The 68,181-nt window shown below is 53.7% G+C and overlaps 3 protein-coding genes across 10 annotated transcripts in view; 2 read left to right on the top strand and 1 right to left on the bottom strand.

The window, feature by feature from the left end:
• CPN1 (carboxypeptidase N subunit 1) overlaps positions 1-7,821 on the top strand; it is an 11,743-nt gene extending 3,922 nt beyond the window's left edge. Inside the window, exons 2-9 of one of the 2 annotated variants that reach the window (XM_075758186.1) lie at positions 1-21; positions 390-545; positions 1,040-1,222; positions 2,763-2,874; positions 3,605-3,744; positions 4,167-4,266; positions 5,556-5,674; positions 7,554-7,821. The exon at positions 1-21 is cut by the window's left edge and continues 176 nt beyond it. In XM_075758186.1, the coding sequence (XP_075614301.1) occupies positions 1-21; positions 390-545; positions 1,040-1,222; positions 2,763-2,874; positions 3,605-3,744; positions 4,167-4,266; positions 5,556-5,674; positions 7,554-7,685 (963 nt within the window). In that variant the 3' untranslated portion in view covers positions 7,686-7,821. The remainder of the gene's footprint in view (positions 22-389; positions 546-1,039; positions 1,223-2,762; positions 2,875-3,604; positions 3,745-4,166; positions 4,267-5,555; positions 5,675-7,553) is intronic. The other variant, XM_075758187.1, reaches the window with a different exon arrangement.
• A 3,965-nt stretch (positions 7,822-11,786) lies between these two features.
• On the top strand, positions 11,787-47,806 carry DNMBP (dynamin binding protein). Of its 7 annotated transcripts, none has more exons than XM_075758179.1 (19): positions 11,787-11,860; positions 18,669-18,889; positions 19,009-19,174; positions 20,629-20,807; positions 23,227-23,349; positions 23,923-25,848; positions 38,650-38,837; positions 39,466-39,565; positions 40,277-40,424; positions 40,947-40,964; positions 41,626-41,825; positions 43,198-43,328; positions 43,566-43,670; positions 43,844-43,972; positions 44,442-44,774; positions 45,218-45,400; positions 45,476-45,674; positions 45,772-46,226; positions 46,544-47,806. In XM_075758179.1, exons 4-19 carry the CDS (start codon positions 20,663-20,665, stop codon positions 46,727-46,729), a joined length of 4,569 nt encoding a protein of 1,522 aa, XP_075614294.1. In that variant the 5' UTR covers positions 11,787-11,860; positions 18,669-18,889; positions 19,009-19,174; positions 20,629-20,662; the 3' UTR covers positions 46,730-47,806. The 7 variants fall into 7 exon arrangements, with proteins under 7 accessions (XP_075614294.1, XP_075614297.1, XP_075614298.1 ...); XM_075758180.1 differs by having other exon boundaries at positions 11,801-11,860; positions 18,672-18,889; XM_075758181.1 differs by lacking the exon at positions 11,787-11,860 and adding an exon at positions 14,965-16,990.
• A 402-nt stretch (positions 47,807-48,208) lies between these two features.
• On the bottom strand, positions 48,209-66,794 carry ABCC2 (ATP binding cassette subfamily C member 2). Its single transcript, XM_075758178.1, has 32 exons — positions 66,649-66,794; positions 66,067-66,240; positions 65,472-65,597; positions 64,284-64,418; positions 63,743-63,865; positions 63,345-63,400; positions 62,859-63,090; positions 62,080-62,261; positions 61,322-61,499; positions 60,707-60,961; positions 60,161-60,226; positions 59,505-59,642; positions 59,041-59,187; positions 58,655-58,739; positions 58,499-58,565; positions 58,178-58,304; positions 57,859-58,035; positions 57,588-57,755; positions 57,100-57,286; positions 56,107-56,239; positions 55,026-55,131; positions 54,545-54,764; positions 53,919-54,073; positions 52,822-52,977; positions 52,532-52,731; positions 51,786-51,912; positions 51,245-51,346; positions 51,006-51,149; positions 50,575-50,733; positions 50,140-50,306; positions 49,596-49,790; positions 48,209-49,168 (listed from the first exon to the last, which is right to left on the bottom strand). Exons 1-32 carry the CDS (start codon positions 66,688-66,690, stop codon positions 49,039-49,041), a joined length of 4,659 nt encoding a protein of 1,552 aa, XP_075614293.1. The 5' UTR covers positions 66,691-66,794; the 3' UTR covers positions 48,209-49,038.
• Between the last annotated feature and the right edge of the window lie 1,387 nt (positions 66,795-68,181).

Below are 68,181 nucleotides of genomic sequence, written 5' to 3'. Positions count from 1 at the left end.
TACGAAGTGGCTGCCAAGCAGGTACCAGGCAGCGATCGCCTCCTCCAGCCGGGTAGGGGCAGAAAGCCCTTCAAATCCCTGCAGGATGCTCTTCACCACAGCTATGGGGAGGGGGCATCCTTCCTTTCCATGCCCTGCCAAATTTGTCACCCTCAAACAATGTCGCTGCTCCTCACCTCCCATGCCAAGGGCTTACACTGTGTTTTGCCCCAAGTGGCCCTGGCAGGTGATGGAGGAAGCTTCCTACACCTGCCATATCCTCCCCAGAAGTTATTTGGCACAGGAGGGTAATAACACGCATGTTGTGATGGCCAGTCCCTGCTCCCCTGACACCCAGCCTGCCTGCGCCCACTCTGTACTCACCTCCATGATGCACCTTTGCCCCGCAGGGCCCAGACAGCAACGGGTACTTGACGGGGAGGAACAACGCCAATGGAGTGGACTTGAACCGCAACTTCCCTGACCTCAACACGTTCATGTACTACAGTGGGGAGATCAGCGGGCCAAATCACCACATCCCACTGCCTGACAACTGGAAAAGCCAGGTACCGGTCTGGGATGCTATGAGAGCTACAGCATCCTCTTAAGAGTGGCTCAGCCACTCAGGCAAGCAAATATACTGTCCTGTGGCTTGCACGGTGCTTGTCTCCTTCTCTGTGCGTTCTGCATGTACAGAAATGATGTAATCCTGTCCCATATCACAGCTTGCACCTCTGCCAGGAGGAGAGGCTGGCATCACAGCTAGCTTGGGAAGAAGGTTGCAATGCACAGGGCAGAGGATGTGGCACATGCTGGCTATCGCCTGTGCCTCGGGTTTTGGGGTTGTGCTGGGAGAGCTGTAGCAGGGTATGCACCAGAGGAGCCGGCTCTGTGCACCAGGGCGGGTGGTAGAGAACGGAGAAAGCTGCCAGGGCTGAAGCACGCACACTGCGGGACAAGGTCTGATGTGACCGATCACGCCACAGCCTGGCATGGAGCAGCAGCTGGCCCAGAGATGGCTGAGCTCTTCTCCCTGTCCCCGGCCCTCTTCTCCTCACAGGTGGAGCCGGAGACATTGGCTGTGATCCAGTGGATCAGCAGCTACAACTTTGTGCTCTCAGCCAATCTGCACGGTGGAGCGGTGGTGGCAAATTACCCCTATGACAAGTCTCAGGACCAGCGGTTCAGGAGCCACCGGCGCACAGTCAACACACCTACCCCTGATGACAAGCTGTTTCAGAAGGTGAGCACGGCCCAGGCAGGCGAGGGCATTCCTGCAGCCCTGGCAGGGTGCAACGTGCGAGAGCTGGCTGGGAGTCTCTGGGTCACTGCCTCATCCAGGAGCCAAGCCAAGAAACACGCTGGAAATAACCATTAGCAGACTACGGCATTTCTGCCAGCCACCGGCTCGTAAGCCAGGTCAGGGCAGTCCCACCGTGAGCTGGTCCCACCACGCGGACAGGCCAGCCTTAACCCTTGGGAGCCCCTTCCTCATCCGTGCCGTGCTTGGGTTCCCCATAACCCCAGTATCACCACTGTCTTCAATACAACCCTGCTCTTCCAGAGCCGGAGCCTGCCCTCAGCTTTGCTTTGCCATTGTAGCATGTATATGGGGTTTTTTCCTAGAGAGGCAGCAGGATCTGGCTGGGGGTCTGCTGAGAGCAGGATAAGGTAGGCAGGTGCCCAGCAGGGGCTTGCGGATGATGAAAAATAAGGAATATGATGAGCACCAGGAGCATAGGCAGACATTAGGGAATGTTCCAGTATGTGCTGCTGATCCCACTAGCTGAAGCCTGTGGTTTTTCTCCATTGTTAAAATGTCCCAGAAAACAGTGACTTCAGTCACTGCTTCCATTAGGAAATAGCACAAGAAAAAGCAAGTCTGCATTAGAACAGTTAATGAGAAAAATAAGTCTGAGCTGGAGTTCAGCCTTCTCTGGAAGCAGAGGCTGTGCAGGGGCTTGCCAGGACCAGGGCTGTGCAGGGGCTTGCTGGGATCAGGGCTGTGCTCGGACCCAGATGTAGAGAGGCTGCAGTCTGGGGCGTAGGCTAATGATACCCACATAGCCTCAGAAGTCAGAAATGTAGTGAAGTAACTGTTTTCCTGCTGACAGAACAAGATTACACCAGTATCTGAACCATAATACAAGGGTATAGAGTTTGCATTAGAAAATGCAAACACTGGTCTCTCTTAAACTGTGTCTTACACAAAGGACAGACTTTGGATGCAGTGGCCCAGCTTTAGGCCTGCCTTCACATCTAAAAATAAGCAGTAATCTTAATAAGGGCAATAAACAAGCAGTTGCTAGAACCAGAAGTTGCCCAAACTCTTTCCTAATCCAGATTCCCCTGATATATATGGTATTTGCATCAGGACTGGTACTGGTTAGTTTTCCTTGTCTATCTTCCCCCTCTGTTAGTGCCATTTGCTGTGTGTGGGCCAGCACCGATGGGGCTGGGTGCCCCTGTGTGGGCCCAGTGCCCTCCGCTCCCCCTTGTCTCAGCAGGAGCAGGACAGGAGCCGCCTGTGCCATCAGCAAGCCTCCAGCTTGCCAGATTTCTGCTCTTCCACCTCCGCCTTCATCTGCCTACATTTTGTAGAGGTCCTGGCTACCTCGTGTTGTATTTCACAGCAGTAAAATGCAGGAGCTGTCTCCTGTCTGACTTCCCTCCCACGGTCCCCAGCGAAGCCTGTGCAAGAGGGGGGACATTTTGCTCAGAGCCAGGCAGGGTCCCTAGCTGCGCAGTGCTGGAGCGGTAACTGATGGCTGCTCTCTCTCTAGCTGGCCAAAACCTACTCGTACGCCCACGGATGGATGCACCGTGGCTGGAACTGTGGGGATTACTTTGCCGATGGCATCACGAATGGGGCATCCTGGTACTCGCTCAGCAAAGGTAAGGGCTGGGCAGGTGAGCACCACCCGCAGCAAGGTGTTGAGCTGAAGAGAGGTGAAGTGATAGACGAGAAACCTCAGGACAGGATGGGTTGGGGAAGGGCTGTGGCGATAGCACTGTGCCCCTTACTAGACACCATTCTGCTGTCTGCATCTCAGACTGGGAAATGGCTTGGGAAGACTGGAAGTGGCTTGGGAAAGAGCCACAGAAATAGTCGAGGTCTGCAGAGACCTGCTGTGTGCTGCGGGACAAAGGAAGCATTAATCTGTTACTGGATTTGAAAATGCTACAGCGTAACTCCATCAAGACCCAAAGCTGTGATCAAAGGGAAGACATTTGTTGTACCTGCTGACTCCTGAAAAACCTGATTAGAAAAGGCACATTAAACAAACCGAAAATCAGAAAATTAGTCTAGAAAAAAATATTGGAGAGCAACTGGAAAGGGACATACAGCCCCTGCAGTACCAAACATCCCTGCGCTGCTGAAGGCAGAGTGGCGAATGATCCGGCTGAAGGACAGAGTTGGCAGCCACAAAGGGAGGGGGCTGCGCAGGGGGAGAAAGCTCCAGTCGTGCTGTATGGAGGGAGGAGGCTGCACCTGCAGGGCAAAGAGGGAGAGTGGGACAGTTCTGGTAGAAGACAGACAGGGGCCAGGACGCCTGGGACACCGGAGTGGGAAGGGAGGGGGGGCCTTGCATTCCCCTGGCCATGGGCTCTCCTTCTCTTCCAGGCATGCAGGACTTCAATTACCTCTACACCAACTGCTTTGAAATCACCCTGGAGCTGAGCTGCAATAAGTTCCCTCCCGAGGAGGACCTGGAGCGGCAGTGGATGGCCAACCGGGAGGCCCTTGTTGCTTTCATTGAAGAGGTAAGGGGGCAGTCCTGGGGCTTAGCTTATGGCCTAAGGTTTCAGCAAATTTAGCCGCTTATGCTAAGCTAGTTATGCCAACACTTATGCTAAGCTTGAAAACTAATATTTCCCAAGACCTGGGACCTACACCCTTCTCCTGCAGGCCACAGCGGGCCCCAGCCCTGATGGTAGGGGGTCAGTAGGACCTGGGAACACAGGGGTGGAAGGGAGGTGGTCATGGAGCTCAGCAGGTGCTCTAGTTGGTGGGCTTTGGAGAGGCTGTTGTGTCCTAGACTGTCTCTGCTGGGGAGAACCAGGAGAGCCAAGGATATGGGGCAAGATGGGGGTGTCCCCAGAGCTATGCCCTCCTCCAGTGCCCAGCAATACCCTCTTGAGCAAAGGAGGGTCCTTGACCCAGCAGTCTGTCTCCCTCCCTGCAGGTTCACCAGGGCATCAAAGGGATGGTCTCAGACGAGAACAACAATGGCATTGCAGGAGCAGTGATTTCTGTCCAGGGAATCAGCCATGACATCACCTCTGGTGGGTTGTCAGTCCCCTTGCATGCTGTCCCTTTTGGATACAGCCTCTCAGAGGCTATCTGGGTATTTGGGAGAGGGTTAGCAGGTCAGGCTATAATATCTGTGGCCAGCATGGTTTGCTTCCAAAAAACACCAGCTGTGAGAAATGTGCCTGTGCATGCGGGACCAGGGAGGGCTTAGGAAAGAAAGAGGTGAGAACTGAACACAAAGCTTATTGTAACAGGCTTCAGAAAGTCAGCTCCTATTTTATCTGAGAGGAGAAAATACATATGTATATAACCAAAGAGAAGATCGAGGGCATAACCTCCTCAAGCATCTAAATATCTACACAGAGCTGAAATAGCTGATAGCAAAGGACATGATGGCAGAACAAGATGAAAGACTGAAAGTTCAAACCAGACAAATTTAGACTGAGAATGAAGTGCCACTTTAGTTTATCCAAGTTGTGGTGGTTTCTCCTTTGCTGGCTGATTTTAACCTCTATTCATAAACACCCTTCTTTAACCAGAGCAGACATTACAGGCTGGCTGCAGAAAATAGCCGATATTCCAGCTTTTCAGAGGTCAGACTATGAAATCATCAAAACTCCTGGCTGTAGGTCTGTGACTCAGTAACACGCTACTATTTGGCACTTACTATGCCAACCTGCATAGGAAAGGGGAGTGTGCAAGAGATCACAGGATTTGCAATACCCATCCAGTTCCATAGATGGGAATATATTCAAATTGTTGAAGTAAACCATAACGTGCTGCTGCCTCCCTGTTGGCTGTCCCCTGTCCCTCACAACACCAGTACACAGTCCGTCAAAGTGCTCCTGGGGCTTCCTTATGCAGGGAGAATCAGGCAGGGGAGCAGCTGAGCTAATGAGCAATTCAAATCCTGCTAATAACCCAAACTTGGCAAAATTGTATATGGCAGGAATTAGAGATCGCCTTACACGTAAGGAGTCAGACTGGAGCTGCAACTGCCCTTCGATCTGCTGTCATCTGACTGGCGAGCGCCCAGATTTGCAGCCTCCCTGCACAGGCACAGCCAACACTGCTGTTCCATCCCCTTTTGTTTGGTATTTACTTGCAGACTGACCTCTACTCTGTGACACTAATGAGACATTGTTTGCAGTCTACCAGTGTGAATCCAGGCTCACAGTAGCCAGCAGATTTGGAAGGAAGGCCAAAAATTGCCTGGGTTTTGTACATCCTCGAGGAGTACACTCAGCAAGACCTACTGGAATATCTTCTGCTCTGTTCCCTGTGCATCCTGAATTCTTTCTCTTCCCACCTTGTGTTTCAGGTGATATGGGGGATTATTTCCGGCTGCTGCTGCCTGGCACTTACACTGTCACAGCCTCTGCAGAGGGGTACCAGCCCCAGACGGTGACAACAACAGTGGGCCCAGCTGCACCTTCACTGGTGAGTCAGGCTGTATAGTCACAAGGGTGTCTCCAAATGTCTTCACTCCAGGGAGAAAGAAACGCAGCAGGGGATGTCTAGTGAGCAGTAGAGAAAGGAGATGGGTGTAGAGCATTGCCAGGGGCTGTAGGCTGTCTGCTTTGGCAGACAAAGGGCTCCCTGCAGCTCACAGAGAGGGACAGGGTGAAGACGATGCCATGTGCCGCTCCATTCCTTACAGAGGGGCTCGCAGCTGCACTGGGCTGCCGTGCCAGCGCCTGTGTGCCTCTCCCTCCTGGCCATGGGGAGAGCCCCTGACTGGCTGGGGCTGCTGCTTTTTAGCTCTCCCCCCGGTCCTCCCCATTCTCCAGGATGTGATGATGTGGAGGCAGCATCTGTTCCCTGAGGCTCTGTTATCCCCTGGCTCTGTGGATTTCAGTGCTCTGCTATCATCTGCATCCTGCCTGGGACCAAACACATTATCAGACTCATAGCAAGAAGCTGAGGTCTGCCTTTCTTTCAGCCAAGAGCACCCAAGACAGATGGAAACTGGGTGCCAATAAAGAACAGCCAAGCACCTTTGGGCAATGAAGTGAAACCAGGGGCTCTTGACACCAGTGTGGCCCCTACAGTGCCCTTCCGAGGGCAGGCTGGACAACTGGAAATGGGTTATAAAAACAGTGGGTGGTGATTCCTGCGCCTGCTGTAGTTTTGTGAACATGGTGGGACTGCCTCGTCTAAGGACCGGCAAGAATCCCCCGGCTGCAGCATTCTGGCACATCATTTGCTTCACTGCATGTACTGGCCAGGCTCTGCCGTAAATACACTGCAGTGGTTGTCCCGCTCTCCATCTCTTCATCCCACCCTACCCAGCCTCTGAAGTTCATCCAGAGCTGCCCTTTTCTCAGGATTAGAAACCTTCTAATTTTCATCCTAAATTTATTTATGGTCAGTTTATCCCTATTTGTTCTTATGCCAACGTTGTGCTTTAAATAGCTCCCTTCTTCCTTGGTATTTATTCCCTGATGTATTTATAGAAAGCTGTCAAGCCCAGTCCTTGCCTTTGTTTTGCTAGGTTAAGCACCCAGCTCTTTGGCTCTCCTTTGTAAAACAGATTTTGCCTTTACCATGTTACTGTAGGAGACTGATCTGTTCCCTGATGGTCTGATTTTTGCAGATCTCCCCTCACAGCAGCCCTCCTGTCCCCATTCCCTCTGCCCCTGCAGCACCTCCCATACCCACCGTTCACCCCATCGCTCCCCCAGGATGCCCACACAGCTTCATTCCAGTTTCACCTTTCTGTGTGGCCTCCCCATTCCCTGTTTATCAGATGCTGTGTCCTGCATGCTCCATGTCCCCTTCTCCTTCTTGCATGGCTGTAGTAGATGGAAGTTTCTTTCCTGGAGTTTTTTTTTCCTGGATCTACTGGAAGCACTGATTGCTAAAAGACTTGATTAAGCAGGATTCAGCTAACAAGATGCAATTGAAAAAAGACTGTCTGTCCTAAAGTATGCTGTGTATTAAATATTCACAGAGATGCAAAGCAATGCTATTTCTCTACTCTCTGGTAAGAAAAGATGAAGAAGGAGCAGAGCTCAGTCCCCTGCCTTTCACAGCTCATCTTCCAAACCATCCTAGGACATCACATTGCTGCAGGAGCAGCTCTTTGCATAAGAAACACCACGGATTGTTGGTACAACATTTTCCACAGAAAAAAAATATTTCCAGCTGATTTAAGCACTGAGTTCCCACTGTATTGTAACACTGGCTGAGGCCCCTTATTGCTTGTCTTGGCCCAAGAGTCAGCTTCGAAGGCTAGCGGCAGAGGCAGGTCCTGCAGACCCCTGCGCCAGCAGAGCACACACATGGTGTTACACAGTTATTTTTGCTCTTTCTCCAGGTGCATTTCCAGCTCAAACAAGATGTGGTGAGGAAGCCCCCGGAGCGTAAAGCCTCAGGCACACGCACGAACAACAAAGCCCTTCAGAAGAAGGTAGTGCCAAGAGCCACCCGCCGGGGGACCCAAAGATAAGGACAGCTCACTTGGCTGAGAGCTGGGGGAAGCCGTTTATACGAGGCCTGGCTGATGACTCCAGCCAGTGAACTTTCCAACAGTCCAGCATGAAACTAGCTCAAATTATTAGGTTATTAAACGAGGAAGTATTTAATCCCTGAGCAAATCGTGAAGTCATTCACAACAAAATGCATCTAGGTTGCGGTTCCCCCAGCAGCATGTCTGTAGCTGCTGAGCTATTCTGCGCTCGCTCCGTCTAGGAGAGCTCTCCTTTATTGCTGGACTCAGTTGCTACAGCCCACGTGAGATGCCCAGATGCCGGTGCATACCAGGGAGAATGAATCCCGGCCCTGGTCTTTGCTGCGCTCACAAGCTGGGCACGTGAATCCTGGCACTCGTCCTCTGGGTGCCATGCTTCTCCCTCAGGTAAGGATGGTTGCTGTCTGTAGACCCTGAAGTTAGGGAAAGATCAGTTTTAAAGCAGTCAGTGATGTGACCAGTTTGTCCCATATATAGCACAGCTATTGCTGGTTGGCAACACCACAAGTAGGAATGCAGCACCGGGAGGTGGTGGTCATCTGGCTAGTGATGTCACATTTATCTTGATGTGCAGATGGGACTTTCTGGTAGCTGGTTTGGATTATTTGTAGTCAGACAGGCTGAAGCGATACTGGTAAAAGCAAAGGATTATCCTGTCTCCTTATGTCTCCAGATCCAAACCAGATGGCTCACTGAAGGGTCTGCTCTAGGCAACACAAACTATTAGTCTGAGCACAGGAGCAACTAGATGAGGTCTGACAACCGGTGATAGGTAGGAATGCAAGACAGGATTTGATATTCCTTTAGAGACAAATTCCCTGAACCTTGGTCCTGGCAATGTGCAACAGGGAAGTGTGGATGCATGATGCCAGCAGTGTGCTGTGCAGGTACAGCACAAGCCATGTGAGTTGTAATTGGGATAGGGAGGACATGATCCATAGTTCAGTGAGGTGGGGTACTACAGGCTGGGCTTTAAAACGCTGCTTAGGCTCTCTGGACAGGTTTGGAGTGGAAGCAAAAGTAGAAACAAAGCTGGTTATTTCCATGGTAAGAATATCTTAAGTGGCCAAAACCTTCTAGCATTCTTCATAGAAAATAACTCCAGAGGGATAAACAGTCCCACCCATGTGCCCCCATGCACGGTCAGGCTGGTTATCCCAGTTTCCCCCATCAAGCCCTCCACTGCACCGGCTCTCTCTGTGTCTCAAGCCTGTCCAAAAAGTGTCCCCCAGACATCCCCTTGCTCCTCCTCTTTTGCAAACATCTCTTCATCTCTTGTGAGCAACCTCTGCCACCCTACTGCATAGGCAATATTCTGCACTTCATCTCTCACCGTCACCTCCTCCTCTGTCTCTGCTACAAGATGCTAGTGGCATTTTCAGCCCTAGCAGCACACACAGTCTTGTAGTTCTCCCTACTAACAGAAGCTGTTTCTCTGTCATGCCTGTTCTTGGAAGAGCAGAGCAAACTGTCCCTCGGAGGGTATCTGTTCAGGCTGTTGCAAAACTGTGCAGAAATGGTAGTGCACTTAACTATGGCTGTGAGCAATTTCGATCTGCAGAGGCCAATGTGGGCTGGAAACACTGGCCAGTTCTGCATTCACAACCAAAGCTGAATTCAGATTCTCTAATTTTTTTTATCTTTTGGTGGCAGAAGGAAGTGAAAAAGGACTGTGAGGTTGAGATGTTCAAACTCCTGTGTGATTCAACACCTCTTCCCCTAGCCAAGCCCAGCAGCTGGCTGAGCTACCCGCTCACCTCTGAGGATGTGTATGAAGCTGAGAGCAAGGGAAGGGCTCCCAAGGAGCAGCCTTCAGTTGGCTAATTGAGCTGGGTGGTCCCTGGACAAGGTGATGCTCAGCCCGCGCAGAGCTGCCCACGCCACCCGCATCCCAGCAGTGTCACGGGTCGCCTTGCTGAGCCTGCTGGCTGCAGGGTGCTCTCATGTTGCCCTCTTGTGGTCCTAGAAAATGCAAGACCATCTCAATTCCCCTTACTTTCCACGGCAGAGCCAGAAGAGGGGGATTTCTTCTCTGTTTGAAACAGGACAAGCAGTCCAGGAGGCCACATCACTCGCCCTCACAGGCTGCTGTGGGGTTGGCAGAGCAGCAGCAAAATTAGTCTTGGTGGCAAGCTTTTTCCCCTGCAAGAGGGTTCCTACGAGACACAACCTTATGGAGAACTCTCTCTGGGCTGGGATATAGCCAGCTCATTCTCCTCCCAGCTCTGAATATTTTTGTGTTGAACAGTTTGGTAAAGCTCCACTTGGCCATGGCCGAGCTCTCCACGTGAAAACATGATTACAAAATGTTTCCGAGGCAGCACTCTCTTGAGCACGCCTCTCAAAGTCTTGCCATGAACTTAGCCCCCAGTGTTGCAAGAAGCGTGGGCTAAAACCAGCGCTAAACCTTTGGACATAGATCTGCAGCACAGTGATTTCACGTTCTTTTGAGGCTCCAGTCAAGACAAAAGCAGTTGATGGATTTCTGTCAGAAGAAACAGTGAACAGTCGATCCTCCCCATGCTCTCTGAGCCACTCATGATTTTGTAGACCTCTTCGCTCACCCTATGTCCTTCTTCCAAACTGGAGAGTGCCAGTTCATACAGAGTCTGTTCCCATACCTCTGAGCATCCTTACTGCCTGCCTCCAAACCTACTTCCTTTCTGAGATGAGGGGACCAGAACTGTGTGCAGACACTGGAGAAATACGTAAACAAAGTGAAGCCTGACCCAGAAGAATGAACCAAAACTCTTACAAGCAAGACTACGCAATCTTGGGATGAGCAGGAACCCCGGTGGGGAGGGCGGATGAGACTCTGCATGCGATGCATGCTGGTTTGTGTGGCTGGCATAAAGGAGGTAGAAAAAGGGAAAATAGAAATAGCTGAACTTAAAGAGTGAGGCAGCTTAGCTGGGGATGTCAGCAGACATGGGTTGGTCATGGCAGTGACCTAAAAGGCTGCAGGAGGGATTGGGATGATGAAAACAGCTCAAAAACTGTCTCGACAGGGAAGAACAGAACTTTTGGGTTCAGAGGACAACATTTAAAACCCCGTGGCAGGAGCTGGCATCCATTCTTTAACTCCAGCAAACTGTATACAAGTAACTGTACCTGCAGGGAAGAGAGCGCCCAGCTCCCCGCACAACTTTGAGCCCTCTGCCAACATCATCGCGCCATGCCAGCACTGTGGGTCCCCGCCTCAGGAGAGCAGACGGGGAGTCAGCGCCCAGCCTGTGAGCGTACTAACACGACTCTGACAGCGGTGCGTGCGACACGCTCTGCACACCCCGCTCCTGGCTGGTGGCAAGCCAAACTGGGATCTGGGTGGTTGCTATGGAGAAGTGTAGCTAAATGCACAAACAAGCGCCAAATGGCGATAACTGCTCTGGGGGCTGAGAGACTTAAGGCTTTACAGTGTGTTGCTGAGGGATGGTCTCCCTTGGGGCATGGAGGCTTTTTTTGGCTGGTCAGGAAAACCAGTGCGGGACCAAGTGTACTCGGTGTACCTGACCCCTACGCGATGCACAAACTGGCCCTCCTTGTCACGTTTTTGGGATTTTTTTATTATTTGTTTTTCTCCATCTCGGTGCTCTGGAGTGATCTTACAGTGTACGTAAGCAGCCAAAGCCAGCTCCTAGCAGCAAAACTGAGACTGCACCAGATGGACAGTGTAGACCCACTCGTCAGCTGCTGCCAAAGCTGAAGCCCACAAGGCAGCGAGAGACTCCCAGAAGGCAACAGCGGGGAAGGGGAGCCCCGGTGCTGCCCGTGCCTGTGAGGCAGCAGTGCTTTGTAGGGACGAAGTCAAGGAGAGTTTGCACAGGCAGCTACCTGTCCTGCTCCGCGCCGGGGTCCTGGGTGCCCTGGCACGGGTGCCGGGCATGCAGGTGCTGTGCCCCAGCCTGGCGGCTCCGGGGGCGGCTCCGGCTCGTCGCGCCGGCTCCGGCCGCCGCCTCTCAGCGGCACCACCATGCGGAGGCAGCCGGGCGGCGGGGCGGGCCGCGGGGCCGGGCGGGGCCCTGCGAGGCCGGGCGGGCGCTGGGGGCCGGGCCGGCCGGGGCCCGGGCGGGGCTGAGCGGCCGCGGGGGGGCGGAGGCGGGAGCGGGACCCGCAGGGCCGGAGCGGCTGCGGAGCCCGGAGCGGGCCGGGAGAAGGTAGGGACCCGCCGGAGCGGCCGCGCGGAGCCGGGCGCTCCCTGCCCGCCGCCGCCCGGCCTAGCTGCTGCCCCGCCGCCCGCCCGCCTTCCCCCGCCCTGCGCGCCCCCGCGGCCGCCCGGCCTGCGCCTCCGCCGGGCCCCCGGCGCGGCCCGGCCCCCCGCCTCTGCCGCGGCCCCCGGCTCAGCCCGCCGCCTCCCGCCGCGCCCGGCGCCTCCTGCCCTCGCACCCCGTACCGGCACCCTCTTCCCCTCGCCACCTCGCTGAGGCCGAGGCCCTGCGTGCCCCGGGGGCTGCCCTGGGCCGCGCTGGCCGGCGCGGGGGTGGCGGGTGCCCCTGGCTGGGGTGCTGCTGTCTCGGGTGGGTGCTGCTGTCTCGGGTGGGTGCTGCTAGCTCGGGTGGGTGCTCTCCCCTCGCACCAACAGCCGGGCTGCGGCAGCGTGTGGCCCTCCTGCCCTGCGCGCCCAGCTGGGTGCTCGCTGTCCCCTGCCAACTCCTTCCCACGGTGCCCACACTGCCCTGGGAGCACTTCAGGCACCTTGGCAATGTGGAGCAGCTGTGGGTTACAGCGGGAGCTGCCCATCTACGCCCCACGTTGCATCTCTTGGGATTTTGGTCTCGTAAGCCGTGTCTGTGCAGCCAGTGGTAACCCGGGGTGGTCACCCACTGGTCAGGCATGCGGCTGGTGGCAGCTGGCGGTGCCTGGACAGTTTGTTGCAGGGGAGCACCTGGCCCCGTAGAAACAGTGTGAGCGTCCAGGGCCTGGAGTGGTCTGGCACAGAGAGTCTGGAGTGTTGATGAAGGGTGGCACAGGTGGTTGCACACAGAGCAGAAGCTCCAAGCTGCAGCTCTCCTCTGAGAGCACCCGCTCTGCTTGCACCAGCCTGGGAAGAGAAACTCCTGAGAGTTCCATCCTGTTCTCTGGGAAACGCAAATCCCTCTGGGTCGCTGCCAGCCTGATACTGTTGCCTTGTACATTAGCAGAGATGAACTGGAGATGCCTCCTCCAGTGGCCTCACTGAGGGATGGAAGCTTGGCTCTCCCTCAGCACCTCCTGAGAGGCTGCTGCTGCTCCTTTGCTGACCCTGAGCAGTGCCTCAGCTGATCCCATCCTTGACACGATTTGGCCTCTGAGTTCAAACATGCTGCCGTTTCTGGCGTTTGAAGTACTGCCCCCACCTCCGTCCTTTCACATCTCATTCTTGCCATAGTACCTAGGAAGCTTCTAGCTGTGTCATAAGCATTGACATCTGCTTTGAGGTTTGTCATGCTTACATGACTTTCACTTTCTTCTGAAAAGGTTCTCTCTCCCCTTGCCTCTGCTATTTTCTCCTCCGCTTCCATTACGATTCTGTCTTTTCCTCAGCAAAAGGCCTGAAAGAGTTTGTAGATACAGAATTCACAGTTTTGCAGATGCTTTGCCAAATACAGCCTCTACCGTGCTACAAGACGTCACCATCATCCCCCTCATCTTGACTCACTTCTCTGGCTGCAAGTCGTGCTGGGCATTGCATCTAAATGTGTCCTGTTGTTTGCGAGGCCCTCCATAGTGCTGATAATGCCCACATCTCTGAGCTGGCTTCTTCTGCTCTTCTGTTCTTGAAATCCTCTGCTTTGCCAAAGCCAAAGGTTTCAGTTCTCTCTCCAGCTGCTCCGCTTAGGATTAGCAGTGACATTAAAAGCTAGTACGAACATAGAATGATTTTAGAGAAGTATTAACTTAGCAATGGGACAGGAGGAATGAGCGGTAGGGGAGAGGGAAGGTGTGACCCTCGGAGCCTTGCAGAGCACCGGCTCTGATAGCTGTTGTGGGAAGTGTGTCTGTGTGATGTCTCAGGGTTCAGCCTGCAGTTGAGGTGTCCCTGCAGTGGGTGACTGTTCAGATGGACTTTGTGACGGTGGTGATGTTCAGCTTGGGTGGAACACCCTGACTTGTGCTTACCTTAGCACTTCATTACCTTAACTGATAATTTCCCCTCAATCTCCAGCAAAAATATTTTTCTAATCGCATGCTAAGAATTGCTCAAGCTTACTTCTGAGCAACACAGCCTTTACTTTCTCCTATTTTTAGAACCTTTCTGTTAGGAAATAAAATCTATTGCTTCCTTCTCATGAGCACCTAGGGGCTCTGAAAGGAAGACGTCCGTGTGATGCCAGGTATCAGCAGAGTCCCTGCCGGGGATTTAGGTGCTTTGGAGATAATGAGCAGCGCAGAACAGGAGCAAAAGGCGGGCAAAGGGCAGAGCTTCCAAGTCAAATTTGAGTAATTTCCAGATTTCTAGACTCCCTGCTCAGCAACCTAAGCATCGTAATTGGCTTCTGTCCAAAAGCTATCTTAAAAAATATTGTTCAGGGTGCAAAGTCAAGCACTCCAGTGTTGAGGAATGTCCTTGTAGCCCCAGTTCAACCTGTTTCGGATACGTACTTGAGGTGTAATGACAATACAATAATCACAATAATTTTGTGATTGTATACTACTTAGCCCTGGGAGCCCAGCCATGGGTACTTCACAGCAGAAGGGGTGCTGCTCTTGGGATTTTCTCTGTTCCTTATTCTAAGTTGTATTGGTTTAGCCTATCTGCAAAATGGCAGGAGAGACAACTGCATGCTGTGGGGTGGGAGAAGACAGGACTCAGTAATGGGGTCTATAAGGTGCGTGCAGCCACTCCATAGAGAATTTGGGAAACTTGTATCCTAAGCTGGCGTTCTGGCCTTTGCGTGCTTGCATTCCCAGTGCCAGAGATAAAATATCCATCACAGTCTCCTTGCTCACATGTTGTGGCAAGGTGTTCTACTTTGCATTAAAAATTGATGCTGGGCTCTAGTTTCCAGATGACTTTCCTTTGCTTGCTGCCTGGCCCAGCACGAGCTCCTCTTCCTTCCTCCCCAAGCTATGCTTACCCCACACAAATGCCACCAGCCTGTCCTCAGCCACGTCCTGCAGTGGAGCAGGTGAAAATGCTGTGACAGCCAGGGCCCAGCTGGAGGGAAGAAGAAGCCATTTGAATGACCTGTGTGGTACGCGGCAGAGCTGCTGGGGCAAATACTCAAACTGTCACACATGTGCGGTGGGAGGCAAGCTGCTCAAGCTGCCCTTGTCCTTGTCCTTGGCAGTCCTGCTTCTGGAGGGCTTGGCGATCCAACCTAAATGTACTCATTTTAATGCTTTTTTTGTATGTCAGGTCACAGACGAAGGAAAAGAAGCTATTTCTTTTAAAGTGAAGAGATTCCTCTTCCGCCTGGGAGCCATATGGGGTTAGGAGATGGAGTGCATAAGAGGAGATCTCCTGTTTCCCACTATGTGAACCTCAGGGGGAGGCTCTTTGCGATCTGCTGAGACAAGCAGCGTATCCTAATGAGAGGCTGCAGCAGTCAGCATTTCCTGGGTGGGAGAAGGCTTCTCTCCTCCGCACCATTCAGCGGGTTTTTGCCCTGCTTGCTGCCTTGTCTGTTCTCTGGGGTTTGTAGGGTCAGCTCTGCAGTTTGCCAGAGCCGCAGTCCCTGTATTGGCGCTATCTCCAGCCAGGCGGCCTGGCTTAACAGGGTATTGTTTATCCCACCCAGGAATGTGCAGGTGAGCAAGGACCTCCAGGAGCTTACAGAGCAACATGTTCTGCTCCGAGCAGAGGGACTGACTGCGGGTGATGGGGTGGCTCTGAAGGCTGGCACGAGCGGTCAGGGTGTGCTGGTGTGCAGGCAATGTCCTGCCCTTGAAACGTGGATGAGGACTGTGCAGACTGTGGAGATGCAGTGGGATAAGGAGGGCTGTCCAGATTTGGAGACCACAGGGAGGAACAGAGGAAAAGAGTAGGGAAGATGCCTCGACATGTCATTAGTAAGCTTGACGCAATCACGCGAGAAGCCAAGCAGCACCCTTGGTTTCCTCCCACTGCACGTTAGGTACCGATCCTGCAGCCTAGAGTGCAGCGAGAGCTGCAGCAAATCTCTTATCAAAGCCAGACCGAGCAGCTGGAGAATGCACTGAATGAGGCCAAGGGGCATCTCCATCTCTGGGGTGGATTGTGTTTTCAGTGAACAGGCATTAAGCTATAATGAGTGGAAAAAGATGTGAAAAAGCATAGGTGAAATGCACAGCATTTTTCAATTTTAAGAAAAGATAACTGGCAGTATTTCTTTAATATTGTTATATGAATTTATTTATTTGTTCTGCAACAAATTTGGTTTTTGTCCATTTCTGGGAATCTGACTCCTTCCTGGTCGACTGCTCAGGCAGGCTCTAAGATTTTAAAGAGACTGAGACATCTGCTGCACAAGAATACACTTGTCCCTCTTGTGCAAACCAAGTGTGCCTGTGGAAGCCCGCACCACATTCTTTGGTCTGTTTGGTGGTATGTTAGTTTCTCGGTTACAGTGCTGTAGTGCTGACCATAGCCAGTTCTAACAGCACTGCCTCTTGAGTGAGAAGCCAAAAAGTGTTATTTAGAGGGAAACAAGTGGTGATAATGCCCATGAAGTTTGGTTTTCTTTCTGCTAAATTTGTGACATCCATCCATCACTGCTTTTTATCCCATGATCTGATCAGTGCTTTAGGTATAGCACTGGATTAGCTGTCTGCAAACCCTTTGGGTCTCTCCTTTTACTGGGGCTATTAATGCTTTTTGTAATCAGCTAAAATGGTCTCTTCTTGTTGCTGCCTTAGTTCCTAAGTGCTTGAAATCCTTGCTTCAGTGTCTTTCAGCAAAAAGAGGGAAGACAGACCTCCTGTTTCTTTATGGTACAGAAATTCATCCATGACTTGTTCACTTACGCTTACCATCAAAGATACAAAAAAAAGGGCATTTGTATCACCATCTTCAGTAGATCTGCTTTTATCTAAGTGATAGCAAATGCCTGACAATAATTTGGTGAGTCCATTGTTTGTAACTCCTTACCCTGCCTGATTTCAGCTGCAAGAAGAGAGGAGGGATACAAGAAGTTGTCTGAGTCAGTGTGTAAATGCCTTCTCTTGGCTGCTGTGGCTTGATCCAGTCTGTGCTGAAGGTCTCAAAACAATATTGTAACAGAGTTAATAGCCATCATTTCATTCTGGTCCCTCCTTTCATCAGCCCACACTGGACCAGACACGCTCCAGAGCTAATGGCAAAATGGGATAGGCAGTCTTCCATGGAGGTAATGTTAATGTGTGCTGAGCATGCAGGCAGGCAGGCTGGGGGGAGTGATTAATGCTCTGGGAATCCACTCTCTGCCTTGCTGCACAATGCTGTTGTGTCAGCCCAGAGCTTGGCACCGGGCAGGCTGCAGTTGGGCGCCAGGAACACGTTACCTAGTTTGTGCAGGATCAGGCAGCGAGACAGAGACACTGTGTTCTGAGTGGGTCAAGCTCGCTGCCGCGCTGCAGCTTCATACTTGCACAGTGAGGCTCTCTTTGGATGTGCGTCTGCTGCTAGGCGGGGGCAGGAGTCCTGCAATTTGCAGCCCTGACCTCTGCCAGCTTGAAGTCCCAGTGTTTGCTCAGTTGTGGAGGAGCCCTCCCTCCCCCCAGCAGGCAGGGATCGCCCATCCTTGAGGTGAGAGGGGATGGTGCTTGGTCAGGAGCCGTGACTCACTGGGGATCACAGGCGGAGCCTGGCTCTCCCTGCAATCTGCTCTTCCTGCTGGAGCCTCTCCGTGAGCTGCTGCTGGATGTTTGTTCTCACCAGATCTAGGGTGGATCTGGGAGAAGTTTGGGTCCACCATTAGGCCTGAAGTGTTGGACTCAGTAAGTTTCCAGTCTGGAAGATGCTGGAAGGCTTCCTTCTCTAGGTGGGGGTTTGGAGAAAATGTTGGCAGGCAGCAGTCCATGGAATAAAACAAGGCCAAGATCCTGGAAAACATAATATTTTGTGTTCAATTCATGTTATGGAGTGAGCAAGCAAACCTCACAAGGTTGATTCACTGCTTTTGAATACAGGGGCATACTGTCTAGGCTCTGATGGAGTCATGGAGTGATCCTGCTTTTCTTGGTACTGCTGAGGGAACGTGAGCTTGTTGGGATTCTTTTTTTGGCAGTTTTAGAAGTTACTTCACGCTTTCTTACCTCATGGGCTGTCTCTCAGGGGATGCTTTTCACATGAATATGCTAGTGCCTGTCTTTTATTATAACTGCAATTAATATATACATGATGGAACAATTGCAATCCTGCCTGCTCCTCTCGATCTTCTATCTCATTGGAAAATTTCATACATTCTAATGAATGAGTCCCCAGAGTTGCAAGTGAGTTAAGGTAGTGACACTGCTGTTTTCGTGGGCAGGATCTCAGCCCAGGGCAGCGGGAGGGCCGTATCCTCAGCCCCAGTGACTGCAGCAAAGCCAGGGTTTGGGTCTGCAGCACACGTGCTGTAATCCTTGCACACCCCTCAGCCCACTCTTACATTACACCTTTGACAGAAGAAACACAAGAAACTTCACTATACCATCATGTGCTCCTGGAGAAACTACCCTGAGGCAGCAATTACAGCTGTGATACATTTTTTTCCCTTTGTCCAGCACAGCTGTGAAGTTTGCATATTCAGAGTATGGCAAGGATTTCTAGGACCCTGAGCTCAGTGGCACCCTGTGCCGCAGGAATTGGCAGCTTGTCTGCAGGGTGGAGGGCAGCCCCGGGTGCCTGCGAGGGCTTGCTGAGGCTGTTGTTGCTGCTCTCCTGTTCCTGTCAGAGCATGCAGCGGCATGTCCTGGCCACCCCACCTTGAACAGCGCGAGGCTCCTTCCTTGTCTTTAGTATTTCCAAGCTAATTGATGGCTCTTCCATCTTTTTCCCTGCTCCACATGGTCATGTTTTTAATACTGTTACTCCTTCTGCCTCAGTAGGTTCCTGCTACCCTGAACTGCAGCTCTTTGTGCTCCTGATTCACTCCAGTCCATTCATCTCTTTGGTGGCAAAGTGCTGTCGGCTGCTGGATATTGAGCTCTTTGTTTATACAGCCAGCACAACGCTGGTGACAAAGGGACAGCCTGTGCCCCAAGGAGCCCACGTGCTACAGGAAAGGCAGTGGAGAGCAACAGGAGTGACGGACAGGACGGCAGAGGTGAGGGTGGCCAGAGGCTGGGGCACAGCATTCTGGCTGCCGTGGGGGCACGGCTGGGGGTGGGGAGGGACGTGCTGAGGAAGCTGTTCCTGCCGAGTACAAACCCGCTTTGTTCCCAGGAGGTGAGTCGGACTGGATAAACAGAGCAGTCCCGTCAGCAGAAAGCCTTTCCCTGGCTGGATCCCCCGCTGGCACTCTCACTGGAAGTTGGCTGCACCTCATCAGCGAGGATGTTTTTCTCGTCCTCGTGTTAGCGTCCTGTCTTCCTGACTTTCCGGGACTCAGGTGGGCAGTGAGGGCCCCAGGGACCCCGTGTGTTCGCTGTGGGTGGTTGTGTGTGTCATCACCATGCTCTTTCTGCTGTTAGCTAGGCAGGACTGTTTGACAAGCCATGCTGAGTACAGGGCAGGTATTGCCAGCTGGGTGGCACTTGGAGGGTGACTGTCACTGTGCACGCTTTGGGAGGGAAGGAGCTTGGGTCCTATTGCAGGGAAGTTGTGTCCGGCCGGATGGAGCAAGGACTGTCTTTGTGATGTGGGAGGAAAGCAGCTTGTGTCGGGGGGGCTGGCCAGGAGGATGCTGAGATCCAAGTGTCATGGAGGGCAGCACTCTGAAAGCACCAGAGGGCTGTTGGCAGTGCTGTGCTCTGCCCATAATTGCAGTGGGACAGGAAGATGAAGGGAAGCACTTGTCAGTCTGAGGTGCAGATGCGGAGGAATAATCTTAGGGGTTTTGGTTGCCTTGGACAGATGCACCTTTAAGTTCCCCTTTTGAGTGATCTGGGAAGAGGGGAAGGAGCAGCTGAAGCTGCAGGACTGCTGCTGCCTCAGTGCAGCAAAGTGCTTTGGTGGTGAGGTTGCTTGTTGCAATGCAAAGATGATACAGAAAAGTGTCCCAGCTCAGCAGCCACTTCCAGAGGAAGGGGGAATCTTGCTGGGTGTAGGATGTAGCCCTTGATGAGGATGTCTTTGCCTCCCTTTGGGTCCCCTGCCAGGGGGGATTTGAGCCTTGTCTCCCAGATCCTTGGACAGTGTCTGCACCCTCATCTCAGCCTGGCTTCTGCCAAGAGCCATGATGAGGCCTCTCAGGATGGCTGAGCCTGGTACCTAGAAGGCAGAAAGGGCATTTCCAGCCAGGTCTGAGGATGCCCAGGCTAGGTCAGCCCAGGCAGAGGTGGGAAGAATTCATAGTGGGATGGGGTGAGCTTGCCTGAGAGGACTTTGTGCCTCTTCTCTTAGGCAGAAGTGTGATGCTTCAGCACATGGTTGCCGTGGCCCTAAGCAGTGGCATGGGAAGGGGGGTGCCTGTGCCCAGTCCTGTGGGAGTGTGTGTGGTGGGACTGAGTTGTGCTATCTGCCCGCCCCGGCCCTCGCGGGCTCAGGGCCCTGCCCTGCATGTCAGGGAAGTGCTGAGCTTCCTCCCCTCCTCTTGCTTCCTTCCTGACGGGAATTCACTTCCAATTTTCTTGCTGCCTCTCCCCCTGTTGCAGCACAAACACGGGTCCTCACAGAGATAGCCAGAGAGGCTAGGCAAGGCAGGTTGGACCACAGGGGCTGCGTTTCTGGAGACCCCTGGCTCCTGTGGTGTGCTTCACATGATGAGGGGCTTTGGCGAGCTCAGGACAGGACTCCCTCGCACTGTTCCTGCCTCTCATGCTCAGGGAGGGTTTTACTTTCTGAGCATATATGTGATAATTTCAGGTGTTTCTGGCTGCTAATGAACTTCCCACTGTGTCTCAGCCTTAGGTACTGATCTGCCTTCAGGCCCCGCACAATGGAGGCTGGCTCCGTGGTACGAGCAGTCTTTGATTTCTGTCCCAGTGTCTCTGAAGAGCTGCCCCTCTTTGTGGGAGACGTCATCGAGGTGCTGGCTGTGGTGGATGAGTTCTGGCTCCTCGGCAAAAAGGAAGGTGTCACAGGTAAGAGGTGGAAATGCCTACACCTGGATCTATAGACATGCCAGCTAAATGTCCACCCCACGAGCACACCCTCCCTTGGCCAGCCCTGTGCAGGACCAGATTTGTTTTACTAAATCTTTCACTGGACTTTGCTTGGGACTGAGGGTGCAGTTTCCCTGCCACCGCTCTCCTGTCAGCTTTGCGTCGACTATTCAGATAGCTTGTCCATTGTTTTTTGAGGGAGATGAGTGGAGTGTCAGTTCTCAAGGAGATGAGAGCTTCACAATACTAGGTGCTTCATCCTCTGTGGTGGGACAGCCCATTTCCTGGCTAGTTTATGTGCTGACCCACTGTGGTAGTGTAAGGGGAGAGAGGAAACAGATGCACTGAGAGTGGAAATGCATCCACATCCAAGTGACCTCATCAGGTCAAGTCAGTGGGAGACGCAGTGACAGAGTCCATGTGTCCCTCCGAGCCCTCTGACTCAGCCCCACTTCCTCCTTTCCACTTTAAAGCATTTTCCTGCACAAGCTGCCATCAATATCTGGGTGCCTGAAGTAGTGTGCAAGTCTCTTCGACTTTTGGAGGGTTGTGAGAAACTTCTGAAGCAGGAAAATGCTCTTAGTGAAACACTTAGAGTCTCGTAGTCCCTTTTTAAGCAGCTCTTTCTCATCTTAATACTGATGTTGAGAGGATGTGTGGGCTCTCAGGGAGATGAAAACCAGACCACTTCAAAGCATAAGTGTGACTGACTCTGTCTTCAGCATGAAGGTGGGTCTGGAGTTTCATCCCGGGCCGTGGAGATGGGGCTGCTATTGCAGCAGCAGTCTGGGCTCTGCTAACAGCCGCAAGCTGTCTCCTGGCTAAAACAAAGATGGACAGGAGCAAAGGTGGAGAGGAGGACTTCTCTCCTGTGCTCTGTCTAGCTGATAAATGGCATTGAACGAGTGCGTGCCTGATCCTGCAGCTGCTGAAGTCAGCGGGCACAAATTGCTTCTGCAGAAATCACCAGTAGCTACTTCACCACGGTTTTGTCTCCCAGCATAACTGATGTGCTTGTTGTCAAGAAGATGAAGCTATTAATGAATAATAAACAGATGTGTGTCTTAGCTCAAAGATAAAGAAACACGCCGAAGCCACACAGAATGGTTTTTAATGGCCTTTAACTCAAAACCCACTTGCATTCCTGCTTTCCCTTGGAACAGCTGTTGTAGTTTTCTGCCCAGTTTTCTAAGCTAAAGTTGTAGAGGATTGAAAAAGTGCTTTTGAATAGAAGTTGTGGAGGTGCTACAGCCTACCAATAATAATATTCAGTGCTCTGTGGGGAATAATTAGTGTAGCTCCATGACTTCCTTTCTAACAGCATTAGGTTGTTTCCATGTACAGAGCAGGAAGCTAAGACATGGAAAAAGAGGTAGAGTTGGTTAAAACTGTGAGGGAAGCCACTGAGGCTAGCAGCCTGTAGGCTGCTGCTTGCGCCTTAGGTTAATGACAGCAGATGCCAAACTGCCTAAAAAACTGCCTAAACCCAGTGCAAAGTTCTGGGTGTCTAGGATATTGTGTCTCCAGGTTTTATTGGAGAACATGGATGCCATATTGGGTCATCAAGAGTGAATGCTGGAAGTGCTACTTCCAAGTGCCCGTGCTCCATCATATCTCCTTGCCACAAATTATAAGAGATAGGAATAACATTTTTAGTGGCCTCTGTAGCGAGCACTGCCATGTCCTGTGCTTCCGGGACTGAAATTAGTAGCTGAGTGGTATCTTGTGGCGGTCAACAAGTGTGCACTGCCCCATCTGGCTGTGGCCTGTTCAGAATAGCTGGGCATCCAGCAATGGCTCCTATGATGCAATGGGTAGACAGAGGTGATAAAGTGGGGAGGGTCCCTGGAGCCTCAGCAGCGCTGAAGCTGTGACAGGGCCTGTGACACAGATGTGGCTATCCCGAGTGTGGTGGCCTGACTTCTGTGCTGAGACTGTGTTGGAGCCAAGCCTTATAGTGAGGAGCAGCAGGTGGATGTGCCCAGTCACAAGACACTGGTCTCGTGGTCCAGCACTACTGGACTTCTCAGTCCTCATCATGGCTCTGAATTGGGAAGCAAGCAATGAAAGCAGAGAAAACCTAGTATGTCTAGTATGTCTGTTCCCAGAAACTCCATGCTGATGGCACAGTCCCAGTAATGAACACAGCCTGTTAGTTGCCTGGAGTGAGCCTAGGGCACAAAGATTTTTGTTCCCTGTTAGCTCTCAAGCATTTAAAACCTCAGGAATTCCTGTCTCCCAAACTTATTCCTCTTCACCTTGCTATTGAAGCACCCTGGGTAACTGGTTATTTTCCTTTAGCAAGAGACGAATAGATTCCAAAATCTGGAAGGAGGGTGGAGAGAGTAGTGGTGGGCTACAGGAAAGACTCGTTGCTGACAACTGCTTCTCATTTTAGGGCAGTTTCCTAGCAGCTTTGTGGAACCTGTGGATATTCCCCCTTTGAAGCAGGGAGAAAAACTGTTTGTTTGTACCAGTGACTTCACATCTCAAGAGCCAGGGAGCTTGTCATTGCAGAGAGGTAAACTCCATTCCCTTGCTTTGCATCTCATAGCCCTCACCTGTCCTTCCAGAAGTATGAACCTAGTCACAGCATCCTGCCTGGAGGGGCAGGAGAGACAAGGAATTTCCTAATACCTCATGACATGGGTCATGTCAAATCCACCATAGACCTTTGTGCTCCTGCCACCTTAATATCAGTTTCTCATCCTATATCATTACTCTTGAAACTCCAAATATTGGACTTGTGTGATCACAGGTAACTTACAGCTGCCTTTTAACTGCACTCCAGTTCCCAGATCTTCGACTTGCATTTGGGGGAGAAATGAAAGCTTTGGTGCACCTTCACAGTTTAGCAGCTAGAAAGTCACGGAGCCAAAACTGTATCTTAGATATGTGCATGCAAGAGACTGCTGGTGCTTTGTGCCTTACCTCGATTCTGTGCTCTTGTGCATCCCCAACATGCACTGCACTCTGCGGAGTGCCAGACTTACCTACAGCCAGGAAGGGCATTGGGAAGCAGGAATAAGAGGTGAAAATAAGAGGTGAAAAGCAATGAGGGCAGTTTTTAACTGGTGTGCCTCATTCGTTGCAGGAGACCTGGTGATCCTGGGGGGGTCCCTGGCCTCCAGCTGGCTCCAGGGACGAAGTAGCTGGGGTTCCAAGGGCTTTTTCCCCTCATCATGTGTGCGGGAGCTGTGCCTTTCAGTTCGGAGCCGTCAGCTGTCGCAGAGCGCTCTCCTGGAGGTGCCTGCCTACTCATTGGGCCAAGCCCGGGCCCTGATGGACCTGTCTGCTCAGCTGGAGGAGGAACTGGACTTCAGGGAAGGGGATTTGATCAACATTGTTGGCATCCCAGAGCCTGGCTGGTTCGAGGGGGAGCTCAGAGGCCGCAGGGGCATTTTCCCAGAGGGTTTTGTGGAACTGCTTACTCCTCTGCGAACGTTGGGAATCTCAGAGGATTCAGAGCCCCCAGGGACTTGTGACACCAACGGGACAGTGGAGATGCCCCCCAAGGAGGAGGAGGAACCGGGGAGCACTTACGGTGTTGCCCTCTATCAGTTCCAAGCCCTGGAGTCGAAGGAACTGGATTTTGATGTGGGTGACAGGATTCGGATTGTAGGCATTCTGGAGGATGGCTGGCTGGAGGGGGAGCTGAGAGGGAAACGTGGCATCTTTCCATACAGATTTGTAAGGCTGGAAGCCTCTGAGCCTTGCAGGGAAATGGCAGGTGCTGGGGATCCCCAGGGCGGAGGCATCCATCAAGATGTGGAAACCACCTGCTCTGGAGCTCTTCCATTGCCAGGGAAAGATGGCAAGGAAAAGGAGGATGGCTCAGCTGCACACCCTGAGCCTGACACCCTTTTGTCTCACACCACAGAGAGGTCAGAGGGTCCTCTTGGCACTGACTTGAGACAGCATCAGTCTTTTCCCAGCACAGGACACCAAGGGCCATGTCCCAAAGGCACAGCAGACTCCCTCCCCTTTGACCGCACAAAGACAGTCAATGGCCTTCTCCCCTCTGCTCAGCTGCCTCCCCAGCAGGGCCACAGGCCTGGCCAAGCAGGTGAGTTGGAGCCTGGGGGGACTGTGTCAGCCTCCCCAGGAAACTCAGAAGCTCACTCCCTGCCTGAGCACGATGGAGGCAGTCCCACTGTGCCCCCGCAGGCTCCCTGCTCCCCCCTAGATACTTGCAGAAACCAGGCGATTTCTTCTCCTAACAGCTGGGCAGCATCTGAGCCCCAGGAGAGCCAGAGCAGCGCCCAGGACCTGGATAGTTGGGTGGGTGGTCAACAGAAGTCCAAACCTTGTTCCTCCAGCTTGGGAGGTGCCCAGGTGGGCCTGGACACATGGGCTGGGAGCTGGGGGGAATGCTGCCCGCTCGCAGCACAGTGGGACGGCTGCACAGACCTCGACTCCAAACTGACAGAGCAGCTGGCGCAGTTTGAGAAGAGTCTGTCAAGTACCGGCCCTGAGCAGGACAAGGTCTCCCGACACTTCTCTATCTTGGACTACAGCTCTGAGAAGGACATTGTCCGTGGGTCTCCCGAGTGTGCCCCCCATGCCAGGCAGCCAGAGAGGAGGAAGGCCCTGAGGCCACCCCCTCCTCGGCCCAGCAGCCTTGCAACAACCCCTGTGCACACACTGGGTGGCCAGGTGCCCAAAGGCAGGTCTCTGTCCTTCTCAGTGAAGCCCTCCCGGCCTGCACCGCGGCCTCCATCAAACAACCAGAGGAAAAACGTGGCCCCTCCGCAGCTTCAGCCCAGTGTCCAGGAGCAGCAGGCGGATGAGGGACGTGAGGACTTGACACGGACAGGATCAGCTTCCCCCCGCTCCATTCTGCTGACGAGGATCGGAGAGGTGGAGCGAGACCTGGAGGCTTACGGCAAGACCCGCGCTGAGCTAAGTGTGATGCTGGAGGAGCAGCAGGATGAGCTGGTGAGAGCAGAGACCCTGGAAAACCTTGATTTCTGTGACTCCAACATCGAGAGCCTCAGCGTGGAGCTGCAGGAGCTGAGAGGTGAGTCTGCAGCGGCATGGGATGGGGATGCTTCAGGGAGACAACTGGCCCCTGCTGGCACTGTTGGAGCCACTCTTTTATTTCATTCTTTAATTCCTGATTTTGGTCATTTTGTAAGCATCGTTGCAGTACAAATCGTCGTGATTTTGCCTCAGAGAACCACAATGTCATTCTCTGGACATCCCTCAGCCCTGGCCTTCCCGACCCCCTTTTCCTTCCAACTCTCCCATCTCCTCTCCCAGCCCCACCATATATCCAGAGCCCTCATCTGATCCGTTCCCAGTATGTCCTTGTTCTCAAGCAAAAACACAGCTGCTGCAGGTTCAACGTCCCTGCCTCACCCCCTCTTAGTTGAAGAGGAGCGAGCAGCAGCTTCAGAGTGGCTTTGCTGGTGGTCCTGCAGTTGAGATTTGATTTGATTTGATGTCTGTGGCTGCCCTCAGCCTGTCAGGGTGCTGGATTTCCTGTGGCTTCTGTTCTGGTGGTGATACAGACCTTTGGGGACTTGTCACTCAAATCAGACGCACAGAAAGGTGCTGAACCTGGCCTGGGAGTGGGGAGGGTTAGTGGGCAAAAAGTAAAGGCTGCCCTTGTGCTCCTGCCATCCACGGAATCCAGAATTTCAGGACAGGAAAATGATGCTACACTGGTTACACATTGGTAACAGCAATAAAGAGCTTTAAACTGCAGTGTATCTGTAGCCAAAAAGATTACTTTTGTCCTTGCAGACCAGAAAAACTACTTGGAGAGGAGAAATTTTCCCTGTTTATATGGGCACATTTGGGCTCCGAAACCCAAAGATGCCATATAAAGATCAGTACTGTTAATTATGTTATACTTGATATTACAGTAGACAAAGTGGAAAGATGGGACCACGTACATCTCCCACAGTCCCTTCCCCAGCTGCTCCCAGGAGCTCTGACAGTGCAGTTCTGTTACCGAAACCCACGATGTGCAGGAAATGTGGGCACTGCACGCAGGAGGTGGAGTGAAATGCCAGCTCCTGCCTGGAGATTACTCACTCTGACTTCATTGCCTCCATCCTCCCACTGCTTAATCAGCGCTGGGGAGCCCAGGCACTTTGCTCCAGGATCGCATCTGATGCAGAGCACATGGCGATGAAGGATGATATGGGTGCACCAGGGAAATGGGTGACAAACAGCCTCCACATCAGTGGCATGCGAGAGGGATGCTTGGAAGAAGGCTTAAAGGATTTTAGGCTAGATGAGGAGGAAAATCTAGGGTGGATCTCAAGGGAAATCTTCTGATGGGATGGATCTTGCTGGGAAAGGTGTCCTTCTGTCCCAGTGCCTCCTGACAGAGGGCAGAACCTGTGCCCTGGTGGTTACTGGAACTGGAAGTTTCAGGCATGAACTAACACATCCTGAGACATCCTGTCAATTTATCCTCTTAGTAGTCCTGGGGGATTTTTCACCGTTTCAAGAGACCTGAGGATTTGTAAGAAGCCTCTCTGGTCCTGTGATAAAGATGTGCCCTACCCAAGCTCTGTCCCATCCCTCCTGCCACATCTGCATGTCTCAGGCTTCCTAGCCCAGCTTTAGTGCATTGGGCCAGATCAGTAATGCAGTCAGCAAAATGTGTTTGTACCATGCCTCAGGCATGGTCTCTGCCTTGCCGCCTTTAGGGGAACCCAGAGGCACGCTGGAGGGAGAAAAGCTTTGCCTAAGTATAGACCTAAGCAAACAAAGTAGGGCTGGCGTGGTCTTGGAGGAACCCAGCCCCTTGTTGTGTCCTTTGGAGAGCCAAAGGAAGAGCAGAAAGTATGTGATTTTCTAAAATACCTGTTTAAAATCTGCAGGTTGCTTCTTTGGTACGTCTTGTGTGCACTCTGGGGGTTTCACTGGTCACCAGGCTTGGGCAGGGTTAGTGCTTGCCCTCCTGCAGTTGGAGTAGGAGGGTCCCTTGGTTTTATTTTTGTCTTGTACCAGCTGGGAGCATGGGTTGTGCGTGCCTAATGAGTGTTGCAGGAACCTGAGACATGGATGATGTCCATGGACTCTCCTGGTTTCTGTCTAAGGCATGTTGTGGTCATCTCTTGGTTTCTTATAGGAGCTCCTGCTTTTGGCATGGAAAACTCTGAATATGTTGCGCCCTGCAGCAAGAGGAGTTACTGGAGTGTGTTTCTGTAGCCTCCTGGAAACCTGTGTGTTGGCTCTGTAACCCAGATAGTCCCTTCAAGCCTGTTCCTATCAGCAGGGAGACCAGCCATCTTCCCTGGAGCAGGAAACCAGGCAGCTGTGGCTGCATGGCACTGCGTAGGCACTACTTGGCGATGCTCTGTCACGCAGAGAGCTGCTCCTCTCCTGCTCTTCCCAGGACTTGTGGGTGAGGGCTGGGAAAAGGGTGGGCTCAGCATCAGATCTGAGCCAGGGGCAGCCTGAAGGCCTTGTTTTTCCCCCATGAGGTGTGGAGCAGAGCCCAGCCTCTGCTTGACCATGTCATCTAGCCTCTGTGCCGGCGGGAGCATGAAGGCAGTGGAAGGAGATCTGATGTCCCATCTCTCCTTTGTGGCTTCTTGCGGTCTCACACACCATGTGTTTCCCTTCCCTCAGGACGCTGGTCTTGGGGCTGGGCCTCCACATGCTCCAGTGCCTTCCTTTTTCCTGCCTCTGAGCTGCCTGCGTGGAGGCTCAGGCAAAGCCGCGGAGCCGGTTTGGGCGGTGAGGGCCTGCCCAGCCCTGACCTCCCTCCTGGGGCTAGTTACTGATTACTTTGGGCAGCAGGTGGAGGAGGCAGGGGCTGGCAGTGATTGGGCCTGCGCCTCTTCGTACCGTTGCTGGCTGGTTTCAGGAAGCAGTGCCTGCATTTCACTTCGGACGGGAGCACTGGAGCAGAGCGGAGAAGCAGCGTCAGCCTAGGCTTGGGCTCGGAGAGCAGGTAGCAAAGGGAGTGAGCACCTGTGCTGCGCCCCAGCAGGATTATGTGCACATATCCCAGGACAAAACACGGTGTGGAGGATCCAAGGCACGAGCCACGGCTCCTCGGCTGGGAATACGAGGACTGTTGTGCCGTGCGGAGAGAGGACGTGGCTGGGGTGGCTGCGCTGTGCAGTGAGGCTCGCTGCAATGACAGACCCAGGACGAGGAGGCAGTACCCAGGCTGCCGGGGAGCAGACAGTGGCTGGGACAGTTACAGGAGAGAGGAAGGCATCTCCGTGGACCGATGGAGCATGAATGGAGACTGTGAAAGTTTTTGGAAGGGAGGTATCCAGTACACAGGCTGTAGGAGAGCAGACAGAGCTTGGGAAGGCAAAAGCCAGGATACAGAGGGTAGAAACTATAGGGTGTATGAGAGGGAGGGAGTTCAATATAGAGACTGCAGTTCTGAGATAAGAGAAGGGCAGTACAGAGAGGACAGAGTACCTAGGCAGTATAGGGAGGGGGGAAGGCAGTATGGAGAGGATAGAGGAGGCCCTGGAGACTATGGGGAGGGAGAAAGGTGGTATCAGGAGGACAGAGATCCTAGGGACTACAGTGAGGATGAAAGACATGGGGAAAAGAAAAGATGGTATAGGCAGGAGAGGGACTTTGGGGAGTACAGGGAAGGGAGAAGGCAGTATAGAGAGGATGGAGGCAGGCAAGTATATAGAGAAGGGGAAAAGTGGTATAGGGAGGATGGAGGCTCTGGGACATACAGAGAACAGGAAAGGCAGTATATAGGTGTCAGGGACCAAGTAGACCAAGAAGACATTGAGCGGCACAGGCAGCCCAAAGGCAACGTCATGGACCGCAGCTGTCTGGACAGAGGTTGTGAAGCTCCTGCATTTGCGGTCTGGTCCTCAGGAGATGGTAGCATGAGCCTGGGGTCAGGCATCTGCTACACACAGTCCGAGATGCAGAACATGGACTACAATGGCCGTGGGGAGCTGGAAGGAGCAGCCTCAGGACCCGGGAGCAGCAGTGGAGCAGAGCACTCAAGGGTACGCACAGGCCGGCCAGACTGGAGCCAGGTCTGGGAGCAGGAGGCCGAGGAAGCAAACAGGGTGGGCTCTGTGCTGCAGCGAAACAGCTTCTACAGACGGACGGCTCCCAGCGCCCTGCGGCACTCGGAGTTTGTGCAGACCAGGAAGGAGAGGCGAGGTATGTGGGGAAATGCTGGGCAGTTGCCTTAGATGTGCCTTCACCCTGCCCTGGCACCGGGGCAGGACCAGGATTGGCACAGACGGGTGGCCAGCACAGCTGGGCTCTCATGGGAAACCCTGGAGCTTGCTGAAATGGGCATCGTCATCATTACCCCTCTGTACAGTCACCTACAAGTCCTGCAAGGGCTCTTGCCCCATTTGGTAGAGGCCCTGGTAGGAGGGAAGCCCAGGCACCACTGCTGTCCTTTCAGCTGCTTCTCTGTCTGTACCTCGAGTGTTTTGGGTACACCCTATAACCTGTGGCCCTGATTTGTCTGCTCTCTCAGGGTCATGAGAGGGCCCCTCATGGGGCAAAGGGTGAGGTGCTGGGGATATTCCCACTGCCTGGTTTACTTGTATAACCTGTCATGAACGGATTCTGTGTGTACGAACCAATTCCTGACCCTGCAGAGGGTGAGCATGGCAGCTGTTTGCAGGCAGCATAAGCAGGAAATAGGGGATGTTGTTGTAGCACTTGAACAGACGCAGAGGGCGATTCCTGGTAGTTATGTGATTACACATGGGCAGGAGGACACCAGGGCAGCTACATGTTGTGGGGCTGTTGCAGATGAGAATGGTACCTCCTGCATCACCAGCCCCTTGGTACCGCAGGGGTCCCTTGCCCATGCTACAGCAGCTATGTGCTGTGTCCTGGGTGCCTGAGCTGTCCCACGGTCTCCAGCCCCATCACCGGCACCCTGGAGCTGGAGAGATACCAAAGCTGGGGGGCTCAGGCTGTCTTGGCATGGGCAGAATCATCCTGTTGACCGTGGCTGGGACAGAGTCGGCTGCAGACAGCTTTGTGGGCCTTGGCTTGTTGCAAGGATTTGAGTGTGTGTTGGGGAAGGGGCAGCAAGGTGGTAGGGTCTGGGCAGAGGGAGTGAAAGAAAACTTCTTGGTGGACTGACCTCCCCATTGGGCCTGAAAACCTGTTTGCTTCTGCGCCCTTTCTGCCATCATCTATCTCTGGCATGTGTGTGAACTCTCCATGAAGGGCAATTGAAACACAGAGGAAAACAGCACTGCAGTGCAGCAGCGAAAGAGATGGCAGAGCTGGAGGCTGTGGCTGCCTATTGGCTTAAACAGCATAAAATCTGTCCTCTGGAGGTATTTGATTAAGCAGGCTCTGACGGCTGCATTTCTGTGCTCTCAGCCGCCCTGGTAGGGTGGGACTTTGCTCGGCTGTGTCCCCAGGGTGAGGGAAGGGAGAGGCTTTGCAGTGCCAGCACGTCCAAAGGGCAGCAGTGAAGCTAGGAGGAGCCAGGAGCAGAGTGGGCAGGGAAACAACCCACAAAGCCTTAGGAGTCTGGAGCAGTGCTGGCCTGGCCGGCTTTTGCAAGAGCTGAGGGGGCAGACCGCGATGCCAACCAAGAGCCTTTGCTCCTCTTGATGTTAAATGAGACGCTGCGTATACCCACACTTGTGCTGGGGGATTTTTTTTCCCTGTTGTGGCAGGCTCAGGGGCAGGGGAGCAGCTGCGGGAGGTGCGGGGCAGGATGCCCTTGCCACCAGGGCCAGTGTCCCACAGCAGGAAGGGGAGGAGGAGGGCTCCAGGCATTTTCTAACACTACTGTTTCTGGCTGCAGTTCCCTGTTAAGTTCCTCCTCCTGCCCTGCTGGGGCACAATGCTGCACCAGCAACAGCCCTCCTTGGCAAATGCGCTTTGCTGCTATAGCTGCCTCAGTGTAAGACCTCCCAGCACATGGGAGCCTCCCCCAAAGCCCTCCCATCGCACTTGTGGCAGACACCCTCCTGTCCAGCTGATAGAAAAAAAAAGTCTGCTCGGTTTTTCGTTCTGTGTGTGCTCCAGGTGCATATTCTAACACTGCCTGCTTCTCTCCCAGGTTCTTCCTCTTCTCCACAGAGTAAAAGAATTTAGGACTTGACAGTCCCATTAGAGATGACATAGCCTGATCTTTTCCATAGGCGGGTTTATTACACTTCTTACGGATTTCTGTGTGGTGCAGACCAGTGACAGCTACTTGGCTAGAGCTTCTCTTCTGGGATGAGACTCAGATGTGTCTGCCTGCCACATCAACAGGGGAACCCTCCTGTCACAGCTTTGCTGCTTGGTCACCATCACTCTTACATGTTTTGCGTGCTAATTGCATTTCAGTTCTGAACCCCAACCTGTTTCTACTAAAATAGAGCTTTTTACTTGAAGATATTTTCTTCTCAGGCAGGTACTGTAATTAAGTACTTTTTCAGTATTCAGTTCTTTGTAGTGAATATAGTCTTAAAATACTCCTGGCAAAGACTCACAGGAAGACCTTTCAGTGTTTATTTTTCCCGATCCTCACTCATTTTTCAGTTCATACTCAAAACAGTGGACTTCAGAGCTGCATGAGGTGTTCTGGGTGGGTGTCAGCACTTGCTGCACAGAGGTATGCCTTGCTGCACTCCCGTGCCCTTGTCCGAGGACCCCAATCTGCCTCTGCAGCGCTTGGGGAACTCCTGCCAAGTTTTGGCCGACCCAAGCATTACTCCCCAGAATACAGTCCTGTGTGTGGCTGTATTTCTTGTCCCTATTAATACATTCTTGCATTTGTCTGCATTAAATCTTCTTGATTTGAATAATTCCATCTTCTTCAGAATACCTTGGGTCACTCAGTGTTGAATCGATGTTCAGTTAGCTACATGACAGCAGTGATTTTCCATTTACTTTAAAAATATTATGCAGGATCAACTCTAAATACAGTCCGTGTAGAATCTGATTGGAATGCCCTCTTTTCTGGATATTCTCCACTGGCAATGGGTTTTTGAGGTTAGCAAGGTCTTATTTCTGATTTTTATACGAAAAGAAACAGAGTATTTATTGTATAATTCTGCCTTTTCGCCAAACTTGGCAAGAATTTTACTGTCTCTGCTTACTTGTGGGATTGTGTCATTGAAAGGGTTTCTTTTGTCCTGGATGGAAATAAAAGTCTGTTATAAAGTAGCATTTTATTTCCTAATTTAAAAATGAAAACTGAATTCTTAATTCTGCCATCTGTGGATTTTTCTTAATACCTTCCTTTTTTCATTGTTCTGTACTTTAGAGTTCCTGGCGTGTCTATAGTCAATTGTCTGCTTTACTGTATTAATTTATTCATTTATATTTGCTCCCTTTATTGAAGCACAGACCAGGGATAGATTTTTCATTAATATCTTTTTCTTTCTTGCTCACATAACCATGTTTTTTTGATTATCTGTTTAAAACATCCTTTTAAAGAACTTCCAGTTTTCATTCTTTTTTCCATCAGTGTTTTTGCTCACGATCACTTCTGTTGGTGCTCTGCCTCAGCTTTGGAAAGTTAGCTCTTTGCAGACCATCGTATTACTCCACTTTTTTTCTCCATCACAGGTTGGGACCATCCCCTGTTCACGCCAAATGCGGTGGGGCTGTGTTGGGATGATGGTTGTAATCTTTCCTGGCATAGAGGTGTTCCCACCAAGTAGGCTCTGCATGAGCCATCTTTGAGACAGCAGTGGCCCTGGACAAGTGTCCTCACTCTGTTCCCGTTCAGCTCATTTTTATGATTTGTCTGGATTTATTTCCTCGGTCTCAGGACTCTGCCAAGGCTTAATTCACTTCTGTGAGCTGAAGTCCTCTTTTGCCATGGCACCTCTCTGCTGCACCCCCTGCTTCCTCCTAAGGAGCAGTAAGCCGCTGAATATATCCAGTCTGTTGCTTTTGGAGCAGTGGACGTATTCTGTCACAGCCTTATTACCAATGTCCAGAGTGAGAGTTTTCACCCTGGCCAGATCCTGCTCTTGGCAGTGAGTTTAGCCTTTCGCTCAGATTAATTATTCCCTGCCCTAGTTTCATCCCCTCTCTTCTCATGGTAGGCAGTGGCTCCTCCCCTCCTGGCGTCCACATACTTCAAATATTTGCAGCTGGTTTGTTTTGTCCTGAGTCACTGCTTGACTCTGCTGAGCTGTGAGCCTGGGGCTGGGCTCGCCTGGCCTATGGGTGCAGCTCCCATCCAAGATTTGTGCTTACGAGCCCGTGCGAGGGGTTGTCCTCAAGCGCTGATGGGCAGCAAGTCCCTCTCCAGATTATGTTAGTGGCCTGGGCGCCTTGCAAGGCTGCGCTGTGCCGCGCGGGATGCTGGCAGGTGAGCCTTGGCGAGGAGAAGTTGGGGGGCAACACAGACCTTTGGGTGAGCCCGCCAGCCCGCGCGTGATGGGCGTGCATCCTGTTGGATCTGGTCTTCATGGGTCAACTCTGATTCCAGAGTGGGGCAGGGAGAAAACCTCTAATTGCGCGTGTGCTCCCTCTAGGAGGTTGGGGAGTAAGAATTAGAAGTTTTCATTAATTGGAAGAAAGTCAGTGACAGTGGCATTTCTGAAACAAGCAGGATGAGCCGTGTGATTGCGATAGTAAATCACTGCCTCCACGGGAAGGGCAGAGGTGGGAGTGTGCTCCATCTTGACACCTCGCTGCCAGGGGCTGGGATACGGGTCAGCGTTGAATCTCCCATATGTCAGCAGGCGAACTAGCAAAGCTGAAAAGGCGGCGCTCCTTTGGGGGCTGTCAGAGATTATCAAACCAATCCAGACAGCCAAGGATGTGTCACAAATTTGCCAAAGGGGACAGAGAAAACTATGTTGTTAGAGGTTTTAATTTAGAGAGGCAGATTGCAGAGCTCCTGCAACTTATGAGAAAACAAAATTTGAGTCTCTGAAAATTGTGATTGAGAACATTGGTTTGGGAAATTTATTTCTGAATGCCCATTTGACATCCATGTCATGGGTAAACACGAATTTGTCACTGGATTGGAATTTGGTGGCATCATTAGAAATACCAGTTACATTCCTGCAGGCTAACGGAGCCTGTTCCAGCTGTGGTGCATGTCTTAGTGCCTCCAAAGTTGATGGGCATGATGACTCAAATTGAAAGGTAACATTTAAATAGAAAATCTGTGAAGTAAAATGGAGATCTGTTTAAAAAGCATTTATTAGATGACCAAAAAACCGCAGCAGTGAAAGAGGGTGGGGTTAGTTAAATGCTTAATAAGCCTTGTTTAGGGAAAGCTGGAATTAGACATAGAAGAATGTGCGACAAACAGCAAAAGAGAAATTGAAGGCAATAGACAGAGATGGTATGAAATATAAAAAATGAGGTTTTAAATGCATCAGAAACAAATCCTAAGTATTATTTATACACATAGGTAGAAGAGCCAAATATTAAAAACAAATTCTGTATTTGAATTTTCTTAACTGTGAATGTATGCAAAGAAGCAGGATGACTTTTGAGTTCATTGCTGAAGGAGGATGCCAGACTAGTGATAAACAGCAAGAGTTCTAAGAGACTTGGCTGCAGCGTAGCCTTGTTTTTAAACAAATCTTGAAACATTCAGAAAGAGCAAGAAGGCCAGAGGAGAATTAATTTGCGTATGTTTTCAAAATAGTGCAAACACTGATACAGTGCAGTGGGTAGAACTGCTGGCAAGCATCATGCCAGTCAGGCGAGCTGAGCTGATGACTACTGTGGGCTAAAAACCTGTGAAGGGAAGGTTTTAACTTCCCTTCTACAGGTGGGGATTTGAGACTTTCAGAGGAAGGGTGCCGTGTAGGAGTGTCAGTCAGAGCCTCGCCGCAGGGCACTCTCAGAAAAAGCGTGACCTAGATTTACTTGCCTGGGGTTTGCTCTGTGGAGTGTGGGGAGCTGCCACATTCGCTGGCGGCACTGGGCATCCACAGCTCCATTTCGGTGAGCTGGAGCCAGACACATCGTGTGGCTGCAATTTAGCTGTGGCTAAAGCTGGGAGCACAGTGGGGTTGTTTGGTGGGACAGTAAACTCCCGAAATGTCCTGTACAAAGCTTCATTTGGTGGCATTTTGCGTGGGGATAAATGCAAGATCCTATTCTGTGACCAAGGCAAATGTCATCTTTTCCATTTGTCGTCCCAAATGCTGCTGTATGGGTCATTTCTGGCTGTTGTTCTGGCTGGTCTTCATTTTCAAGATTCTTACCAGGCCACCCCATGCCGTGGTATCCCACCTCCTCTGAGTTTCACACATCTATTTGCATTGCAAATTAACACCTTCCTGCTTCTTCCAGGTTGCCTTCCCAATTGAGCTTGCTATCCTGCAAAACAAGTGCCATTCCTTAAAAAAAATATATCCTTCTTTAAAATAACTCATTTGTTGTTACTTTTTTATCCCTTTGAGCTGCAGAGACCTGCTGACTGTATTATCTTGGTGTTTCTTTGTCCCTCCTGTACATTCTTCTGTCTTGTGTCCTGTTCAGGCTCCAAGTGCTGTGTCTTGAGCAGGACATAGCCCTGTTAGGTGTTTGTAGACGACCTCGCGGGGCAGGGCCTGGTCTGCTACTGAGGCTTTGCAGATGCTGTGGAAATGCAAACACCAAATGTTAAACCCAGCAGCTGCTCCCAGGCCCTCCTTGCAGACTCCTGCTGCCTTTGAGTTATTAAAGCTCATCATTGAGGACTTACCTGGTGAGGAACCAAGACAGCCACTAACTTAGCTGAAACCAGCCTTTTCCCTTATGCAGGTTGGCTCTGCTGGGGGTAGTTTTAAGGATACTTGGCAACAGGAATCAGTGAAGCCTGCTCTTCCCAATAATTGCTTGTTCTGCTAAATCCTCCCCCGTGGAGCTGGCCCTTTTGGCTGTCCCCAGGCTCGATTTCAAGACAGGGCAGCAGAGACACATGCCTGCTTTGAGAGATGGGTATCTTCCCTCCCACGTCAAGGACACCTTCTGAGCAGGGTTTCAGCTGGGTTTCCCATTTGCTGCAGTTAGGGGGGGTGTCTGGGTCTGATGTTGAAGTTGCTCTTTCTGCAAGAGGCACAGCAGTTTGTCCTCAGCCCAGGTAGCTGTGAAAAGCTGCTGTTTTGATGCCAGTGCTGCTGGTTTCTGTTTGCCGCCACTGCTGCTCTGCAATGGGAAGGGCTGGAAGGGCTAGCATGGTTTCAGCTAGTTATGGGCTGAGTCAGTGTCTCATCTCAGCTGCATTTCTTTTCTTTCCTGGGTTGCTTCAGTGCAAAAACCCCAGCCTGGCCGAGAAGTAGGCAGGATGCTTAGGCTGAGGTGGCGATTTCCCATCCCAGTTTCATGCTGCCACTGGTTACCGCCATCACCCGGCAGGGCAAGGCTGGGGCTGCCCGCAGGCAGGAGCATCTGGGAGCACAGGGGTCTCTGGGGGCTGCGCGCCATGGGTGCTGGGGTACCAGGGTAAGTCCCAAGCCCTGCTGGGGGTCCCCCAGGCTGAGCTGCTGTTTCCTGAGGCTGTAACCGGAGAAGTCAGGGAGGTGGAGATCTGGGAAGTGCCTGTCCTGCAAAAATATTTTTACAAAAGTCTGAGCTGGGGCATGTTCACAGCTCTAATAAAATCCCGTTGAGAGAGAGCAGCTGGGGATTCGTGGGAGACGGATGGAGTGGATGGGCATTTGTCACATCAGCAACTGGCCTTAAATCAGGTACCTGAGGCAGGCTGGGGTGCTGCGTGGGGCTTGGGGGCCCTGTGGGCCTCAGTTCTGCAAAGCAGCTGTAAAATGGGGGAGAGCGTTTCTGGGCCAGACTCTGGATCAGAGGGGTCCCGGGGAGGTGCTGGAGAGGGGCGCTCCGGAATTTAGGGTGGGGTGCGTACTGTTGCTGTTTTTCTGGCCAGAGGGCACGTGCTTTTAAAAGCAGGCAGGTGGGGTAGAAACTGGCTGGGGCCCAGGAATCCGATCGGGGATAAAATGTCTCAATGAAAACTGGAGGGGGCTGGGCCGGCCTGGGAGCTGCAGGTGGGACAGAAAACCAGGAGGAAGCCCGGCTGCCGGGGGCCTGGGACAGGGAAGAGAAGGGTGGCCAGCTGCCTGCGCGACCCCAGACCCTGCAGGCAAGGCAGCCGCGCTGCCTGGGCCGAGCGTCCCGGAACCCTGACCGGGGCAGGGCCGGGCCGGGCCGGGAGGCTGCTGCTGGGGGGGGACGGAGGCTGCCTGGGCACGGAGCAGGTCCCTGGCCTGTGCTGGGGTCTCTCCACCCCAGGGCCACCCGCCATGGCAGCGTGGCCGCCCACGGGGTGCATCCAGCCACGCCGGGCCTCCGCCTTGCCGGGCCTCTGGGTGCCTACCCCGGCCTCCTAACGAAGGCCGCCGCCGTCCCGGCCTTCCCGGCCCTGCGCGGCGCTGCTCGCGGTGGTCCAGCTCCGGGCTTTGCCGCCGGCAGCGCCATTGTGGGTGCCCGAAGCCTTTTCGCCATTCAGATGGAAATGCCCCGGGCTGGAGAATGGAGACCCTGTTCCCAGCCTGAGGGGAGGGGGCAGCCGCCATTACTTGGCCGGGAAGAGGAGGGGAGCAGGGCTCTTCTTATGTCTGCTAAGTCCCACGGAGTTTCCTGGGACGGCAGAGTTGGGGAGAGGGGTCTGGACCCGGCTGGCATCAGGGGGGACGATCTGGAGCAGGTTTGTGTTGCTTGGTGCCTGCTGCCCGGATGACGGGGCATTGCAGTGGGCAGGCTGTCGGAGCAGACTGGGGCTCCCTGCTGCCCTGGGGCTGGGAGTGCCAGGGATGGCTTCTCTGGAGATGTCCTTGGATGGACAGTCTTGCTCTCTGATGGTCATGTTTCGTGGTCTTGTACGTTGCGTGTAACACAGCTCAGACACTACTTGTCTCCTGTCCCTTGCATCCTTGCTGGAGGATGCTGATCTTGGTTGTCTGTCTTGCAGACATGACTCTCCTGTCCTCCCAGACACCATCCCTGGAGACATCCTCAGCTGCCACTGAGAGCCCAGAGCAAAGGATGCTGGAGAAGAGGTCCAAGGTTATTGAGGAGCTGCTCCAGACAGAGCGGGACTATATCCGAGACCTGGAGATGTGCGTGGAGAGGATCATGGTGCCCCTGCAGCAGGCACAGGTAGGAACATGGGGGCAGCCTATGGTGCCGCACTAGCGGGATGGGGTGAGGATACTGAGTCCACTTTGTTTTTGGAGACTTCCAAGCAGCAGCACAGGAACCCACAGAGGAAATTCAGCTATGCTGAGGGGAGCAGGATGGGTCTCACTGCTCCTTGCACTCATAGAAATAGCCCATCTGTTTTGGGATCCTGCTGAGCTTTCACCATTGCTGAGAGAAAGAGACCTGGCAGCAAGTATTACAGATTCGTTTCCTGGGGGAGGAAATGTTCCTTTTCTTTTGGTTCATAAGTTAAATTCATTGTCAGGAGAAAGAAAATATGGGGTCTTGGCATGAGGATTCACTAATTCTGTGGTGAGAGGAGAGGGAAAATATCAGGTGAACAGAGGCAGGGATTAAATTGCTGGGAAAGAGGAGGGCACTGTGTTTGGTAGGACACATAAGGAATGAGAGTTTCCGTGCACAGGGGACAAGGGAGTGAGTACAGGAATACCGTGATGGAAGGAAGTCACACCAGGTGGCTGCTGTGGAGCTGAGGGCTAATGGGTTGCAGGAGGGCAAGGGCAGGTTGTTGGGTCTGGCTGGGACATGTTTCCCTCTCCAGGACATCTCTCTTCCCATTCCCCAGATGCAGAACATAGACTTTGAGGGTCTTTTTGGAAACATCCACATGGTAATTAGCTTCTCCAAGCAGCTGCTGTCCACCTTGGAGGCTTCAGATGCTATCGGTATGAATTCTGCTGTTACCTTTTCTCAGCAGGCTGGGATGGGCTTTGCTAGTGGTGGGGCAGAACAGAGTAGTTTAAATGGCAGGAGAGTGTCACTGGGGTTGGGCGTCTTCCCCGCTGGTCCCTGTTGCTCCTTATCAGTCCAGCAGCAAAGCCAAGGAGATCTGTGTTTCCCCGTGGATTGCTATGCTGAGAAACATGGTGCTTGTGGCCCTCCTTGGCCCCTTGCCCTGAAGGGAGCCCCACTCCTGCACTGCCAGCTTTTGCCGCTCAGGCCTTGGGCAGCGTGTGCCTTTGCTCTCCATGTGGCTCCCCACCCACACTACCACTGACCAGTGTCCCCCGCTCCTCACCTCTGGAGAGCTGGATCAAATGAGGTCTCTGGGCTAGTGGCTCCTGAGGGCTCTTCAGCTAGGTAAGCAGTCCTCTCAAAGCATGAGTGAATATGTCCTGGTCTCCTTGCCTTGGCAGACCCTTGATGCACAGTTTCCCATTTCTGTCCCTCTGGCCTGCAGCAACAGGGAAGCAGGAAGGATGTGTGGGCATGCTGAGGGTGATGAGGAAGCATCCTGGTTGTTCTAGTAACGCTGTCCTCTCAAGCTGGGGGGGGGGAAGGGGGACACTGGGCGTCTCACCATGAGACATGCCAGGGTTGTTAAAGGCAGCTGAGGACCAGGAGACACTGAAGCCCTGGTTTGCTGCTGTCTGCAGGACCAGTGTTCCTGGCACAGCGTGCAGAGCTGGAGAGCATCTACAGGGTGTATTGCCAGAACCATGACGAGGCCATCGCACTTCTGGAAACCTATGAGAAGGATGAGAAGATGCAGAAACTACTCCTGGACCTGCTGGATAGCCTCAGGTTGGAGCCTCTGGCTGTGGTGGCCACCAGGCTGGGGTAGGGGGGGTCAGTCTCCCATATCCCTGCCCCTCTGCCAGCAGTGCTTGGACAGTTCAGGTGATGCCTGGAGAGGGGCCAGCTGCATCACTGCATAGTTGACCAGGCTCCGTGTTTAAATGACCCCCTGCCCCAATGCACAGGTGGTGGGACACCTGTATGCCCCCTTAAACTGAGCAGAAGCCACCAAGGTACAGAGAAAGTGGCATGTCCTGGATTGAGGGCTTCCATTCCCCAAGCCCTGCCCCACTATGGCTGGTGAAGGAGCCACTTCACCTGACTCAGTGACTGCCAGGGCTCCAGCTTGTGGAGGTTAATGCCTCAGGAGGTGGCAGTACCACCTGCTGCTCTGGGGGGACAGGGCTGCCCACTGCCCTGGCAGCATCACTGTGGGAGGGGTTGAAGGCACTGGCTGTGGGATTGCACGCCTGATGCCCCATTAACCCATTGCTTTTCTTTGCTTTTTGGCACTCTGTGGGCCGGCAGGAGCCTGTACAGTGAGTGGTAAGTGCATTCTTCCTGTAAGTCCCTGCTTGTCTGGCCTGGCCTGGCTGCTACCTTGTAACTAACCTCCCGCCACTGGCTGGGTGCATGTCAGGGGGCCCTAACGGTACCTCACGGAGGCACATCTGGGAGGAGCAGGGTGTCTGTGGCACGATGGCAGCAGAGGCAATGGATGGGCTACACAGGCAGGCAGCACAGGCAGGTTACGAGGTGAGGGGAGCTCTTGGGCAGCAAACAGGTTTTGGGACCTGTCAGACCCAAGGAGCCAGGAGAGTCCTGCGCCAACTGCAGTCCTGAGAACAGTCAGTTTGTCCTGCACTGAGGCTCAGATCTGGGCAGTCAAGTGGTAAGACAGAGTCTGAGGCAAGTGGCACTCTGGTAAGTTTAAGGGTGTGCCTGTGTGGGATTTTGCGGTGGGTTTGGTGATGGAGAAGGTCCTGGCTGGGAAGGGTCACCTGGTGTGAGTGAGATCTGGAAACCTGGGGTTGATTTGAGATCACCGGGGGCTCAGGAGTGCAGTGAGTTTGGACATGAGGGTGACTTAGGGAGTACAGAGGATTTAGAGGTGTTGGTACTCTAGGTCTGATTGGTTTGAGGGGACAGCATTTGCGTGGCAGAACTGGACTGAAACCTGGTGCATCTCCTTTGTTCCAACTTCCAGGGGCTGCACAAACTACATTAACTTGGGCTCCTTCCTCATCAAGCCAGTACAAAGGGTGATGCGGTACCCACTACTACTGATGGAGCTGCTCAGCGCCACCCCCGAGGCTCACCCTGACAAGGCACCGCTCACAGCTGCTGTCCTTGCAGTCAAAGAAATCAACGTCAACATCAATGAATACAAGCGCCGGAAGGACCTGGGTGAGTAATAGCTGGGTAGTGCTGGGGAGAGAGAGACAGGAGTGGGTGTGTTGAGGTTGGCATCTGTCAGCTCCTGAGCCTTAGCTGGCAACCACAGTTGTGAAGGGAATCTGCTCCCAAAGTCTGTGCCCTTATAGAAGGGCAGTAGAAGAGCTGCATTTAAAAAATCTGAGCATGAGATACAATATTTAAAGTAATGCAGCATACATCTGACTGCAGTATGCAAATGCTGACCACATGGCTATTAAATGAAAAGAAAAATAATAAGACAAAAGATTATCTATTTAAAGTTAAAAAATGCAAATTTAAGCAACACAAGTAGGCAATTAATCTGCTAGGGCAGTGTCCATCTTGCTGAGATTTGGAGACTAAGTTTGAAGGTATAACTATAGACAGGACAGAATCACAGAGGTGCTGGCTGCAAGAGCCCTCTGAGGTCGCCTGTTTAGCCTCCTGCTTGGACCAGGATTGTCCCCAGCATTGGCTCTGATCGGCTGCTGCTCCCTCCAGCCAGTTCTCACTGACCTCCAAAGATAGATTTCACAGCCTTTCTGCTTACCTGTGCCAGGGCTGCACCACATTTGAGGTGAAGCTGTGCTCCCTGATGGCCCTGAAGCTCCAAAGTTGCCCCTTGTATTGCCTCGCACTGCTCAGAGGAGTTTGGCTCCATCACCTTTGTAGCTGCCCTTCAAGCAGCTGCTGGCTGTGAGCAAATCCCTCTCTGCCTCCTCCCAGCCAGGCTGAGCCTGCCCAGCTCTCCTTGTGGGGCCTGAGCTCTCCCTGTGGGTCAGTACCTCTGGTTTTCTGATGTCCCTCTGGACCTGGGGACACCAAAACTGGACATGGTATCCAAGTGCAGCCTCCTCAGGACTGAACAGAGGGAGAAAATTATTCCCTTTGAACTGCCAGCCACCCTCCCTCTTTTCCCTTGGAAACCCCTGACTCATGCAAGTTTTAGACTTTACTCTTTTCACATAGCCCCACTGAAGCTGAAATGACATAGGCTGCCTGTAAGGATTGCTTGTATTTGCTAAAGAAGCAATATGAATACCTTTTGTATTTCCAGTGGCTATTGTACACCATCACCTATGTCATCTTATGTTAACACTATGCATAATCCTATGGAAGAGTTTGAGTGCTGGGTCTACAAACTGTAGGGCATATTGAGAGCCAAATAGGGGATTACAGGTGGCACAGTGCTGGATTTCAAGATGATGTGTGGTATGGTACGATATGATACAGGATATGTGGGGTATTTGGGACTGCAGAAGCTTAGGGATGGGGAGAGCTAGCAAGGCAATTGTTGATGAGGCACTGTAAGATGTGGACATGGTGCTGACAAGAGTTTTGATTTCTACATCAATCTCTTTAGTGCTAAAGTACCGGAAAGGGGATGAGGATAGCCTCATGGAGAAGATCTCCAAGCTCAACTTCCACTCTATCATCAAGAAATCCAATCGTGTGAGCAGCCACCTCAAGCATCTGACAGGCTTTGCGCCCCAGGTAATGTGCATCAGCTGCCAGGTGCATTTACACCCTGCGATTTTGTAGGGATATCTACTGTGCCCCTGTATCCCTTCCCTGATGAGTAGCTCTGATCCAGGCAAGCAAGGCAGAGTGAGCTTAGAGTCTGAACCGTTCATCTCTGCTGCCTGGTTTGTGGGCCAGAGGCCCTGCGTCTGGCACTCTGGGAGGTGCTGGAGTCTTCCATTGCCTCCCTTGAGACATTTTCTCTCACAGCTGAAGGATGAAGCCTTTGAAGAGACAGAGAAAAATTTCCGGATGCAGGAGCGGCTGATCAAGTCCTTCATCCGGGACCTTTCCCTCTACCTGCAGCACGTTCGGGTGAGTCAGTCTGGGTGTGATGCTTAACCCGCAGTGCCTCTGGCCAGTGCTCCTGCCCTCAGCGCTGCTGGGCGGGGGCGGGGGGGATGATCTCTGAGGGTCTGGGCTGCCCTGGGAGGCCTCTTCTCCTGGGCAGCAAGCGTGGCTGTGCTGACTGTGTGTCCCTGGTGCAGGAGTCAGCTTGCATGAAGGCGCTGGCAGCAGTGAGCATGTGGGACCTGTGCACAGAGAAGGGCAGTGCAGACTTGGACCAGTTCCAGAAAGTGAATCGGCTCATCAGCGACCAGCTCTTCTCCACCTTCGTGAGTGGGGCTGTGCTTTCGTGGGCTGGGGGCACCCACCCTGGGCCCTCCCGGGGCCTGCTGCAAATAGGCAGCCCCTGGGAGGCTGCGGGGAGGGTAACACAGCCTGGGAGAGGGGTGAGCACTCCTGTGTTGCTGTTCCCTCCTGAGAGTTTTGATACCTGTGGGTTTATGATGTGTATTGAGCATGCCTGTTGGATACACAGGTTTTTTTCAGCCTTGCCTGAAATGCTGTCTATGTGAGCGGTTCAGATATTTCTCATAGCATTGCCCATGCTGGCACATTTATGTAAGATTATGGAATAATTCCTGTTGGAAGAGACCTCTGGAACTCTGGTGGGTGCCATCCGGAAAGTAGACCCTATGCTGTGTTGGGGAGGTTGTGTGCTGGAGGGTGAGCTGCTAGTGTTCACCGCATGGTGGAAGAGAGCCCCTCGTCTCACCTGCTCTCTGCATCTCTGCCCACCAGAAAGAGCGGACAGAGCGGTTGGTGAGCTCGCCCCTGAACCAGCTGCTGAGCATGTTTGCGGGGCCCCATAAGCTGGTGCAGAAACGCTTTGATAAGCTCCTCGACTTCCACAACTGCACGGAGCGAGCGGAGAAGCTGAAGGACAAGCGAACACTGGAGGAGCTGCAGTCGGCCCGTAACAACTACGAGGCCCTCAATGCCCAGCTGCTGGACGAGCTGCCCAAGTTCCTGCGCTTCGCCAAGGAGCTGTTTGCCAGCTGCGTGCGGGGCTACGCCGAGGCACACTGCGACTTTGTGCGCCTGGCCCTGGAGGAGCTGAGACCTTTGTTGTCGGTGGGTTCCCAGAGCACAGCCAGCACAGCGCTAATCTCTGCGCAGGACTTGTCCCCAAGCCTCTCTAGGACCCGTCCCGTTGCAGGGAAAGCTGCTGCTGCAGTTTCAGGCCCCAAGTGCCTTCAGGGAGGGGTCCTGTGGGGTGCTGTCAGGGCAGGGATTGCAGGGTCACAATGCAATTGTGCTTAGAGATGGTGAAGACTCTGGCTGCTCCTGGAGCAATGGCAAGAGAGCATTTGCCTGGGAGAATCTCAGGTCATGAGTTTGGTGACCACTCAGAGCTGGGTCCAGACAGGACTGCAAATTTGGGCGTGCTGCAAGGCACAGGCAGAACTCAGAGCCCCGCTTGGCCTGGGAGCTGGTGTGATTTCTGGTGTAGCTCTTGACCACTTTTCCCAGCAGCTGTCACCTAACCATGAACCCCAACCCTGCTCTGGTTCCAGTTGCTGAAGGTGTCCAGCAGGGAGGGGAACCTCATCGCCATCTTCCAGGATGAGCACAGTCGAGTCCTCCAGCAGCTCCAGGCCTTCACCTTCTTCCCAGAGTCCCAGGCAGCTCCCAAGAAGCCTTTTGAAAGGAAGAGCGTGGAGCGGCAATCTGCCCGGCGCCAGCCCCTTGTCGGCTTGGTGAGTTCCCTCTGCCCCATGTTAGGGCTTGCAGATCCTGGGACAACCACTCACACCTTCCTTGTTCTTCTGCAGCCCAGCTACCTCCTGCAGTCAGATGACGTCAGAGCTGCCCTCCTAGCCCGCTACGCCCCGGAGAGTCTCTTCCAGGCGGACCGCAATTTCAATGCTGCCCAAGACCTGGATGTCTCTCTGCTGGAAGGAGACATCGTGGGTGTCATCAAGAAGAAGGACCCCATGGGCAGCCAGAATCGTTGGCTCATAGACAATGGGGGTAGGTAGCTGCTCCCTGCCCTTGGTGCCTGCTCTCAGTCCCCTCCTCTGGTCCCCCTGTGCTCAAATCTGAGCTCCCTTCCTCTCCCTCTCTGCAGTGACCAAGGGCTTTGTGTACAGCTCCTTTCTGAAGCCCTACAACCCACGCCGCAGCCAGTCGGACGTCTCTGTGGGCAGCCACTCTTCCAACGAGTCAGAGCACAGCAGCTCCTCTCCCCAAAGCAGCACCACGCTGACCTTCAGCCCCAGCGGGGCAGCCGTCACCTTCACTCAGAAACCCCCACAGGGCTCGGCCTCCCCGGCAGACCTGTACCAGTCCCCGCAGCCCCCCTCGGAGACAGACTCCCACTCTCTGCCCCAGCTTAGCTCTGGTGACAGGACAGCCCCGCTAGAGGCTGGTGCAGTGACGTCTCAGCGCCGCTACAGCCGCCCTGAGCTGGGCTGCAGCCCTGGCTTTCGCAACGGGCACCCCACCAAAGCACATCTCAGGCCCACACCCTCGGTGGAGGACAGAGACTCTGGGTTGGAGAGCAGCGAGTCAGAGGGCAACCAGGTGAGCCCTCAGCCTGGGTGGGGGGGCTGGGGATGCCAAGGGCTGACCCCCTCGCTTGAGCAGGGGCTGAATCATCCTCTTCCCTAGCAGCGACCAGGGAGAGGTAGAGGATGAGACCTTTACCCCCAACAGCAGATATGCAGAGAACTAGGCTGCAAATGGGGGTGGGCAGGTGCGGGCAGCTCTGGTAGAGGCCAGGATGGTGCTGGGACTGTCACTGTTTGGGGAGAGGAGCAAAAGCCCACACATCCTATGCAATGCAACAGTAGGGCTGCGTGGCACAACCATCCAACTGACGCTCTCCCTCTGTCTGGCAGGTCTATTACGCTCTCTACACCTTCAAAGGCCGAAACACGAACGAGCTAAGTGTGTCAGCTAACCAGAGACTCAGGATCCTGCAGTTTGAGGACATCACGGGCAATCGGGAGTGGTGGCTGGCCGAGGCACACGGGAAGCAGGGCTACGTGCCCTCCAGTTACATCAGGAAGACTGAGTACACGTGAGGCAGTGGGCAGGAACCTGCACCCTGTGCCTTGTTCCTGCCAGGGACGTTGCGGAGGCTGGCCAGCCCTGCAGCCCCCACTGCTCGCCCTGAGGCTGTGTCCTTCGCAGCCATGCAGTGCTCCACCACGCTTGCTGCCACCTCCCCTTCTGGGGAGGAAGAAGGGTGGGCTGGCCGGGCAGGCAGGAGCAGGCAGCTTGTGTGAGGGCAGGGGTGAGTTTACCTTTGCTGTTTGAAGCCCCTCTGTCCAACTGGGAGCAGGGGAGCAAAGCTTGGGGCCACAGCCTAGAAGGGTAAGACTCGACTGAGGAGGTGCTGTGGGTTTATATGGTAGAAGGCTAATGCTGAGTTTCTGGACTCTATCTTTAGCCAAGTAGTGTTAAAAGCAACCTGGGCCCTGTGAACATGCGCCCTGTGCCTTCTCAGCAGCAGTAGGAGCCTGGTCTCGCCTGGCTGTGCAGGACCTCAAGGTGGGACATCTACATACTGCCTGGGGGAGCAGCCCTGCGTTTTGATGGGAGTAGTTGAGCTCCAGGGCTGGGATGGGCCCAGCCTCTGAAAGTCCCTACAGCAGAGCCCGTAGCAGGTGGTGCTTCATCCCCATGCTTGGTTTCCCAGGGGCTTGGGCCTCTCCAAGCTCTGCTGGTAGCAACAGCCATCGTGTTCTCATCTTCCAGGTGAGCCAGAGGTCCAGAACACCATCTTCCCGTGTTAGCACAATATCTCCTGTGCCCAAGACCCATCTTTGCACTGACATGCCCACCTGGCTGCCCTGGGCTGGGGCAGGGCAGAAGGTAAATCAGAAGCTGTCTTCCAGCCTGATTTTTTTGGGGGGGGTTCTGCCCAGACTTGCCTCACCTGTGCTTTCCTGCAGGGCACTGGAAATGGTGCTGACATTCTGGGAGGGCAAGGCCCTCTCTGGGAGGCATGTGGTGCCCTTTGCCAAGGTGCCTTGCCCGTTGCCAAGGTGCCTTACCCCCTGCTGCCATGCGCTGAAGGAGGGAAGCTCTCTTTCTCTTTGGGCTATATTTGTATCCCCTGTACTGCTGCTCTGTAAATAAAGATTTGGCCTTGTGTATAGGGGGTGCCTGTACAAGTCGGGAGAGCTGGGAGGAGTGCCTGGCGGGGCTGGGGGTAAAGCCCACAGACTTCATGCAAACCCCGCAGGGCCAGGGAGAGTGTTTACCTGTTGGTGGGGTCCAGCATGCTTCTGCCTTGGCGTTTGTGCCAGCTGCACCTCCCAGGAAAGCTCTTCATTAAGAGGAAGTGATTGCACTGCCCTCTTCCCTCCCCCCCCCGCTGTGTGTTACGTGACAGGGCTCGCTTGTGTCCCTCCTGCCACCAGCCGGGGTGAAGGGCTTTGACCCACTGTAAGCAGGTGGGCAGCGTGCACATGGGCACAGGCTCCCTGCATGCCAGCAGCCCAGGTCAGTGCTACAGCTCCTGGCTTTCATACACAACAACAAAGAAGGGGCAAGAGTTTGTCAACAGTAACCACCATACTGTGTGTGTGCACATGTCAGTGGGGCATGCACGTCTGCCTGCACCTCTCCAGCTTGTCTCCACCACAGTCAGGTTTGTAGTTGAGCCACAGCCCAAAATCTGCCCCACTAGCTGTTATAGCCCCAGGGACTGCCTCATTGCTTTGCACTACAATCAAAGCGAGCTGTAGCCACAGGGAAGGCAGGCAGGACCTGGCTTCACCACCACCACTGCCAGAGAGTAGTGTTCATGCCTGAGTATAGCTGTGCCACTCAATTTGCACTTTCCACCCATGTGTATCTGAATAACCTGTGCTACCAGCTTCCCCCAAACACTAGCCAGGTTTAAAGCTAAACCGAGGCTTATTTAGCATGCCTTAAAGTCAGACTTTTAGTTGGAAGACTACAAACAGTTACAAAAAGTAAATAAATTATAACATTCACTCTTAGATTAATTGTAAATTTCATTGGATAGTGCTAAAGCGTTTCTCAGCTAGGTTCCCCTGGCATGGTGAAGTACAGAAACTACGGCCCCCCCCATGTCTCCCTGCCTGGCAGATAACTTTTCCCCTCTATACTGGAATAAATTACGCAGCTCCAGCTGCTCGTGCATACAGCAGGCAGGATGTGGGGGATGTTAACAAGGTTAACAGCTTGCTCAAGTCCAGATCCTCTGTCCCTGACAGCCAGAGAAGCCACCTTCTCCACTTCCCAGCTGCAGAGAGAAATTCCTGGGCAGCCCCGCTGCAAGGAGACGCCAGTGGCTGCTCGGTGAGTGGCAGCGGGAGGGAGCTGCCCGTGCACGCACCCGCACGCTGCTCCACTGCACCTACAGCACGGTGGTTTCTGTATTCGTGATGCCAGCATCCTTTGCCATGGCAGAGAAGACGCCCTCCTTCTTGAGCAGCTCTTCGGGGCTGTCGTACTCCACAATCCTCCCGGCCTGCAGCACCATCACCCTGGCAGCAGGGAACAAGAAGGTCTGAGCTCCCGGGATCCGAGCCAGTGGCACTGCTGGCACCAGCACTGCAGCCCCACCGACCCTCACTCCTATTGCCACATTATGTGGTTCACCTCTCAGCACTGAGGCAAGGGCACAGCTCTCCTCCCTGTGCTGGTGGGGTGACACACACGAGGTGTTAACAACTCCTCTATGGCCTGTTACTGTGAAGAAGGATCCCAAACAACATTTTTCCCTACAAAGGCATAACTACCGCATGGCCACCTTTCCCATTCCTCTATCCTACTCCCCTAGAAGCTCTGTATATTGCTGTCCCGGGCACTGCATCCACCCCTGACCCTCCGGCTCCGTCCTTGCCTGTGCTGCTGGCCACCTCTTGCCCCAACCTTGGAGTCCAGAGCCCCATTGCCCTTGCCCCACGGTACCTGTTGCTGTCCATGATGGTGTGGAGGCGGTGGGCGATAGTGAGGACAGTGCAGTCAACGAACTCGCTCCGGATTGTTGTCTGGATTAAATGGTCAGTTTCCAAATCTACAGCTGCTGTCGCTTCGTCCAGGATGAGGATCTTGGCTTTGCGGAGAAGGGCCCGGGCCAGGCACACCAGCTGCCTCTGCCCAACACTAGGATGAGGTGGGGAACATGAGTTACCCGGCAGATACTAGCAGGGCTTCTGCAAGCCTGCTGCCACACGCTGCCCTGACCCTAGCACCATGCCTGCCCAATCTGATCGTCTGCCACCCTGAGCACCACGTCCCTCAGCATCTTGCTCTCTGGGTCACCATGGAAGGGTTGGCTCACCCTGGCTCCCTGACAGCCCTGACTCCTGGACCATTTTCTTCCACCTTCAGTCCCAGAAACTTATGTGCCCTCATCCCTGGACAGCCACTCTGCTGGAGGCTGCTGTTCAGGCTAGTCCCTGGGACCAGGGAAAGGGAGGGAAGCTGGCCATGCCTCCACTCCTCCGCTCACCTCAGGTTCTCCCCTCCCTCGCTCACAAGATGCAGCAGCCCCTCAGGAAGGTCTTGCACGTATGTCTTCAGGTGGGCCAGCTCAAGGGCCTTCCAGACCTCCTCGTCTGTGTAGTGGTCAAAGGGGTCCAGGTTCATCCGCAGGGTGCCAGTAAAGAGCACAGGGTCCTGCCAGCGACAGCACCGTGTTCAGCCATGCCGCAGCCGTTCAGCAGGGCTGAATGTAGCTGCTGTAGCTGCTCCAGGCTCCCGAGTTTGGCCACAGCTTGTCCGCCATGCTGCCTGCAGCTGGGCCGGGGAGGTGGTGATGGCATGCTCATAGGTCCTTGGACTCTCCACAGCACCCAGGGATGCTCTAAGGGTGATGCTTCGCCCCAGGAACAGAGCCTGGGGAGGACGTGCAGCAATGGAACATGGGAAGGTGGGGTCAGCTCACCTGGGGGATGATGGTGAGGTTCTGGCGCAGGTCGTGAAGGCCAATTGTTGCTATATCCACCTCGTCAATGATGATCGTCCCTCCAGCAGCCTCCAGCACCCGGAAGAGGCAGTTGGTGAGGGAGGATTTTCCAGCTCCGGTCCGGCCCACAACCCCAACCTGTGGAAGCAGCTATTTAGACCAGCTGACAGGATTGAAGAAAACAGGACAGCTGCTCTCCATCTTGGTCTGGTAGGTCTTCTTGCCCTGCATCTGCAATCACCATCTCCCAGACTGTCTCCTTTGGTCCCTGCCCTGCAGCTCATCCTCAGGAGCCATGTCCCATCACCATTCCTCCCCAGCCCACCAACTGAAGCTAAGAGGACAGAAACAACTCTAACACCGTGTCGGTATGAAAAGGGTGTAGTGAGGGCAGATGCAGAGGCCCTCACCTTCTCGGTGCTTCCAATATTGCAGGTGATCCCCTGAAGAACCAGCTCCAGTTCAGGTCGGTAACGAACTTTGTAGTCGACGAACTGGATCTCACCTTTGCTGGGCCAGCCGCGGGGTGGACGCTTTTTTGTCACCCATGGAGCCTGGGGGCACAGGAGCGTTAGGAGGGTTGCACCCTGCAATGCTGACTAGCACCAAGCTGTGCAGCTGGTGTTTGCCTGGACCCTGGTCTCCTCACCTCATTCTTCACCTTCGTGTACTCGTGTACCCGCTCCACAGCCACAATGTTCGTCTCCAGCTCCGAAGATGTCCGCACCAGCCAGTTCAATGTCTGGGTCACCTATGTGGCAGAGCCAGAGGATGCTCAGTGGGACCCAGGAACAGCCACCTCCCACCTCAGCTCAGGAGCTCAGTCTGGGCATGAGCATCCCTGGCCTGGCCCCTAACTCTCCACTCTCCAGCCACAGCCCCTTCTCCCCAGCACTTCAAGAGCTTTGCTGCAGCATCTGTGATCCGCAGCCGGAACGTGCGCCTCTCTATGGCAGCAAGCATCCCCCTCACACTGGGGTATGTGCTAGCCTGGCTCCAGTCCAGCTGCCCACGTGATGGGACACCCCACGTGATGGGACACCCCACGTGATGGGACACCCCACGTGATCCCCCCGCCATGGACCTGAGCTGGAGGCAAGGCAGCATCCTGCAGCCAGCCCAGAGCCATCAGGGTGTTGCTCCTAGAAACAGCCCTGCCCTGGAATAACAAAAAGCTTTTATTGACTCACGTTGAGGGCAGAGGAGACAGAAAGACCCACGATGCCGCCGTCCAAAGTGCCCTTTGAAATCACAGCTAGAAGTGCAGAGAAGAAGACCACCAGGCTCCCAACGAACTCCAGTCGGATGGCCAGCCACCTGCACCAGGAGAGCATGGCTGAGGAGCAGTGGGAGAGGCATCTGCCCACCAGTGAGACCAGCACCCCAATGGCATCCCTGCACACCCAGCCCTGCGCCCCACACTGTACACGTGGTACCCACACCTACACAGCATGTGATCTATAGCCAATTCTGCAAGCAGGTTCATTTTATCTGTCAGCCCCTGTGTCTCACACATAATCTCCTGTGCTGGTGATGCCATGTATCTGAGGAGCCACAACTGTACAACCCTCACACACCCAGCGTATCTACCCAGTAACACGTCCCCACCAGATACCGCCCCCATTGCACTCCCACCTGGCCTGGAGCATCCGCCTCTTCCCAGAACCCACTAAGAGCATCTTGGCCCTTGACAGCGCAGCTCACCCTGCCCAGGCTCTGGACACTTCTAGGGGGCCACACCCTGGCTTTCAAAATCACCCTAAAATGTCTCCTTCCCACATATGTTGTCCCTATCCCAAGCTCCTCCAGTTCCTACACAGACCCACACTCGTGAGATCAAGAAGGAGGACTGCAGCATCTCAGGGACCTCCCTCTGGACCCAGAAGCCCCTGGGCAGAGGTGCTGCAGGCTGTGCTGTGGCATGAGTAAAACTCACCTATTTGAGATTATCCAGGAGTAAACACTTTTCTGATTGATGTCCATGGTGCTCTCATTTTGCTGCAGGAACCGTTCTTGGTGTCCATAGGCTCGGATCACGGAAAGGCCAGACACTGTCTCCCCAAAGTGGGAGTAGATGGGTGATCTAGTTACAGAGTCCAGACGCCGTAGCTGGCGTGATGTGGAGACGTAGAAGCGCTGAAATGAGGGACACAGCTTGGTTACCAACATGGAGCCCAGCAGCAAAGATACTGCTCTAAGCAGTTCTCTCAAGCCCTGGTTACTCACCAGCACAAAATAGTAGAAGACGCTCAAGGGAATGATAACAAGAGCAAAGAATGGGGTGGCCAGGGTGATCATGAGCAATGTGCTAATGATGGCCATGAAACAGGAGAGCCAGCTGCGGAAGGACATGGGAATGGTCTCATCTATCGTGAAGATGTCCTGGAGCGTACAAAGAAGTGGGGGGAAACAGTCAGTGACCCGAGGGAGAGGGAGAAGCCCAAAGGCTCCACACATACAGGGTTCCTACACACTCATGTGGTAGGTGCCAGACACTTGCAAAAATATTGGATGACACTGCATCGGCGTTAGGGTCACAACCCCATTTAGGGCTAAGCTCTTAGCTTGGGAATGGCTGACTTAACAGAGAAGTTTTCTATAATATTCTCCTGTAGCATGGACCAGCTTTGGGAACTGCATCTTCGTCTGGACCCAGGATGCAAGGGCAGGAATTGAAGCAGAAGGAGGGACAGGGCTGACTCCAGGTCCATGGGGTCATCATCGAGGTGGTCATCATCCCTCTCCTAGCTGGGCACCACATACTCCCTCATCTCAGAGTAAATTCAGCAGGTCCATAAGCTTGATCTTAAGAGAGATTTTTATTCCCAAAAATCAAGAGATGTCATCAAAGGACAAATGGAGTTGTTGCACACTTGAAACTATCTGTATTTTCTCTCCTTTCTCATTTTCTCTTTATAAGTCTCATTTACAGAGCAAAGACTGTATATTTTGCTGAAAGTCCATAACCAGAAGGACATGAGCTCTAGGCTCCTGCCTCTTTTGGTAATCTACTTTGGACCCTCTTCAGTTTCTCCACATCCTTCTTGACCAGGTGGCCCCAAAACAATACCCAGGTGTGGCCTCCCCAGCACTGAGCAGGTAATAACTTCCTGTGATCTAATGGCCGCTCACCTCCTAGTATAGCCCAGGGTGTGGTTGACCTCACAGTCAGCCTTGCATCCACCATGCCCTTCTGGTCCCTTCCAGGCCCTGATCAGGGCTCATCTGTGCAGTGCTGAACAGCAACAGGGTTATGCCACCACCCAGCACTCTCCAGACCTGCTGGAACAAACACCTCCTCCATGTTGGGGCTGTTCTCTTACCTTGGCAAACCGATTCACAATGCGGCCAGTCGGGGTCGTGTCAAAAAAGCTCATGGGCACACGCAGGATGTTGCTGAGCAGTTGCTGATGCATAATCCGAGAGGCCCGCATGGCGCCCTGAGCAGACAGGATGGTTGCAAAGAGCAGGAAGAGAGCTGCAAGGAGAGTGCAGAGCGGTCATCACCAGCTCATGGTGACATTGGCCCCAGGCACCCTTTGGCTCAAAGGACACACCAAGCAGCTCCAAGCCAGCAGCTCCTCAGCAAGCTACTGAGTCCTGCATCCCGCCTTCTCGGGAGGCCCCAGTAACTGTGTCCCACCACAGCGGAAGAACATTAACCCTTTTGGAAAACCTTGGGCCATGGCACTATCTCCAGACTGATTAAGGACAGTGATCTTCAACCTAAGGGGGCAACACAGACTTCTTGGGACAATTTATGTGGGCTTCATAGCTGTCTGATATCTGTCCACTCCACAGTTGAGCCAGGAGCAGGGGGGAAGGCAGCAGCAGGCAGATGGGCAGAGTGCTGCTCCTTGCTGCACTGCTGGCTGCAGGCCTTGCAAGCCATATCCCTTCTGGGCCACGCAGCTGAGGTGAGCAGGATCCCCTGTGCTCCCACGCTCACCTTGTGACACCCCCAGTGCCCCAAAGACACCGATCCGCAGGTCTCGCTGCTCCACAGGATAGGTCTGGTTCAGGTAGTGCTGTGCATCGTTAGTCCAGGCACTGAGCCACAGGTTTGTCCCCACGAAGGCGACGTACTGTCCAACATAGCCCATGGCAACCCAGAAAGAATAGCACAAGCCAACAGCACGCAGGTACCGCAGGTACATGGAGAACTTCACCTGTGGACCAGTTCAGCCCATCACCACTGTCCCGCAAACCGTGTCCAAGGACACCCAGCACAGCCTTGGGACTCCCACCTCGCTGCCCACACTGCTCCTCTCCACACCTTGCCCACCAGCCCCAGGCAGCTCTGTCCCCTTCAGTGCCTCTTTGCTGCAATGGGGCCACAGACACCCAGCACCAGCTTCTCTGAGCCACAGCCAGGGTCTTGTAGCACTGAGCCAAGGCAGCACAGTGCCCACTCCATCCCTCCTCCTCACCTTGCCGGTTTCCACAGCTTCTTTCTCGATCAGTTGCTGGCCCTTCACCTTCTTGGGGGGCTCCTCCTGGGCCTTCTTCCAGGAACTGGTGCTGCTTTTACTAAGGCTGCAGGGGGGTGATGGGCATGGTTAGTCACAGGGTGCTGGATGGGTCCTTGTCCTGGATTCAGCTGGGATAGAGTTAATTTTCTTACTAGCAGCTGGTATAGTGCTGTGTTTTGGATTTAGGATGACAATAATGTTGATAACACACTAATATTTTAGTTGTTGCCAAGCAGGCAAGGACTTTTCAGCCTCTCATGCCCTGCCAACGAGGAGGCTGGGGGTGACCAAGAAGCTGGGAGGGGACACAGCCAGGACAGCTGACCCCAACTGGCCACAGGGATATTCCATACCATATGACATCATGCTCAGTATATAACTGGGAGGTGGGCAGGGAGGCAGTTCAGCTTGAGAACTAGCTGAGCATCAGCTTTGGGTGGTGAGCAATTGTGCTGTGCATCACTTGTTTTTTATATTCTTTTATCATTATTATTACTATTATTATTTCCTTCCTTTTCTGCCCTATTAAACTGTCTTTATCTCAACCCACAAGTTTTACTTTTTTTCTTTTCAACTCTCTCCCCCATCCCACTGAGGGAGAGTGAGCGAATGGTTGTGTGATTGTTTTAGCTGCCTGCCAGGTTAAACCACAACAGTCCTACTGTCCTGGGGTCCATCCCCATGCTGCACTGGCACTCCAGTGCCAGAGCCCGCTGGGAAATAATGTCCTAACTGGGGCAGCTTTGAAGGAGCCCTCTGGAAGCCCTAGGCATTTGCATCCATGAAATCATAGCCCTCATCCCCAAAAGCAGAACCAGCCACCAGCACAAGTTTCAGGGAAGACCACAGAGTAAGGCTGAGACACACTAATGTGAGTAAAGGCAAGATCAGATGCTCCTGACCCAGCCCAGCTGGCAGTAGGAACAGATAGGGAGGGTCTCAGGAGGAACACCCCTGGGAAGCCCCCAGACCCCTGTCTGCAAGGGAGCAGTGCAGGGGGCAGGGGAGAGAGCTGATGAGAGCTCAGGTCAAGTCCCACCTGCGACTGAACTCTCTCTGATGGATGCTGGCCTCTCGCTTCAGGGTCATGGTCACCACATCATCAGGGCCCTCCTCCACACAAGGCTCAATGTCTTCATCACCCTGCTCTTCATCCCCAGCTAAAGCAACAGCTACAAGCACAGGGATGAGGGAAGGTAGGGTCAGGCACTGAGGACAGAGCAGATCCCACGCACCACACCTCTGCTGCATCCAGCTCCACCCCGCTCCCCAGGCCCAGGCTGTGTCCTACCACCACACATTGCACCTTCTCCAACCCTGCTGCAAGCCCAATACAGCAGGAGGAGGAAGATAATCCATTGTGCTGAAGGGAGAACTGACAGGGGACATAGGGCTAAAGGTCTGCATGGAGGCAGTCCCTGCTGCTGACTTATCCCAGTACCATCGGTGGGACCTCAAGGGGAGATGTGTTACTTTAGTAAGTGCAAGATCTGGAAGGTCATGGCACTCCAGGTCAGGAGCATCTCTTTAAGCAGATGGAGATGAGCCCTGTGGGGATGGACTGGGAATAGCCAGGCTGGACAACTGGGCTGAGCCCAGGCAGGGCAAGCATCCACCTGACCTGACACCACTTCTCCTCATAGCACTGGAGGACCTGATAAAGACAAAATGTTATCCAGCAGCATCTTTCAAATAAACCAAAGGATCTTTTTCACCCCAGCATCACTAAGGTATGGAGCCTGTTGCCACAGAAGATTATGGGACCCATAAACAAAAATGAACTAAAAACAGAGTGAAAAAATTAAACAGGTCCTTTGCTGGCTGTTCAACACAATGTCTGGATGCAAATCTTAGGCAGAAAGTCCTTGTGCTGCTGATTGCCAGAAGCTGGGAAGGATTCACAGTGGCCACCACTGGTGCCTGGGCTGGATAGAGCCAGGTCAGACTGAGGGAGCAGATCATGGGGTTTTCACATCCCCAGGACACACACACAGCCCCTCTAACTGCTGCGGCCCCATTGCGTTCCCAGTACCTGTGGTATTTTTCTCTGAAGCATCCTCCTCCTGGCTGCCATACAAGTTCAGGAACTGGGCAAAGGCCCCCCTGTTTGCAAGCAGGGTGCTGTAGGAGCCATGCTCAGACACCGCTCCTGCCACCAGCACCACGATGTTATCGACCTGGGGCAGGAAACTGACACTGTGTGTCACCAAGATCCGTGTCTGCAACAAAGTGGTTGCAGGGTAGTGAGCATCAGAGCACCCCTCGCCCCCCACCCATGGGCCTGTAGGCTCTCCATCCCCTGCTTGGGGACCTCTCTTCTTATCGCTGCCCGGCTATGGAGATACAGGGCACCCCTCTGGGGAACCATGAGGCCTCTCCTGCCTGCTGCAGCCACGCATGAAAGCCACAGGACCCCTCTCTGTCCCAAGCAAGCAACCTCAGACTTCCATGGATGGTCAACATCGTGCCAGTGCCATTCCTGCCTGGCCAGGTGGTGGGGAGGAGGGCACGGGTGCTCACCTTCTTTTGCAGCAGCCCTTTTGGTCCCAGCACGTGCTCGAAGAGGTACTTGCCGACGTGAGCATCTACAGCAGACAACGGGTCATCCAGGATGTAGATGTCTGCATTGTTGTACACTGCCCGGGCCAGGCTGACTCGCTGCTTCTGGCCCCCACTCAGGTTAATTCCCTGGAAGGGAAGGGACCTCTCTGAGCACTGGGCTGGCACCAGGCAACAGCTCTGTCCTCTGCTGCAGGTGCTATGTGAAACCCATAGTGCCCTGGGCTGATACCTTCTCTCCAATCTCTGTCTGGTCACCTGCAGGCAGCAGTTCCAGGTCTGGAAGGAGAGCACAGGCTTTGATGACCTGCTGATACCTGGCTTCATCCAGTTCTGACCCAAAAAGGATGTTGTCTTTCAGCGTGGCATTCTGGATCCAGGCCTGCTGAGGGACATAAGCCAGCGAGCCCTGGAAAGAGAGTCACAAGAACACTGCCATCTTCTGCAGCTTGTCCTTGCCCTGAGCCACCACTCCAGGACCAGTCCTGCCCTGCTGCCACCCCGCTGAGCTCCCACGCAGCCCCACATCCCCCCATGCCAGCTCCTCTCACCTGGATGTTGATGTGTCCCTTGATATTCTCCATCTCCCCAAGCATGGCTGACACCAGTGAAGATTTGCCTGAGCCCACAGTCCCCACCACAGCCACCAGACTCCCAGACGCGATGTCCAGGGTTACACTGCAAAGACATGAGGGCTGAGGTAGCAGCACTACCAGGTCACTTGCCAACTCCCGCATGGGACCAGCCCGAAGCAGTGTCTCTGCGGCACTCTCCTCTAGCAGCACTGAGAGGTGACTGCCATCCCCAACTAACAACAGAGGGACACTCCGTCTCCCCACCCAAATGTCCCCAACATGGTGCAGAGCACTCACTCTCTTATCACAGCGTTGCCGTCCTGCTCCCAGGCAAAGGTGGCCTCTGAGAAACGCACAGCGCTGCCTGCCAGCAGAGAGACGTACCTCAGGGCTCAGAGACCCACGGTTGGGCCACCCCGTGCCCCACAGGTACTAACCTGGAGGTTCACCTACCTGCAATGGGGTTGTGGTGGATAGCTGAGGTATCCAGGTCTTCTCCACCCAAGTAGCGCTCCAGCCTCTTAGTTGACACACTGGTCTGCCATGGCAGAAAAAGGATGGCATGTGGGCATGGGGCGCAGCTGGGTGGGCTGGCAGGAGCCCCGTAAGCAGAGCACCCCGTACACACAGCCCCCACCCAAGCACCAGCCTCTGACCCCCAAGTCTGTGTAACGTCTGTGAGTCCTGTCCCACCCCACTGCCAGCCAGCATCGGTAGAGTCCTGTGCACTGACCCCTGGCTGTCCAAAGCCCAGGTCCATCACACACCCGAGCCCCCTGTGCTGGTTTGGGCAGAGGTATAAGACCCCCCTGCATGCCCTACCCTATGTGAGGGCTGACCTGCACCAGGGAAGAGAGGACCAAGGGCAGCATGGCCATGGGGAAGCGCAGCACGTTGAAAAGGGAGATGGAAGTAAAGGCCTTCTGTGCATCCAGGATGTTGTTCTCATCCACCAGTACATAGACAGCAAAGCTGGCCAAGGAGACCTAGGACAGATAGCAGGGAAAGCTGGTTGTGTGCAGCCCAGACCCTCACACTCCCCTAAGACCTCAACAGTGCCTTCCTGCTGGGGGCCTGTTCCCCTCCTATTTCCCTTCTCTTTTGGGCCCCATCTCACCACTCTGATGGAACCCCCTTCCACCACAGCTCTCCTGCCAGCAGTCAGGACCATTTTCCACATCCCAAGCATCGGTCAGCCAGCCCCTTCCTCGCTGCAGAAGCACTCCAGCTGAGGTTCCCAACCCCACAGAGCCCAACCCTAGCTCTGAAGAAGGGGCAGCTTCCCAGACCCACTGGCACTCACCAGGAAGGGGGCACACGTGAACACGAAGATAGAGATTGACTGCAGGTAACTGAAGTTCAACAAGTCCTTGAGCTCAAGTGCCCGGATCTCATTGACTCGCTTCTCAAATGAGGGCTCCCAGGCAAAAAGCTTCAGGATCTGTGGTATGAGCAGAGTGAGTGGGTGCTGGCCTCACAGGAATGCCCACCTCCACACTCAGGTGTCTGGTGGCCAGCACCTCCATCACCAGCTCCTGGCTTACTCAGATGCCTGCTTGGCCACTGCATCTCCCCTCTCCTGTCCTGCCCCACGGCTTATAGCACTTCACCACAGCATTCCCACTCCCTCATCCTCAGCTTACAGGTCACTGTCAGCCCCTCTGCCACCATGGCAGCCTGTTCACCACCACTCAGCCATCCAGGAAAGCCCCAGAAAACCCTCTCTTGGCTCCCAAGTCTTAGTCCAGGTACCCAGAGCTCCTCCCCAGCCAACCTTTCAAAAGGTGAGGAAGCCAAGGGAATTGCAGAGACCGGGGCTTGGCTCCTCCAGACACAGGGGCCCGAAGCTAGACTATAACGCTGGTGCTGTAGGGTTGTACAGGTGTGCTGCCTCCAGGTACAGTGCACCAAGAAAAGGGATGCTGCAGCTGCCCGGGAAGTCTCCACTCCACTGCTCACCTTGATTCCATTGAGGATTTCACTCATTATTTTCATGCGTTCATCCTTGTTCTTCATGTTCCTTACCTACAAACAGAAGAGCCAGAGGTCACCTAAACCAAACAGCAGCTCACCCTTAGAAATACATCTGAGCTGCCACAGGGAAGGGAAGGGTGGGCTCCAGAGCCCAGAGAAGCCATTCCACAAAGCTGGACCTTGTCTCCCTGGGGCTCTGGGCAACCTGGGAAAAAAACAGCACCCTGTAGTCAGATAGAAGCTAAAGCTTTACTTTATGGTTGGTAACATCTCACTTTCAGCCCTCAAGGCTGTACCCAGCCATGTTCAAGTTCAGCTGTGATGGCAGAACAGGTCTCACCTGCCTCCTGCTCATCTCAGTTGATTGCCCCCCAGCTCAGGCTAGAGACACCCCCAGCCCAAGTCAGATGAATTTCCCAGGCTATAAAAGATCCACAGCACAACAGGGAAGGGTACAGGAGTGTGGAAAATGAGTGAGGGGAGCAACAGTGGACCTCGGGAGTGGGAAGCCATCTTGCACCCAGCACTGACCTGGATGGTTTTGGCCTTGGCGACCAGGAACCCATTTATGGGGATGAGTAGCACCATGACTGCAATGCCAGCCAGGACAGAGGGGCCCAGCTCTCCCCAGAGAAAGATGATGGATAGGATAATTTGCAGGGGGGATGACCACAGCTGGTGAACGAAGTTGGCCATGTCCATGAACCTCTGAGCATCAGCCGACATCAGATTCACAGTCTCTCCCACCGTGGATTCCTTGCGGGTGGCACTGGACATGGTGAGTGCCTGGAGAGGGAAAGCACAGTCACTGCAGGCCAGTCTGGGAGCAGCCTGGCGCAGAGCATGGGGCAAACACATCCCTGTGCAGGAATCCCAGCAGAGGCTGCCCTGAGTGTTGCATTGTTCTGAAGAGAAACCTCCCTCGGCCCCTGACAGCTGCAGCACCCAGGTCCTAGGCAGAACTAGCATCCACAGTGTCCTCAGCGCTGAGTGGATGTCCCAAAAGCCAAACTCTCCCTGTGTCTTCCTGGGAAGGTAGGGGCATACACGCTGGTCGCCCCGGGCTGATGGGGCAGGGAATGGATGCTGGTATCCCCAGCCCAGCTTGGAGGAAGCCAACAGGGGCGATGACAGGGCCATACCAACCTTCTTGTAAATGGCAGCGATGAGACTGGCACGCACGTTTGTGCCAAGCTGGAAGCACAAGCTGAAGTACTGCTGCAGGCAGAGGGACTGGATCAACGCCGTCAGGAAGAGCAGGATGGCGTACAGATAGCCTTGCCAGGCAAAGGACTCCTCATCCGACACAAAGGCGATCAGCAGCCTGGAGGGCAGAGTGACCCATGAGACCCCACCCTGCTGAGACAGACCCAGGCAGGATGCTCCAAACCAACGCAGGGACAGCATCCTCACAAGAGTACTGACAGAGATCCTGCCCAGACAGCTGGCTCGACACTCAGCAAGGTGGGGACCCCAGGCACCCGAGGGACACTGTATTTCACATACAGCAGCAGGTCACCTGCGTCAGATCATCTGCAGAGACTGCGGCTCTGCAAAACAAACAGGGCAGGTCCTGCTGAGCTGGGCTGGACTGACTCATGAAGGGCCCCAAAGAAGAGCCAGGACTGACTCCAAGGAGGGAGCAGGACTGCGTAACAAAGGACATAGGGAGCAGGGAGTAAGGTATCACCTGTAAGAGCTGGCAGCCAGCTCAGATCAATTCTTCATTAAACTGTAACCCAACACATTCTCAGACCTTTGGTGAGGGCACAAAATGTCCCCAGGGAGTGGGGCTAAGAGAGGTACACATATGGAGATGGTGGGGCTGGATGCAGTACACACAGGGAGGTGGTGGGGCTGGGTGCAAAGCCAAGACAGGGCAGGGATGGTGAGAAAGGACTCACTTCAGCAGCTGGGGGCTGACAAACACAAGTCCATCATGCACCAACTTGAAAACCACCGACAGCAGGAGGTTCTGCCAGAAGGTCTTGCACAGGGTTTTCACCAACCAGCCCCTAGGGAAATCCTTGCGAGGGCCAGAGTCCCCTTTGTCCTCCTTCTTCTTCCTCTTCGGCTGCTTTTCCTCCTAGACGGAAGCCCATACAGAAGGAGCTGGTTGTGTAGGCTCCTTGCACATGGAAGGGTGCTTCCAGGGCAGTGCCACAGCCCTGGTATCCTGAATGAAGCCTTAGCTTTACCCCCTGTCATGTTCCCTCTCACTGATCTCTGCTCATGTCATACACCCCCAGTACTAACACCTTTCTTGTGCAGATGTGCCAAAGACAGCTGTTGCAAACCCCAGACCAGCCTGAGCCCCTCAGGCCAGAAAACAGGCACCGCAGGAAGAATCACAGAGTGATGCTCACTCTGACCTCATTGCTGGGAGGTATCAGGGTTAGGGAAAGATGGAGATAAGGGAGCTGCTTGTACTGCAGACTTGAGGGTGGTTCCTGTCCTTCTGTAGGACAGAAGGATGGAGACTTTCGTGGTCTCTCAAAACAGGGATCTGCTCAGGATGGGGAAGACCTTGTCATGGGTTCCCCCATCCTTGCTCATGGTCCCGCAGAATCAAAAAGGGGAAAACCCAGCAAAGGGGGTGCAGGGAGGTGAGGTGACCCTACTCCCCAAGGCTGGACCTGGATCTCTCAGTCCCATGCAAGGCCAGGAGTGGGAAGGGATTTACCAGCACCAGGATGTCTTGGCTCTGGGCCTTACTCATGTTGTTCCCATGGTCTGGGCCACCTTCCTGACATCTTTTCTTGCGTTTCCGTTTTTCCAGTTCTGCTTGGGCCTTCCTCACCGCAGTCTTCATGTTCTTCTCCAAAACAGTGTAAATAGCCTGCGTCTTGTCTTTACCTTTCAATTCCCAGATATCCTCTATCTCCAAGGGTTTGCGATAGCCCTTGAAAACCATGCTGTGGATCAGAGAAATCTCCCCTCAGCAGGTCTCCCACACTACACCTGAGGGAGAGTCACTGCTGCAGATCCAGAACTTTCACACCCAGCCTGGCCGTGAGCCCAGGCTGCACAGACTGCACCGAATGTAGTGCCTCTCACGACTAACTCCAAGCAGCCTGTGCCAAGCTGCAGGCTCCCTGAAACAGCACTGGCCCAGCCCTAAACCACCCCGACATTTCACCAGCCCAGCCTCCCACAGAGCCCAGCTCACCTGGTGTACCATTCAAAGGTGATGGAGCTCAGGAAGGAGGCTGTCATCTCTGGGTTCTAGGGTACAAAGCAAAGTCGGTACCAAGAGGCCCTTGATGCTGGGGGATGGTGTTGACAAGAGCTGACTCAGCACCCCCAGCCATTAAGGAATCCCAGAAGTTTCAAACTGTGCTGGCTCCAGCCCCAGGAACCCCATCTCACAGCCAGAAGCAGCCCTTCTTGGACACATGTGCAAATGCCCTTGTCTGCAGGCTCCAGCTCTCGCTGTGCTCCTTGCTGAAGCCCCCAGCCTGCCCTCCCACAGGGACCAGGAGGAGTCTCTGCATGGAGCCCACCCTGCCCCACGCAAAGTCAGCTGGGACGTGGTACCCCAAGCCGCCTCCTGCACGGACCTCGCACCTTCTTCGTGATTTCCTTTGTTTCTGGGGCGATGTCTGAGAAGCCCGAGACAAGGAAAAGCAGCAGCTGGAGTCCATAGGAGATGAAGAAAAGGACAAACCGTGGCACATCGGAGATTGGTGCCTGCAGGAATGGAGAGACCAGGGTGACTGTTGGGGCTTGTGTCAAGGCCACTTGGCCCTCAGAGAGAAGATCCATCCCCAAGACAGTGAACATGGCTGACCCCAACAGGGCAGTGCAAAACTCGCTCTGGGTCCTGGCTCAGCTTCCCTTTGCCACCCCTCCCTGCTTCTCCCTGACCTCCTCCCATAAGTCCATAAAAGGAGAAATTGGCACTGGAGAGCTTATGCCTCCCCAAGGACACAGGACAAATTCAAAGAGCCACTCCTTCTCAGGTCTCTTCTGGTTCTCCAGGGTCCCTAGGGCAGCTGGGACCTCAGTGATACCAGTGAGAGCTTGTCAAGAGATGAAGTCTGAAGGGACTTCCTTTGGGGACAGAACAAGACCATGGGGAAGTGCAGAGCTTCCTGCCAAACCCAACCTGCAGGGCCCTCCGGAGGAGCGACTGGAATGGCAATATCCCACACAGCAGGGACAGTGTCCAGAAGCAGAAAAGTATCCCCGAGTCTCTGCACAAGCAGAAGCGTCGCGCCTCATGGATCAGCAGGACCAGGAGCTGGGGGAAGGAAAATCAGTCAGTGGTTCAGGTAGGGCTGCAGGACTCTGTTCAGGCTCTAAAGATGCCTTTGGAGCATGATGCCAGCACACGTGATCTGCCGGGATTTTCTGCCTTGAAGACACTGAGCTCCCAGTGCCTGAGGTCACTGCCAACCCTGCGTAAGCTTCGGAGTTAATTGCACAGGACAAAGGTTTATTTCAGGAATACGTAAAATCAGGCTTCTCATAGGAAAAGTAAGGTCTGAAGACACCCTGACATTACAGCAGAGCACTATTTCTCTTTTTAGCTGTTCTCACCCCAGATTCTCAGATACGCCCAGCTGTGAGGAGTCACACCCTGTCTCCTGCATATTGCTTCCAGACCTGGAATTAAAGCCAGATCAGAGACCCAGCAGCGCAGCCTCTCTGGGCAGTCCCCTTGGCTTATAATCTCACATGAATTCTGCACATGAAACTAAATGACATGACAAAACATGAAGGATAGCAAATAGGGGTGTTACTTTTGCTTTTAAGTGTAGCTCCTGAGCCTTATGGCTTTGATAAGACTGTTAGAATATCCCATGTCTCACACAAGATAGCTACAACTTCCATCAAGCTAATAGCCCCTATGTCCTCAGCTTTCTCCTCTGCCTGGGTATCCCGTAAAACTTCTCAGCTCTTCGTGCAAAACTGAGCAGGAACCCACGGGAAGCTGTGAGACATCAGAGCAGCAAGCCATGGTCTGATGTTCACGCTGTGAAACCCATACTGCTGCTACTAAGTCTTCAGCCAGAGAGCTCAGCTACGCTCACAGGCATAGTATCTATCCCAGCTTTAAGGATAAAAGGACGAAGCACCGTACAATCAGACACCTGCCCTCAACCTATGGCCCTTGTGCACCACCCACACGTGTTCAGGGCTAGTCCCTGCCAATCCTCCAGGCTACGCTTCCCTCATGGACACAGCTTCCAGCTGATCTCTGAGCTATGGGAAGTTTTCTGCTGCTTGGCCCCGCGGTCTCACACCCTGTCTCTTTGGTGACATGCAGCACGTTTACCAGCTGATCCCTTACCCAGGTGGCGATGTACAGGCTGGGGTTTGTGTACCAGACAGCTGGCAGGGGGTCCTGCTCCGTGTCCTCTACAAATGCCAGGGCCAACTCCGCCACTGCTGTCAGCATCAGCAAGGTAGCCAGCACCTGCAGGGAGAGGGGAGTAGGCATGAGGGGAGACCCAGCCCATCGCAAGCACTGGGAAATACTGGGAGACAATGCAGTCAGGTGTAAAACCACTGTGCCCCATACACCATTACACCCTTTCCAACCCAAACTTGGCCCGGGAGAGCTTTCTAGGGTGCTGTGAAGCTGCAGCATTTCCATAGGAGCACTGCCATCATTTTAAGCTTGGAGGATAACAGCCCAGCACACACCTCAGCCCTCCCTCCCAGTGCATCCCCGCCCTGTTATCCCCTCTGTCCCAGATATGCCTCATCCTGGGCTCCCCTTTACACTTCTGTCTCAGATGGTGCCCTAGCCCATTGCTCCTTCTCTCCTACACTTCTCATCCCTCCATCCCTCACCTGATTCCAGCCCAGAGGCTTTCCACTCACCAACTCTCCATCTGAAGCTGCTCCAGCCTGCCCTCTGTGCCCCCTCAGCCCCACTCTACCTGTTTCACGATGTAGAGTTTGGTCACAGACGATTTCTTGGCTCTGGATTTGCACATGGGCAGGAGCTGCCATGGAGCCAAAATCCAGAAGAAGCCAAGGGGGACCCAGACCAGCACAGTCTGCTGGAAGCACACAGGCAGGTCAGCATCTGGACGAGTGAGGAAGGAGGCGTTCTGAGGGCAGCAAGGACAGACAGCCAAGTCAGTTGGGATGGCTCGACTCTCATCTGGCTCACAGCACAAGAGCCAGCACTCCTATAGCTCCTGCCCACCCTGCTCCACCCCATCGCACCCTGAGAGTTCTGTGCAGGGTGTCCCATGTTCCCAGCTGGGCTGCGGGGCTAAAACAGGACAGGGCTCACTCAGGGAACGATCATTTACATCGTTGTCTCATGGATACCACCCAGGCAGTGCACAGCGCTCGGTGCCATGGCTGCCCTGGATAAATACCAGAACCTCGGCCGACCGCTGTCAGTTGGGTCCCACTGGCTGAACACGCTGTGAGCCTTGGGATCTACTGCTTTCCCCTTCCACCGAGCATCCTGCCCCAAGAACAGGTGATGGGGCGATGCAGCCACTCACCCAAAAGACGGAGCCACAGAACTCCTCCAGGGCTGCCGACATGGCTCAGGCGAGAAGAGACGGTGGCTCCTTCCCCTCGTTCTGCCTGGCTGTGAGAGTCCTGGGTGGATGCTTGGGACAAAAGTCCCCACACACCCTCAAGTGGTGTTGGGACAAAATCTCTGATGACACGCAGTTAATTGTTAACTTGGTGCTATTGCGTAACACCACAGACCAAAGCAGTGACCAAAAGGGCTTTAGGAACTGCATGGGCTCTGGGGAAGGGAGGAGAGGAAGGCCCAAGAAAGAGATGAAAGGGAAGATGTGAGGAAGCTGCTGTCACAGTCACTGCAGGACACCACAGCCATTGCTCAGAAACCACAGCCTTCACCAGCGCACACCAACCCAGACAGGCTCATGTGGACCCACTAAAGACAACGTGCTTTGGTGCAACAGACCTTTCCTGACAGAACAAGCCTGCTGAACACTGACAAAAAGTCCAGCAAAGGCTGGTCCCTCAGGAGCCAAAGACGACAGTACCCTTTTTCTCATGTACCACCCAGCCAGGAGGCCCAGGACACCAGCAGTGCTCCAGGCCTGGGAACTTGCAGCATCTGGCAGCTGAGCTGACCACATGCTGCAGTGGTCTTTCTGAGTCCCCAGGATCCAGGTTCCTTTGGCCTGCACAGCTTGGAGACTTTCCCAGCTCTTCCTTTTGCTTCTCTTTCCCACATCGCTGTGTTGTCTGCACGTTACGGCAGCTGGCTGACCACAAAACCCAAAGGAGACTTTGAATCTTCATTCTAAGGCAACCCCCAACCCTCTGAGACAGCCAGAGGACCATTCCCGAGGAGGCTGACTGCCACTAAATCTTCACCCTGCTGCCTAGAAAGGTGGAGGAGTGAGGGCAGATAAGGATGGTGCCACTCTAAGGCTGGAACTGAATTTGCTTTATCATGCATGCTCTTGGGGAGCAGCAGGTAACAGGGGAAGGTAGGGTGACTGCGAGGGTTCTGCTGTCTCATTGTTCGTGGGATTAGTAGATAGCTCAGAAGTCAAGGGTGATACAATGAGTAATTGCTCAGGAACAACCACCTTACCATCAATAGCAGAGGAAGGTTCAATGTCCAACTCATTGGTTAATTATTATTGGCTTGTCTGATTAAATCCACTTGGTTTTGTAAATAAAGCTGCCCCTAGTGCTAGGTCCTCCAGGCTGGAACCAACACATTGCTGATGAGAGCAGCAATCCGATGCAACGGATAAGAAATGAGTGAATGGAGCATTCACTCCCTCAGCCCTTCTCCATCCAGAGTGCTGATGTGATTCTTCTTTCTGCTCGCTGGCATAGGTGTCTTCTGGCCTTGCTTGTACCCACCTGGAGTGCTGCTGCTGCAAAGGGCAGCACTTGCTCATGGCACCTTCCTGTTTAACGCTCTGTCCCATCGCTTGTCTTGGTTTTCAGTACGTGTCACAGCCCATCCTCACCCCATCTTTGGTCTCATTTGGAGCTGAAGTGCTCTGCTCAGCACAGGATGCAAGCCATCTTCAATG

Source organism: Balearica regulorum, chromosome 7 (genome assembly GCF_011004875.1).
Source record: "Balearica regulorum gibbericeps isolate bBalReg1 chromosome 7, bBalReg1.pri, whole genome shotgun sequence".
NCBI lineage: Eukaryota > Metazoa > Chordata > Aves > Gruiformes > Gruidae > Balearica > Balearica regulorum.
The sequence above is the reverse complement of the archived record's forward strand: the minus strand, read 5'-3'. Positions and strand labels throughout refer to the sequence as shown.

Excerpts from the sequence above, each read along its gene's own strand:
- DNMBP (XM_075758182.1), top strand. The coding sequence starts at position 20,663 with ATGGAGGCTGGCTCCGTGGTACGAGCAGTCTTTGATTTCTGTCCCAGT. Across the intron at positions 39,566-40,276 it reads GGAGGCTTCAGATGCTATCG|GACCAGTGTTCCTGGCACAG; the intron begins GTATGAATTCTG and ends TGCTGTCTGCAG. Across the intron at positions 43,329-43,565 it reads TGACAGGCTTTGCGCCCCAG|CTGAAGGATGAAGCCTTTGA; the intron begins GTAATGTGCATC and ends TTTCTCTCACAG.
- ABCC2 (XM_075758178.1), bottom strand. The coding sequence starts at position 66,690 with ATGTCGGCAGCCCTGGAGGAGTTCTGTGGCTCCGTCTTTTGG. Across the intron at positions 59,643-60,160 it reads AAATCCTCAATGGAATCAAG|ATCCTGAAGCTTTTTGCCTG; the intron begins GTGAGCAGTGGA and ends CTCATACCACAG. Across the intron at positions 58,740-59,040 it reads TCCTCTCTTCCCTGGTGCAG|ACCAGTGTGTCAACTAAGAG; the intron begins GTCAGCCCTCAC and ends CTGCCATGGCAG.